We start from the raw sequence: 72089 nt of genomic DNA, 5'->3' as shown, positions 1-72089 counted from the left end.
CAATGGGCCCTAGGGAGAGTTGTAATGTAGACATTTAACCAACATTATACTTGCAATGTGGACGTCAAACCAACATTGCTCCCAAGGCACGACCATCGTAAACATCATTACATAATCCGAGTTAGGATCACTCATTGCAATGGACCTTAGGTACATCCCATTGGGCCTTAAATACATCAAATGGGCCATATCATATGGGCATTATATTCATCAAGTAGGCCACATCAACGGGCCGCACCAATGGGCCTTATGTGCATTGCGATGGGCCATAACCCGTGGGCCTTAGAATGCATCAAATGGGCCTAATCTCATGGGCCTTATGTGTATCAAATGGGCCACACCAATGGGGCCCCAAATGTACATCAAATGGGCCTCAACCCATAGGCCCCAATACATCTTAATGGACCTTAAACCATGGGCCCCTAATACACCAAATGGGCCTCACAACATGCCAAGGTGGGGTCCACTTAGACTATGGATCTGGCTCATTCTTTATGCCCATGCCATAAAATAGGCTTTTTAAAATGGATGGACAGGTTGGATGCAGCACCTGCCTCATGGTGGGGGGTCCACATGAAGGCCAACCATCACATATTTTATATAATATAATATATATTTTATATATAGTATATACAATGTTATATATATAATATAATATTATATATATATATATACACACACACACACCCACACACACACGCACACGCACACATGCACACCCACCATCCCTGGACGGTGGGGATAGAACACAAACATCACAGTGGGCTCCACCGTCCGCCTGGACGGTGGGAGTGAAACACATACATAAATCACTGTGGGCTCCATGTGGGGCCCACCATAATGTTTACTTACCATCCAATCCATTGATAAGGTCCCGCGGACCCAAATGAATAGGAAGGACAAATCTTAGTTGGATCCAAAACTTCTGTGGCCCAGAGAAGGGTTCCAAGGGCAGACGTTTAATCCCACTGTTTCTTGCAGTGTGGGCCACTTAAGCTGTGGATGGAGCTGAGATTGGAGGGGGCCCACTAATGAGAGTGGCCCACGTCATGAACAGGTTAGATGACAAATAAACATCAAGGTGGGGCTCACGGTTAGAGCCGTGGGTTGCTGTCCACCGCCGGACCGAACCGAACTGTGTGCACCCCTAGTGTGGGGCTACCAATCCTCCTGTTATATATATATATATATATATATATATATATATATATATATATATATATATATATTGATAAGCTGTTGTTTTTCACAGGTGGGGTCCACATCCTGAGAATCCGCTCCGTCCAATGGTCCTCTATGGCTCAAGACAAGCAAAACAAGCCCAATATTAAGCCGATTTCGGTGTATAGAAACAACAGGGGATAATTCAATGGTAAACCCGCTGTTTGCCATGCTATGGCCCGTCCGAAAGTCTGATTGGTCCCATCTTTCGGCTCAACGCCTAAAATGAGCTTGGAAAAGGAATGGACGGCGTAGATTGATTACATACATTAAGGTGGGGCCTATGAGAGTGGGCCACCCCAAATGCTTGTTAACAAGCTAATATTTTTGTTTTCCCTTTTTGTCCAGCGTCCAGGGACGCTGGACGGTTTGGCAGTCCACATGCATTGGGGTGGGCCCTGCTTAGGTGGGCCACCAAATGATGGATGGTGTGGGTACTACACATATATAAGGTGGGCCCCACTTATAAATGGTTTGGATAAAATACCTACCTCATGGTGGGGTCCAACCTAATGGGCCACATGACCATATTAACGTAAGGAGAGAAAAAAAGAAAAAGAAAGGGAAAGAGAGAGATAGAGAGTGGGACACACATGATGGACAGACCCCAGCACTATGGGTCCTCCCTTGCAACCAAACATACATCAAGTGGGTCCCATTACACATGGGCCCGTTCAATCAAAATTCAACGGTGGAGATCCCTTCTCCACTAAAATAGACGGTCTAGATGACCCTTGGTATACAAGGAAAATAAACATCATGATGGGATCCATGGAGAATGACCACATCATGGAATGATCATGATGATCCAAGTGGGCCATCGGCCACATCTTAGGGTCCAAAGTGAGATCCAAACCATTAATCGGTTGGCCTCACTTAGCCCATCTAAAAAAAGATTAAAACTACCATATCAAAGCACCCACCGCTTGATCTTCTTGCTCCCTTGGCTTCCTTAGCTCCTTATGCTTCTCTTTGATGGAGGAAGATGAGAAATGGATGTATAGGATGGGAGATCTAGGGATGGAAAGGTGGGCCTCACATATGCATTTTTCTCTCCATAGGAGGGCTTGGACTTGAGGAGTTCTTGGTTGCTTAGGAATGACTTTGAGAAATGAGAGAGCGAGTTGTAAGTAAGGAGAGGGATGGGTGATGGATGTGTTGATGTGGTGAGTGATGGGTGTAAGAGCCCCTTTTTGACTTTTATGGCAAATGGTGTAAGAAAAGTATGGGCTATGTAAGAACTTTTTGACCTTAGGGCTTGCTTGGGAAAGGGTGAAAGGTGATGTGTGCTTAACATGATGAGATTGATGGGTTGATTGATTGATGTGACATCTTGTAGAGATTCTCTCGGAATTTGCACGCGCGGCGTTTTCCTCGTACCGAACGCTAGCCCACATCTCCTGGCCAGAGCATCACATTGACGCGCTAGTCGCGGCATCGGAACCGAGGCGATGACGCGGTCGCTAAGGTACAAGTCCTGGGTTGAGTCGACTCGGGTTGACTGCATGAGAATCAAGGTCGCGCGTAAATACCGATTAAGGGTCGAAGGTTGCCGGAATTCGACTGGAAAGACCGCGGAAGCCTATGGAACAGTACGGTCTAGGATACGGAGCTTACATACTTGCTAAGCAATCCATGCCCTAGATAACATCGAACTCAGTCATTGGCAAGACAAATAGGTCGGTAGGCAAAAAGGTCTCTCCTATCAAGACAGGGCAAGATGAGCTAAATAAACCTAACGTTGTAGTCTTCCCCATGGATCTCGATGCCGACAGACCCTCACGGGCGGGCTCTAACGACAAACCAAATGATCGGTAGAAAATCCCAGATACAAAGGAATAAGATGCACATGAGTCAAATAAAACATGTGTTATGCATGTGGAGACAAGAACTGTACCATCGACAACTCCTCCTAGTGCTTGTGGATCCTACTAAGCTGCATAGAATTTTCCATGAGCCTGCTGGGGAGGTGCATTGTTCATAAACCCCAAGTGCAGGGTTCCAAAGTAGTAATAACTCGGTGAGACCGAGGTCAAATCCACAGGGAATGGGGAACATGATCTAGAACTAATCTAAGTCTAACGGTTGTCTGGATTTATTTTTTTAATCCAATAAATGATTTAAGAGTAAAAAATAAATAAATAAATACTAAAGATCTAAGAATTCAATCATAGCAATTACAATATTTAATTTAGTGATTCAATGTATATCTTAATTGGAATCGAAGTCCTATCTAATCAAAGAATAATTCAGTTAAATTATTCATAAACATCAATAACAATATGATTTCAATTAATAGATTCTTTCATGAAGTAATCGGATCTCAATTGCAGGGAATTAAAAGTGTTCAATGCACCTGGAGGCGACACTAGATCAATCAATTATACAGATTGATGCCTTCTTTAGATCAAGGCTAAGCAATTGTCAAATCAAATCATGCATTGTACCCAAAGTGTATAATAAATCTAGACATGAACAACTTAAAGACTTTAAAGTAAATCTCAATCAAATCAATCTAATGTCATCATTCAAAACAATGTCATTAAATTCAGTAAACTAAATACTAAAATTAACTACAAGTTTTATCCCTTAGCCTTAGCTAAGAGATTAACCAACCATAGACATTATTGAAATAAAACTCTCAAAGAAAAACATAAAAACTAACTAAAACCGAATGATTGAAGAGGAGGGAGGACTCCTTAAAACTCCACAACTCCTTTCTCTACTTCTTCTAACCTAATTTATCCTAAAAAGACTCAAAATATCCCTTTGTATAGGCTTTGATCACACCAACTTCGAACTGACCTTGATTTTACACAGATATCAAAGCTTCAATGGCATCGAAATCTCATTGAAGAGTCCGAATGAAATTGAGAAACTATCAAGTAACGAACTTTTGAATCTGCGTATTTTTTCGATATCATTGAACCTCCTTCGATGGCATCAAACTTGGCTTCGATGGTATCGAACAAACCTTCAATGAGATCGAAGGGTGTTCCAATATATCCAGTAACAAAATTGAAATTTTCTAATTTTTACGATGGGATCAAACAAGCTTCAATGTCATTAAAGACTAACTTCGATGGCATCAAAGCTATCATCGATGGCATTAAAGCTGTCGATTTTAACACTTTTAATTTTTTGCACTTGGTTTCCTCATTTTTCTTCCTTCTTCCATTAGTTTTCTTAGATCTTTGACTCTTGAATTCTTTAATCTTGACATCTAGAGATCCAATCTTCCACTTGGTTATTCTTTAAGCATTAAATCCATGTTTTAAGCATCTTTTTCTACTTAGCTCTCAAAATCACCTTGCAAGAGAAAACATGTGTAATTAGATCAATTAAGCGCATTCATATTTATAAAACCAATACATAATAAGGGAGAAATATACTATATTTCACACTCAACACACCCCCTAACCAACATTTTGCTAGTCCGGAGCAAAACATAGGAAAACTACTCTTCCAAATAATCAAATTCCAAGCCTTTTCTTAAAAAAATAACATTTTGTGCAATCCTATACATATGAGTAAAATTCAAAGATGCAAGAATGAACATTGATAATTAAGAACCAAATTATACTAGCAAACAAATAAACTAAGTCTTCTTTCATTAATTAATTAATAAAATGTATCAAGCTTCTAGTGTGCTTCGCAGTTTGCAACTTATATTCCGTAGAAGTTAACTTTCCTTTCATAATGTTAACCATGCTCATTACTTCAAAGTGAACATATCAACACAAGTTACTGATTCCAAACCTATCTCTTATATCACTTATTTTCTAGCTTTTCAATTTTATATCGATGGCTTTCATACTATTTTCAATCTTTTCCTTCTTTTTCATTGAAACACATATAATAGGTAACTATTTTTGTTCTCATTATTTTTATTCTGGTACTTTTCTTCGTCGTTTTGTACTTAAGGCATATTAGGATCTCCAGACTTGGTTCCTAACACTTTTAAGTAATTATCAAGTTAAAACTAGAAATTCAAGTAAACTTCACAGAATATGAGTTAGATGTGAATTGTAGGCTAGACTCAATTGATGTTTAAGCTTTCTATTAATCAATCCATTAAAAGAAAGCTTATTCAGAAATCTATTAATTAACTAGACTCTAGAATTTCAAAAGTTATTCTATATCTTATCATAATACTTAAATATATTCATATTCACATAATATCAATCTTCAAAAGAGTTTTTGAACTGGAAAAAAAAAAAAAATTCAAAGATTTTTGCTCGAACTTTTTCTCAAGTAAGAAAACACTGATTAGTTTACCTAATACACACATCCCCCAAACCTAAAATCTACATTATCCTTAATGTAAAAGGTATGCAATCAAATCAGCATGAGTCCACGAAAAATAAAAGAGGAGTAATTAAGAGAGATATTAGCTGAGGAAGATAAGTGATATGAAGTCTTAATTATCTAAAGGGATTAATATTAAACTTAAATAAAATAAAAGCTAACTATTCTAATCATAATCTTAAAAAAGCAATGAATTCATAATCCTAAGTTTGGAAAGTAAGGGAAAACTACTTATTCTGGACAGATAGGTTCTTCCTCTGGCCAGTATCGTGATAAATTTCTCAACAGGTTTCTCAACAAGATCATCAAAATGTTTTTTTGCAGTAAGCTTGGATGTTTTGGAGCATGATTATCCAAAGAAATATATGCATCTCATCAAATATTTTCTTCTTTTTGTCATGAGGCATCCCAAGAATGTATGATTCACCTGTGCCAGAAAAATTTTCAATATTAGTGTACCGTAGTGAATAAGAAATTATTAGCAGTTGAATATCCAAAAAAAATTAATCAACATAGTCTCCATAAAATCTGAAGTATTAAACTTCAGTTTAGAATTCAGCTCCTCCACCTCTAATGGTAAGAATTCAGCATTATTAGAAGGAGGATTTTCAATACAATTATCTTCTCAGTCAATGTCAGGCACCGGGACATAATCCTGCAAAGTATTCACTATGTATCTGATCATAGTATCATTTGAATCTTCAAATGTATCAGGCATACTTCTAGAGGTTTAGGAGTTTCAGTCGAAAGAGGCTCATCATCTTTAAACATATTAATCATGTTTACCTCATGGATCACATCCTCATCCTCTTGTAGTTTGTGCAAATTAAACATATTCAATTTTAAGGTCATATTTTCAAAAGATATTTTTATGATCCCATTCCGGCAATTGATTATGGCATTAGCAATAGGTTGGAATGGTCGGCTTAATATGACAGGGATTTGAGTACTAGCATTTATAACTAGGTATGCATCCAAGACAATGAAGTCTACTGGGTAGTAGAATCTATCGACTTGAATCAAAAAATCTTCTACTAAACCTCTTGGTATCGTAATCAAGTGGTCGGCCAATTGTAACGTTGTCTTGGTGGGTTTCAACTCAACGAGGGTCAATTGCTCATATACCAAGTATGGTATCAAATTGACACTTGCCCTAAGGTCTAAAAGTATCTCATCAACTCGAAAATTTTCTATGACATATGAGATCATAGGACTTCCAAGATCCTTGTATTTTGGGGGAGAGTTTTGATTTATGATGACACTCACATGTTCAGTTAAAAAGGTTTTTCTATGGACGTTTAGCTTGCGTTTTACCATACATAAATCTTTTAAGAATTTAGCGTAAAATGGGAACTGTCTAGTTGCATCCAACAAGGGGATGTTGATCTTGACTTGCTAGAAAACCTTTAAAATATCCTGATTTTTACTTGGACGTTTTAATGTAGTGAGACATTGGATAAACGGTGCCACGGGCTTGTATACTTGCACTGGCTTTATGTTATGTGAAGCACTGCTAGATTCATCATCATCCTTCGAGTCTAGGTTTCTCAACCTTCTTAGGAATCTCCTTGTTGATCTATTTTTCACTTCTCAAGATGGTAATGGATTTAACATGCATGTTCCACATGTAAAGTTGAAGAGTTGGGATCACTTATTTCGAATATCCCTTAGAGTTAGGTTGAGGTTGGACCATAAAGGTCATTTTCTCCCTAACATTTAGTTGTGTCTCAATTCTTACAATTGAAGTTATTAATTCATTTATGGTCTGCAGTTGCCCTTACATGAATGCATTCAATGTATCATCAAGAGTTCTCCTAGATGGGGGTCCAATAGATGGCCTTTGGGGATTATTGGTTGCATTCGTAGTTGGTATGTTCCTCCAACTAAAGTTCGAATGGGTCCGCCAATCGGGAGTATACGTGTTGGAATTCGATGCATTGAAGGGGCGTTGATATGAGTTTGTAGCATTTTTTTTTAAGTATGCAACACCTCTTGGAATGCAGGGATTATAGGACAATCCTTTGTTAGGCATACATCGCTGTCACAAATACCGTATATGATTTCAATGGTCGTTTTGGGTTGGATCACTTCATTCCTAGATTCCAAGGCCTCAATCTTCCTTATGATATTTTCCAACCTCGCAGTAACATCTTCCTCTACTTTAAGTGCGTGTACTCCCTTCTCTCTTGGCACTACCCTGGGATTACTACCTTGGTTAGATGTATCTTATCATTGGGCATTTTCAACTAGCATGTTAAAATAATCTTAGGCATCTACTAGTTTCTTGCTCATAAATTTGCCATTATACACCATCTCTATGAATTGACACATATTTGTATTCAGTCCGTCATATAAAAAGTTAATCATCCACCAAATTTCGTAACCATGGTATGGGCAAGCGAGAAGTAATTCCTTAAATCGTTCCCAACACTCGAAAAAGTTTCATCTCTTTTTCAGAAGAAGTTCATTATGTCTCATCTGAGAGTGTTAGTTTTATAAGCCGTGAAGAACTTTTTAAGGAAATCCCAGTTTATCTCGGCCCACGTGCCTATGGATCTCGGCCTTAAGGAGTGAAAACATGATTTGGTTTTCTCCTTTAACGAGAATGGAAACAATTTTAGTCTAATCATGTATGGAAGAACATTGTTAAAATGTATGGTTGTGACAATCTCTTCAAATTCTTTTATGTTTAAATATGAACTTTCTAAATCAAGTTCATGAAATTTATGGAGTAATTGGATCATCCCAGGTTTAAAGTCTAAGTTTTATATGTTGTTAGGAAAATCATGCAGAAAGGTGTGCTTGTTTTCACCGGCTGTGGATAATCACGTAAGGTTTATACTGGTGGAACTTGGTGTACCACATCCTCATCACACACCGTCCTAACCAGTGGTGTGTTCCAGGTCGGATTCTCATCAAAGTATTGATCAGTTTCAACTATGGCTCCAGATGGTGTTTCAGGAGTATCTAGATGTACGTTTTCTAACTTGTTGATGGATCGCGAGCCCGTCAACTAAACTTTCTTCACTTGAAAGTCTTGATGCATGGTCTCTTACCCACTGAGGCATGAACCACACAAAATTCCTAATTCTAACCCTAAGTCATAGGTCTTACAGCAATTATGAAAGTAAATAGAGGAAGAGAGGAAGAATATTACCAAAAAAGAGGAACTAAAATTGAAATAATGTTCAACCACATGAGATACAGGTTAAACCGCATGAGATAATGAGATACATTGTACAAATTAGGATTTTACAAATTACACTAGCTCTTAAAACACACGAGATACATTGTTAAAACTACAACTTATTTATTTAACTGTAAACAAGAATATCCATAGGAGGAGAAAGATTTGTGAAAAATCCATAAAATTTTTAACATAAATACATCTTAATATAAAACATAAAAGGAAATATTCTAATCCAGTAAGATTATTCTAAATCTCCTTAAAAATATTCATTTTCAGTTATTGTTTAAACATTCAATGCTTGAGAAAGGTAGAGCACACTGAAGTCAGTGGAGTGACTATCCGGACGACTATTCAGTTGATCAGGTTGGTGCAACCATACATTGAATCGTACTGGATTCCAATTATTTATCCCACAAGCAGAACAAAGCATAACAAAGCAGACTGATCGTCAGCCGTGGAGATCTTTATGATGTGTCCAACGTACGAGCTGGCCCGAGAGAGCGCGTTGGATGGGGACGCGGATTAGCTACTTAGCGAGACTCCCTACCGAAGTGACGTCACCAAGTTCTGTGGGCCCTATTATGATGTATGTATCGTATCCACACCGTCCATCCATTTGGAGAGATCATCTTAAGGTATGATCTAAAGAATGAGATAGATCCAAAGTTCGAGTGGACCCCACCATAGAAAACAATGGGGAGAGTGACGCGGACCGTTGAAACCTTCCTAGGGTCCACCATGATGTTTATTTGAGATCCAACTTGATCGAAACTTCTGCGGCCCCTGAAAGTTTTAATGGTAGGCGTTCAATATCCACTGTTTTCTGTGTTGGGGTCTACTGGAGCTTTGGATCTGCCTAATTCTTTGGGTCATGCCCTAAAATATCTATCCAAATGGATGAACGGTGTAGATACAACAAATACATCATGTTGGGCCCACGTAACTTGGTGAAGTAACTTCAGTAGTCATCTCGCTACTCAACCTGTACATGGATAATCGCCGTCCATTTTACAAAGAGAGTATTGAAGACACGACACGTGGGCGCGGATTGGATACTGACAAGTTCAGTAGCCATTTGGCTACGGAAGTGACGTCACCAAGTTCTGTGGACCCCACCATGATGCATGTGTGGTATCCATACCGTCCAACCATTTTTAGAGATCGTTTTATGGCATTACAAGGAAAACGAGATAGATTGAAAGTTCAAGTGAAGCCCATCATAGAAAATAGTGGGGACAGTGACATCCACCGTTCAAAACTTCTTAGGGGCCACAGTAGTTTCCGATGAAGATGATATCTTTTTTTTTCACTTCTTCTATCTCTATGTTAACTTAAGAACAATATGGATCTCAAAAATACATCACTGTGGGCCCTATAAATGTTTCAACGGTGGGTGTGATGGCTCCCACAGTTTTCTGTGGTGGGTCCACTTGAAATTTAGATCTATTTCATTCTCTTTTTAATGCCATAAAATGATCTCTACAAATGGTTGGACGGTATGGATACAATACATGCATCATGGTGGGGTCCACATAGCTTGGTGACGTCACTTCAGTAGCGATTTGGCTACTGACCTTGTCAGTATCCAATCCGCACCCCGTTCGGATCCACGTTCTTGGCTCCCGTTCCCGCGTGCAAGCGTAGCATATGCAGGTAAGGGAAAGTTATTTGATACTCTAGTAAAGAGTAACGCTTAATGCACAGGCACTCAGAAGATGTTCACGTTGTCATACACTAACTCAAATTCAGCCATCCAAATTAGTGGAACTCACTGTAGATGGGTCATCAACCAAACATCATATTAATTGAACAAACTACCTTTAATTAGTGGAAACATTTTCACTTAATACTCACTGTTGGATATTTACCATTTCAACTGTCCAAGTAAATGCCCACCAAATGGCTGGATTGATAATTAGATCAGTATGCTTTTTTGGGGTTTTTAATCCATCTAAACTGCTTCCTACTATTTGGATTGTTCAATTTGAGTTCACTTTTATGCCACATGTGCGATTTCTTAGTGCCTGCGCATCAGTCATCATACTCTGTCAGAGTATCAAAGTTTTTTTTTTTGTTTTTTTTGCCCAAAGGCGAAGCGCTTAACGGTGGATAGCTGTCGACCAAAGAGTCCAATTCAAAGCAGCCACTGAAGACACTACAGTCCAAAGGTTGACTTGCTGACGCATTCTACGTGTCTTCTGTAGAAAGCAACAGAGATGGAGAGTTTGATGACTCATGTCCATGCGCTCGGAAATTTTAAGCGGGTGGCACCCAATCAACTAAATCTAAACCCTTGAAATCGTGGGACCCACACTATAACGGTAATACATGAATGGCTATACTGAAATGATATGTAAAATGGTTGATTTTATGCACATTTAAGGTCGGTTAAAATAATAAAATAGCCATTGTCTAATTTCGCAAACAAATGACCATAAATCAGAGATTTATACATTCCAATCGATATGATTTCGTGTTAATGACAACCTTACATTGGGACTCACGATTTGGACGGTTCTAGTTAAGTTATTTTTATGTAAACTCATCAATTTCTAAGCTCGTGTGTAGGGAGTATCACGTTATGCCAGAGCATAAAATAAGAGGGAATTATCTCGATGTGGACAATGCTAAGGCCGTGAGACTGTACGTCATCGTTCGTATCTGTATTCTCTCCAAGCGGAGCCATGGTATTGGTTAGATGATCCAAACCGTACAGATGGAAGAGTTGTACCGAAATATCAACGGTCAAAAATAGCTGGCCTATTTATGGATTTAACACCACCCAAAGTGCACGGAAAGGATGACTCTAACCATCCAAATATTCCCTTGACCGGTAACTATTTTACCTCCGACCATTCATTAGACAGCCATCATGTGGATGGCAAGGATTGCTTGATCTGTATGATTTTAGAGATGTACCCTATCTGTTCGATAGCAATTAAGTGGATGGCTAGGATTGCTTGATGCGTATGAATGTACAGACCGGGCATGGGGTTGGTCTTGGCCCGGATTTGAACGGTTTCTGGCCGGGCCGTTGGGCAGGGCCTATTCAAAATTCTGATTTTGCAGGCCGATATTGGCCCATTGACCCCTACTCATGTGCTGATGCCCACTACCATTTTCAACATCTCACGTGAGCGTGGTGAAAAATCTTTGTTCTCGAGAATTTCTCGGCATGGGCATTTGTCATGAGATTTTAAGATTTTGATGCTTTTCTCGTGATTTTACCGGGAAGAAAATCTGGCCGACAATAAAATAAAATATAAAATTTATATGGTTATTATAAATTAATAAATAATTCCAAAATTTAAAATGTGGGTAAATGAATTAATTTAAACCGTTAATTACTTATTTGTTAAAATCTCAATAATTTCCTGATAAACTTCTAAAAATTTAAAACGGACAATATTTCGAAATTTCCTAATATTATATCGATAATATCGTCTTATTTTTTTGCAAAAATATCGCAATATTTTCAAAATATCGGCCAAGGAAGGGAGAGGCCATACGTCTCTCTCCCCACCCTCCACTTGAAGATGTGTGTTTGGACAACCACCCTCCACTTGAAGATGTGTGCTTGGACAAGGACCATAGCACCGAGAAGAAATGTGGGTGGTGGGCCCCACTAGAGGATGTCTTTCTTTCTTTGTAACTTCAACTTTGGTACGCTCTCATGTGAGTGGTGACCTCCTTTGCATGTATTTATATCTCCCATCCCATAACATATATCATGTGTATTTACTCTCTCTCTCTCTCTCTCTCTCTCTCTCTCTTTGTAAAGCATGAAGCAGAGCTTCTTCCTAGTCTCCCTTCTCTTTCTTTTCATTATTTCCTCTTTTTACACCACAAGAGCCGCTCGCCTTTTAACACCCAAACAAGGTAAGAGATAAATACCTTTCACCTTCTTCTCCTTCATTTATTTATTCATTTATAAATTTATATATCTATGTACTTGTTTTTATAGGGAAGGATGAGATGATGGTTGATGGGCTTTTTCAAGTGGGCCATTCAAGGGCAATAGAAGAGGATTCATTGAATGTGAGATGGGTTTCCTTTCCTCTCTCTCTCTCTCTCTCTCTCTCTCTCTCTCTCTCTGATTAGGGTGTGTTTGGTAATTTTATTTTTTGCAGTTGGGGTTAGAGGATTGTGAGAACGGAGATGAGGATTGCTTGAAGAGGAGGATGATTTCAGAGGCCCACTTGGACTATATCTACACCCGGCATCACAAGCCATAGAAATATGATGAGAATGGGATTTTATTTTATTTTTACTTGATATTTAAACCCACCCATCTTAATTAATGTTTGATAGACTCACCCTTCCTACTTTTGGTAATTGAGAAGTAGCACTTACTCTGTTCTATTGTCAACATTAGAAGTGAAGGGGTGTATACATCAATCAGTCAATACAATGGTGTCTCCCTACTTGATATTTAAACCCACCCATCTTAATTAATGTTTTATAGACTCACCCCTTCTACTTTTGGTAATTGAGAAGTAGCACTTACTCTGTTCTATTGTCAATAGTAGAAGTGAAGGGGTGTATCCATCAATCAGTCAATACAATGGTGTCTCCCTATAGATGGTTCATGTAATACTGGAAGTTTCATAGTTATCGTTTGTTCCTCAAGCTCCTCTTTCTCACTGTGGATGGATTGTGAAGTCCTAATGCTCCTCTCCATAAATTAAGCAATGGTGGATAATCACTCGTAATTGATGATCCTGACCTTTGATTTTTGGAGTTGAATGTGAGCCAATGAAAAATTTCCTCCGGACATTCTAAATTAATTTGCGTGGATGGTCAGAATCATCCATTTCTTGCGGTGAACCCAAATGGCACTGCATCTAACAGATTAATGAGCCAGAAATCAATCCTGGACTTCGTTCATGGATCCCATAAATGGGCCTGGACATCACAGGCTCACAATATTACTGAAAAACTGACAATCTTGGAAAAGGTTAATTTGCTTGGGCCTACAAACCAGGTCTATGTCCAATCAATCTGCCATGGGGTGGACCCAAGCCAGCTGGGCCCTGGATCCCAGTGAGCAGTGTGGTCCATTATTAGTTTAATCTCAGATGTTATGATAAATAAAATAATAGAAGTCCATGCCCAGCCCCACGGCGCTATTGTTCTACCCTGTCATTTTATCATACTTATTGTTAAGGGCCGTTTGGATGCAAGCAAAGTTGTAACCATCACAGGCTATATAGGTTTGGATCGGCTATTTAGGTAGCGATGTGTTGGATTTGCCATTCTGTTCTTTGTTAGGCAAACGCATACATCGTTAGTCATCATGTAGCATTCATGGTACATTTGTATACTGATAAATATAGCACATGTAGGGTAAGGTTACTTTATATTTATGCGTGTGCATAAAACATTATGTTTTGCATGCACCATAGCAAGGATAACCTGAAACTGGCTACCGAAGTGACGTCACCAAGTTCTGTAGACCCTCCCTATGATGTATGTGTTGTATCCACAACGTCCATTCATTTGGAGATATTATTTTAAGGCATGACCCAGAGAACTAAGGCAGATCCAAAGCTTTAGTGGACCCTACCACAAGATTCAGCGGGAAGATTGATGCCCACCGTTGAAACCTTCCTAAGGCCCACCATGATGTTTTTTCCACATTCAACCCGTTCAAAAGTTAACAAAGACAATAAAGAAGGGAAAACACAAATATCGGCTTGATCGAAAACTTTTGTGGCCTTTAGAAGTTTTTAATGGTGGTGTTACTCTCCCAACTGTTTTCTGTGGTGGGGTCCACTAGAGCTTTGGATGTGGAGTCCGGATCCTCTGTTATCAGGTCAACAGAGAATTCCTGATACTCTATTTCTCATTGGTCCACGTCACCACTCACTAAAAAAATAAAAATAAAAATAAACAGCTTCGGACGCCAAACCATTAGGGTAACAGGAATTTCCTGTTGACCTGATAACAGAGGATCCCGACTCTTGGATGTGACTCATTCTTTGGATATGACCTTAAAATGATCTCTCTAGATGGATGGACAGCGTTGATACAAAACATAAATCATGGTGGGGCTCATAGAACTTGGTGACATCACTTCAGTAGCAGTCTCGCTACTCAACCTGTCAGCCAATCCGCGCCCGGATAGCCTTTCCTCACATTTATTTCATTTACTTCTGTCTAAGCCATGCTATCTTATTAATGTCACATTTTTATGCATGGTTATTATTTTTCTTGGGTGTTGACCAATTATGAATAAACTATCATCCCTAGGCAGCCTTTTTCTTTTTTTTTTTCTTTTTTTTTTCTTTTTTTTCCCTTTTTTTTTTTTTGTGTGTGGGTTAGCTTGTTAGTACACACCTATGTTCCATGTTAGTACACACACACACTCCATGTTAGCCACCCCCGCTAGGGATCGATACCAAGACCTCAAGTGTTGAAACGAGGTATCTCCACTCAGGCATGCATCCCTAGACAGCTTATGTAGACAACTTTGTTAATTTATACCCAATCCCCTAGGCACAATTAGGTATTCCCCTTGTACCGAAGTTAATATAGGCATAATGTGGTGCGATTTGATTAGATGGCAGCTGCTATTAGAGATGCGCCTACGCAAAGCATGTTTGAAATTTGTTTAGTTGAATATGTACTCAACTGGCTCTATTTCTAACTGTGGCCGACTAGCCAATCAAATTCCACCGTATAAGGCCTATATAAAATTATAACAAATGATCACACATGGTATATAATATTTTCTTTATTACAATTTGTCGTGTGTAGAATGGAATGAGGGGCATGACAATCACATAGTGTAAAAATCAGCTGATCCACTCATGCTACAACAAGCCTATGATAACTAGCCATTGACACAAGCTTTTATGGCAAGCAGTAATAATTGTCTCCTATTTACAATTATCAAGAAGTACAAACAAAGCCATTAATTTGTCACACAATCATCTTAATTACACATTACATCCATAGTTCTAGAACTCAGCAAATCAAGTTGGTAAGAAATAGAGTACTCACCATAAGACTTGCTTGCGAGTAGTTGAAGAACATCAAACACACGACCCTAAGCACCAAAGCAGATTATGTTTGTCCATCTTTATACTATTCTAACTACCTATTATTAATAAAATTTTATTTAAAGTTTCATTATTAAATATTGAATTGAGTCAAATCAAGTCTCTGAGTCCACTTAGGACTCATGGCTCAATGGTAGACTTGTAAAAGTTTCAATACAGAAGTTATGATTCGAGACCCATTGTGATGTGTGTGTGAGTGTGTGTTCAAAAAAAAAAAGTCCTTGAGTCGACCAGATCCAACTAAATACTAAGCCGAGTTGAGTTTTCAAGCTTTTAAAGTTATAATTAATATCACATCTCATACCACAGTACAAGCACACTACAATGACAGCCATATATGTAGTGTTGGGAGACAACGAAAGCACACAGAGATGAATTAAGCAAAGTATTCCAATCGTAACCAAGTTCAATTACAAACACTCTAAATTTAACATGGAAAACCCTTGCAGAAAAAAACCACGGCACAAAGCAATATTAACGTATTATGAAAGCAAAAAATTACAAGAGATAGAAATTACCCGATTCAAATAAGCATTAAATCTCCCTTACAAATCATTGAAACCTCTTTGGAGTGAATTAGAAAGCCTTATATATATATATATATATATATATATATATATATATATATATATATATATATATATATATATATATATATATATATATATATATCCTCTATGAGAATTACAATTGAAATGGAAAACAAATCCCACACTTGTGTAACTCTGCGTAACTCTACGTGATCGTTTGATGGCACTTCGATGATATCGACAAACTGTCAATGGCATTGAATATCTTCGATGTCATCGAACTAAACATTAAAACGTTTCAACGATAAAATATGGATTTTTTGGATTTTTCTGATGGCATCGAGCAGCCTTTGATGGCATTGAAGTCTGCTTGATGACATCGAGCTGTCATCAACAGACATGTTTATTTACGGATTTAAGACATCAATTAACAATCTCCACCATGTCTTCAATCGTCATTCTTCATAGCTCCTTTTTCTTCATCTCTAATTTCGCCTTGCAACATAAATCCACTATTACTTCTCATGCATACCTCATCTTCCTTTTATGCTTTCGCCAAGCCCAGAGAAGCTGCACAGAACTTGAACTTCTTTATGGGAACTACCTTAGTGAGCATGTCTGTTGGATTCACGCTCGTGTGAATCTTCTCCAGAGTCACGCCTCCTTCCTCAAGCACCTTTCGGATAAAATGGCGACGAATATCAATGTATTTAGTATGTGAGTGATAAAACAGAATTTTTAGCCAAATTGATCACACTTTCGCTATCACAATTAACCGGCATGACCTCCTACTAAAGCCCTAACTGATTTATCATCCCCCTCAACAAAACACCTTTCTTGAATGCCTCCATCATTGTCATATACTTAGCTACCGTCATGGAAAGATCCACCACAGACTTAAGCTTCAAAATCAATTGATCGCTCCACATGTTAATATAAAGGAGTACCCGGAAGTTGACCTTCTAGTTTCCAAACTTCCTGCGTAATCAGAATCCATATAACCCACTAACTTGACCCTTGATTTCTCATAATCTTGCGTACCGTGAATATATCAAAGTAGTCATTTCACTGCTTCCCAGTATTGTGTGTAGGGATTAGACATGTATCTACTAACCACACCCACTGCATGTAAAATATCCAGCCTCATATAGACTATGGTATACATCAAGTTAACAACCACACTCAAATAAGGCACACAAGACATATCCTATTTGTCTTCATCTATTTTAGAATATTGTTTAGAAGAAAGCTTAAGATGAGCCATGTGAGAAATGCTAACCGGTTTTGCCCTATCTATCACATACTCCATCAACACCTTCTCAAGGGTTTTTTTTTTAATAATCAAAGCCTGTTTATTTTCATGTCTCTGTGTATATCAATACCGAGAACCCTCTTTGTAGCCCCTAGATCTTTCATCTCGAATGTCCCTGATAACTGAGTCTTCAATATATCGATCTCAAACATGTTATGACTGGAGATCAACATGTCATTAACACATAACACCAGGATAATGAACTTCACATTGCTTAGTATCTTGTATAAACACAATGATTATATTCATTCCTAGCAAACTTTTGACTCACCATGAAAGAATCAAATTTTTTGTGCCACTACTTAGGTGACTGTTTCAAGCCGTACAACAATCTCTTCAACCTGCAAACATTGTTTTCTGCCTCTTTGATTTCGAAGCCTTCTAGTTGCTTCATGTGGATATGCTCTTCTAATTCCTCATACAGGAATGTAGTCTTTACATCCATTTGCTCCAGCTCGAGATTGTATTAGGCAACCAACGGAAATATAAATTTAATATATACTTGTTTCACAGCCAGCGTGAATATCTTAATGAAATCGACATCTTCCCTTTGAGCATATCCCTTCGCTACCAACATTGTCTTGTACCTATCTTATTTCTTCTTAAAGATTCACTTGCACTCGATCACTTTTCGACCAACGAGAAGCTCCACTAGCTCCCACATTTCGTTCGTATACAAGGAGTCTATCTCATCATCCATCACTGCTTTTCACTTTTTGGCATCCGACTCATTAAGAGTCTCTTGAATAATAGACAGATCCCTCTCATCTGCAATGAGGGTGTATGCAATATTCGAGTTATCTGTGTACCTCATCGATAACCTGCAATCTAGTAGCAGATTCCTTCTTATAGGTGGCTACTCCACCTGTTTCTGTACCTTTGTCTTATCTTTATCTCAGTATGTGTCTCATCTCTCTCTAACTGAACATCAACCACCAACTTTTTGGTTCCGCGTGTTCATCCTTACGGAACAAGGTCCTTTATTAAATTTGACATTACAATTAAGGATGATTTTTTCATGTGACCTGGCCTGTACTCCTTTACGCCACTACCATAGCAAAAAAAGATGTCTTTCTTAGCCATTTGGTCTAGCTTATCTCTCTCAACTGACGGTACATGAGAGTACATCACAACCAAATACAAGCAATCCCGAGTAGTCTACCTACTGACCACTACACACTTCCTCTAGGATTTTACATTCAATGGCTGAAGAAGGAAACTGATTCAACAAATAATAAGACGTATTAATGGCCTCAATCCATAATTTATTGCTCAACCCAACATTATTGATCATGCATCGGACCCTCTCCAAGAGAGTCCAATTTATCCGCTTAGCTACACTGTTCTACTCTGGTGTGCGGTGCATTATGTTGTGCCTTATGATCCCTTTATCGTTACAGTATTGATTGAATTCTTCGGAATTAAATTTTCTTCCGTTATTTGTCCTTAATACCTTCACCTTTCGCCTTAACTATTTTTCCACTATTGCATTCCACTGCTTTATGTTGGTGAAAATATTAAATTTATTTAAACTCACACTTTCCTAGAATAGTCATCAATGAACGTGACGAACCATGACGACCCTCTACCAGAAACAACGGACAACGGCTCTCATACGTCAGAATACACATAATTAAGAACACTCTTATATGTTTTTCAGATTTAAAAGATAACCTTGAATGTTCATCATATATACAATGTTCGCATATACTTAAATCAAAACTTTTAAAAGATGGTATTAAACAATGGTCAAATAGTACATTTATACCCTACTCGCTCATGTGGCCCAAGTGTGCATGCCACATACGTGTAGACATGAAATCTGCTATAGACACTACAACTCCACCTGATGAAGTGCTCCCTATCAACTTGTACAAATTTATGTTCCGTTGTGCCTTCATGACTACAAGTGCCCCCTTTGAAACTTTAAGGAAACGATGAAACCTAGTGAATTTGCATCTAAGTGCCTCGAATACTCCAAGAGATATCAAGCTCTTTTTCATATCAAGAACGTTTCTCACCTGGGTGAAAGTACTTTCCATGTTATCAAACATCTTGATGCACACCAATCTAATATGCACCATATTACAGGCATTATCATTACCTATAAATATCTGGCCACCATCACACTCTCTGTAACTAGTGAATTAACTCTGATAAGAAGTCGTGTGATATGATGCCCTATTATCCAAAATTCACTCGTTCATATGATTATCATGTAAGTATCCGACTATAAACACTAACAACACATCATAACCACTTGTACCTATATTAGACTCTACAGTGTTGGCGTCCCTGGAAAAATCCCCTGAGTTTTCTTTCTTAACCTTAAGATTTGTGCAATCCTTCTTCATATGCTCAAACATCCCATAGTTCTACCACTTCAACTTACCTTTGCACTTATCCTTGGATTTGGACCTCGATCAAGAAGATCCATTATCTTGCTCAAAATTTCGTCCCCTCATAACCATGCATCAGTAGAAGTGCTTATGTCATCGGTGTTTTTTCTCATTGTCTTTCCTTGAAGGGCTGAGATAACGGTATCGATGTTAATGGTCTAGCTATCGATGCACAATGAGTCCTCGAATGACCTATACAAAACCGGGAGAGAATTTAACAGGATGCATACCTGATCCTCATTTTTCATCGTTTCTTCCACATTTAGCAATTTACAAATTAACTTGTTAAAATTACTAATGTGGGACTCAACATCAGCCCCCTCTGCCCTCTTCAAATTGAACAACTGAAGTTTTAAGTATAGGCGATTCTCAAGAGATTTCTTCATATAAATGTCTTCTAATTTCACCCATTGCTACAGTTTTCTTTCTCATAACATTGCAGAAGACCTCATCCGTTAAACACAATTGGATATAAGTTCTCGCTTTCTTATCTATCTTGTTCCATTTTTCATCTGTTATAGATTCCGGTTACTTCTCAAAGAGTGCATCATCAAATCCTTACTGAATTAGGAGACTGGTCATCTTGACTTTCCAAAGTTTTAAAAAAAAAAAATCTCGAAATATTTTTCAACATTAAACTTAGGATTAGAAGTCATTGATACTATGTTTTCAGATTCAATCTATGCCCCAATGTTTTACTCTGATATTACTTGTTGGGGGACTGTGGAAGCACACAGAGATGAATTAAGCAAAGTATTTCAATCACACAATTAAGTCCAATCACAAATGCTTCGAATTTAATATGGAAAAACCTTTATGGAAAAAAAGCACGACACAAAGCGATAGTAACGTACTATAAAAGCATAAAATTACAAGAGATAGAGATTATCCTATTCGAATAAGCTTTGAATGTCCCTTACAAGCCCTTAAAATCCTTTTGGAACCAATTAGAAAGCCTTGAGATACACCATGTTCTTGATTACACCCACATATATAGACTCTACAAGAATCACAATCAAAATAGGAAGCAAATCTCGCACTAATGCAACTCTATGTAACTTTGCGCAATCGTTCGATGGCACTTTCCATGGCACTTCGATGGCATCGACAGACTGTCGATGTCATGAAACATATTCAATGTCATCGAATTAAATACCAAAATGTTCCAGCGATAAAACATAAAAATTAGATTTTTCTGATGGCATCCAGCAGACTTGTCATCAACAAATATATTGATTTAAAATTTTAAGACATCAACAGGTAGGACTTGTAGATGTCAGCCATGATGGTGAAAAGTTACTACACAGTAACTAGTATACTATGATTTGATGAGCAACGCCGACAGGTTGACTGAATCAGTAATGTACCCCTGGGAGCAGCTCAGTAAAAGCAAATTACAACTCTACAATTATACACATGCAAGCAAAATTATAATAATAATAATTATTATAATAATCTACCTATTATCTTTATAGAAATGCCTTTTTTATTAGCGACTTAATCAATTGCAATTTTACACATGAGCTATAAAAAGAAAATTTAAAAAGCAACAACTAATGGAAAATCTATTTAAACACTGACAACCAATGAGAAATAAGCACTCACTCTAAAAGTCAATAGAAAATATATCTTTTACACGCAACGAATGAGTCGTTTAAAAAGGATTTATATCACATCGCTATTGACAATGTATCCAGTTCACTCCAAGCGCCGGATTCATATTGTGCACTGGCAACCGAATAGTGCAGATCCGAATACTCTTAGGTCGCTTCATTGACAATGTAGATGATACTGACAACTGAATGATGCGGATCCAAACGCTTGGGACGCTTAACAGATGGTGGAGGCAAAGGATTCAACGGTGGTAATAATGGATTGACACAAAATACTTGAAAACCAATGAAATCTATTATGTTTCATTGACAACATGCCACCAATGACACAAGCCTCTCACGGACAACATGTTGCTGTCTATCATCCCATACCCACCACACTGGCTCAGCCCTCTTGCCGAGGGTCTCACTTCAATAGTAATAGCAAAGCCCTGTTGCCGAGAGTCTCCCTTCAATAGTAATAGCAAAAACTCTAATTTTTGGGCGGACAAAGGAGTGCCTTTCTTCAGCTGATTTCCTAGGCATAGAAGCACTCCCACATAATACTAAACCTTCAATAAGAGTTGGAAGGATCCGCACAAATCGGATTGGGCTGGAAAACCCAAAGAAAAACACCAAAATCCATGGGTTTTGACCTCAAAGCCCCATAAAAAAAAAAAACCCTACCTATCTTCTCCTTATTCTAGAAAACGTCCCAAAGCCCTTAAAACCCTACCAAGCAGCAATCCATTGTTAAAAAATGGCGAATTAAACCCATTCGAAATCAAGGATGAGGCGTATAAGGAGACATTTATTGAGTTTCGAGAAGTCTAAAGAAGTAAAATCACAATAAAGGGTATTAGGCCATATTATTAAAAAAATAAAAATAAAATAAAAATAAAAAAAATACAAGAACACTAGAGTCCTAATTGATTTGGAAGTCTAAGAGACAATTCCAGTAGGAATAAATGTCTATCAAGGTAGTCCGTTTGGATTCAATTGTGTTGTTCGCACAAAAATCATGTCATCGGAGCCCTTTCAATTCGGGCAATGGAGACGACTATCATATTTTCACTATTTTTTGGCACGTGTTCCTAGACATTCTGCCAGCTCTAGCTACAGGCATCCACAGCACATGCCTGTTGCTGGAGCTACCCTGCTGATCAGGACCCTTCATAGTTTCCCGATCATTTTCAGCTTACTTGCAGCTACCCTGCAGTTAAGGGTCTAAGATTCGAAGACGTTCTTCATTCACGTCTCCTTAAGTTCTTATATTCAATCAGTGTATCAGAATGTTTACGTGAAATCTGACAGTTAAACAGCAGGCCATGGATTACATCATCCGTAAGAAGGTCGAATCTCCGGCAAAACAACACCAGGATAACCTCCCCGGCACAAATCCAGTCTCCAGATTCATCTTCAGCAGCACCTAATTAAGACAATTCAAACGTTTGAAAGTACACCAAGGATGTTTGCACATCAAGTGCATCAATGAAAGGAAGAAAACAGTTGAATAATAATAATTTCTATACATGTCATGGGCATCTCAAAGCTTGTGACTTGTTACACAGGGTGTATCTCACAGCATCCGTTGGAGTCATCCAGTCAGTAGGCCGTTATAACCGTCTCTTAAATCCGAAAAACGTGCAAATGCCATCTTTCCTTCGGTTTCGCAGCCCCATGAACAGAGATGAAATCGGCTGGAAAAGCATCAATAATGTCCCCGTTTGGATACCACCAAATAAGTAACTGGTTTTTTTTTTTTTTTTTTTTTTTTTTTTTTTTTTTTTTTTTTTTATGCAAGTTAATAAACTACTTTTCTTAATTTAGTTAGTTTGGTTAATCAACTTAAATAAGTAACTTATTAAATAAATTTATTTTCTTAAGTTATTTTTTATTGTTTTTTACTTCTGAAGAGTAACTTAAACTACTGTCATTGTGAGGAGTGCCCTCTAATCCTGATGATGTGCCATGATGGGAAATCCATACGTAATTTTTAAAAAAAATAAAAAAATCCACCTTGTTAACTATTTTATTCATCTTATTTTAGGAGGTGGGCCCAAATATGATATAGATCCAACACTCAAGTGGGCCACATAACTTACGATAGTGATATTGAATGCCCGCCATTGAATTGTACCCATTGTTGTATGACCCAGCATGATGTTTCTGAGAATCCTACCTATCCACCAGTTTTTCCAGCTGATTTTAATCAGTGGGCCAAAATATAATGAAGATTCAAAACTAAGTAGATTGCGCAGCTTTTGAAACAGTGCTGTTGAACCCCGCCATCCCAACAGAGGAGCTCCAAAAACTAGTCCAATCATGATGTTTTTGAGAAATTCACCCTGTCCATCATTTTTATCATCTCATTTTAGGCTGTGTCCCCAAATATGAGACAGAGCCAACACTCAAGTGTGCCACACTACTTGAAACACTGGTATCGAACCTCCACTGTTGAAATAGTCATGAGGCTACATTGACTTTTTGAAATATCTACCTGTCCACTAGTTTCTTTATATGATATTATGGGTGTGGGAATGACCTTATGACCAGTTTGAATAGCATATAATCAGCATAGCGGGCCCTAAGAAGATTTCAATGGTGGCTGTTCAATCTCCATTGTTTCCTTCAATGTGTCTCACTTAAACATTGAACCTGCCTCATTTTGGGCCCACCTCCTAACATGATCTGATAAAATGGGGGGTGTATTTATAAGAAACATCACGGTGGACCTAGACCCACTAATTCGCCTCCAACCACAGGAACAAGAGGAGCATAGCAGTTTAGGTTATAGTTGGGGGAACAAACTGTTTAGCCAGGCCATGATCGTGGACCCACCTTAATGTATGTGATATATATCCATGCCTTCCATCCATTTTCCCAGCTCATTTTAGAGCATGGGCCAAAATAATGAGGTATATCCAAATCTCAGGTGGACCACACCATAAAAAACATGGTGAATGAACACCCACCATTAAAAACTTCTTCTTGAGGGCCACAAAAGTTTTAGATCAAACTGGTATTTTGTGTTTCCCTTCATCCTGGTCTATGTGACCTTATTAACAAGTTGGATGGCAAATAAACATTACAGTGGGCCATTGGATGTTTTTAATGGTGAGTATTCAATCACCACTGTTTCCTGTGGTGTGGTCCACCTGAGATTGGGATCTACCTCATTATTGGGTGATACTCTAAAATGAGCTGGCACAATGGATGAACAAAGTGGATATCTAACACACTCATTAAAGTGGGCCCCACGTTGAGACCTTCTCATGAGATGTTTTAAAAATATACTTACCAAGCATGCTTAACTGCTGATTAAATAGAAATCAAGATAAGTTACTTGAGGCATAAGTAACTTAACATCCAAACGCACCTTAAATAACCAAAGTCATTACTCTGCCACCACAGCATCCCCTTGCCCGTGACATCCATGTTATCCCACAATCCAAGTACTCTGTCCCCGATCTGCAATGCTTGAAGTTGTTTTTGGTTTTTTCTCTGCTGTAACTGTATTTTATAGTCTAGGAAATCCCAAAATACAGGCCCACTACTGATTTAGTGATTAATCAGGGTGTGATTTATTTGTATCCGAGCAACAAGAAGCCCACTTAAAAAACAGTTGTAAATTATTGTAATTCTGTCTCGAGCAAGGAAACATAGTGCTTCCGGTTTTACTTATTGAAACCTGAGCTGTGCACTTACAATCGGTCATTATTAGGATCTTTGAATCTTGAAGACTTTTCGAGTATCAGTCATCCATGGTGAAGCTTGACATATAAATAGTTTAGATCATTGCAACATGAAACCAGATCCAGCAGCTGGTCTATCATTTTTTTTTTTCTTTTAAAGGTAGATCAACAACTACATTAGTAACATTTAACCAAAAAAAAAAAACACGGGTTAAAAAAAGAAAGCAACAAATCAAGATACATTGTTTCAAACCACTGATTGTACTAAACTTAATTCCATAGGTACCCTACACATAGGAACTAAGAAACCAACAAGAATTAGTTGGCTTTCAACATCTAAGAATCTTCTGTTAGTAGGGCTGTCATGGACCTAGCTGGCCTGTCGGGCTTTCATGCCTGGCCAACCTTGGGCCCATCTCAGGCTGGAGTATCAGGCCCGAGGGCCACGCTCAGGCTTAAAAATTCAGGCTTGGGCTGTGTGAAACACCCATCAGTGTAGCCCATTAGGATTTGTAAGGGCAATTTTGTAATATAAATAGTTTGTAAAAAAACCTCATCAACCCCCATGTTAATGTTGTTCCAACATCCTCTCCCAGCTTGGGCTCAGGCCTTCACAAATATTTCAGGCCAGACTTGAGCTGGACTATTTTGATGGGACCCATCCCGTTGACACCCCTATCCGTCGGTGGCATTAGGGAAAGTCCACCAGTGAGATTTTTTTTCTGTGATCCATACACAATAGTGCCTACCTGATGAATGGTACAGATCCAGTACGTATGCAATACTTTTTACCTGTGGAGAGAGAATTGATTGAAGATATATGGCCTTGGAGGCGTGAAATATATAATGACATTGGCATTCATTACATTGAATATGGGTGTATTCTAATATTGGTAAGTTGCATGACAAGGCATAGATAAACCGCACACATGAGATGTATTCATTGGGCTTTTTAGCTCATGCCTACTTTATTCTCTGCTTTTTTCATTCTTTTCAAAACCCTGCAATAAATTGTGTATTTGGAACTTATGTATTCACTGTAATTGTAAATGATACACGACAGAATAGAGAAGTTTTTGAATTGCTTTATCTCATTGGATATCATAGTTGAGGGAAAAACTACCAAAACCAACAACAAAAAAAAAAAAAATCACCCAAATTTTCCTGAAGTCACATCTCAAGAGCAAAGTCAGAGGCCAGGCTCCATTTCCGGAGCGTGACAGACTACAGCAATCTGGAAATGTGGCTGTTCAATCTCTTTGGGTATGAGGAATTGATCACAAAAGGAGATCAAATCCACCATGCAACTTTAAATAACCAATATGATACTACTGCAAGAAACAAGTTCATGGACCATTTTGCTTGCATCATGTGTGAAAAGATTATCTCTACCAATCTCTAGGAGCAGCTGATGTTCACCGACCATACACTTCTATAAAGAGGCCACATGATTTTTTTTCCTCTTTTTTATGGGGTTTCAAAATTCAGGCACAACAAAACCATCACCTGGACTCGAAGCCCAGGTATCGGCTTTAGAGGGTGTTCACTAACCAATGACACTCAAGCAGAAAAGGTCCTACAGAGATTTTTCACATCGTTCATTGATCCAAGAACACCAAAACCTTAACATGCCATCATCGAAAAATGATCAGGAAGATGCTAAACAAGAAAATGGGAAGAGTTGGGAAGAATTAGGAAGAGTCCAGAAATTCTTTTTTTATTATCTTCACAGCAATGTTTGCTCCAAAATGCATGCATATAGAAACAGCTAAAACATGAACACACTCATGAATTCTTGCTAGTATTAACAATACAGTAAGGTCATGGTTTACCCTGGAGTGTATATGCACCCGAAGACAGAGCAGGCCCTGCAATAGACATGAACGGCAAGGGGCATTCTTCAGTCGCTAGCACCAGATACCAGAATTAACGACAACCCACTTCACCAAGGCAACTAAAACAAAACATAAGCAACAAGATGCAGACCACATTAGATGAAAAGCCAAAAAAAAAAAAAAAAGCCAAAATAGAGCAACAGAGATGTGGATATATTTCTTTAAAAAATGATTATAGTAGACAAAAATCAGTGAGAGATTGGCTCCACATTTTCAGGCACAAGCCAAATAGCATGGACAGTATGCATACATAACCTGTTGGAATAAACCTGATTGGTGGCGTCTGATTTTTACGCATGGACCTGCATTACAAACAATGCTGCGCAATTTCCCTTTGGAATATCATCCATCTACACATCCTGTAAAAACCACCCGAATAAATAAATAAATGCCCAAACATCTAGTAACTTGTTTCTATAGCATAAGAAATAGAATTTTCAGATTCTAAACACTGGAGTTCTGTTATATGTCCAAGATTCAGAATCTGGTATGCAGGTTAATGGCAAATGTTCCAGTTTCATACTGTGAGAGATCTAGCATCTTGGTCTAGTGTAATTAGTGGTGATTATGGAAATAGAGCTTTGTGTAGGACGTCAACGGGAAGGGCTCAGGCCAGGTATGGGTAAGCCTGGTCATGGGCCTGAAATCAGGCAAGTGCTTGGGCCAAGCACTGATAGAGACTGCCAACCCGATCCTAACCCATTTGTTAATCGAACCCTAGATTTAGGCCCCAGCCAGGACCAACACATGCATTTTACAGCAGAAGCCTGGCACATGTCAGATCAAGGCCAGTAGGCCTTTAGGCCTGCTTGGGCCATTGACAACCCTAGTTCTGGGTCTTAGGATTGTTGTTAGGGCAAACCTCAGCTCTTCTTTACCAGAAACAGGACCATGAAGAGGCAGGAAAAGGTGATGTAAACATCTTCACAATCCCAACTGTCCAGATATCACAAATTCCAAAGTGGACAGGATGCACTATAAAAGGACTTGTTCAATTGTGTAAAAAAGATTGCAGGTTTTGCTGCAAAATTAGGAGTTATTTGGCTTTCCCAATTTTGCTCGCATTTTGGGCATCTATTTGTGGTTGTCACAGCCACAGACAGCTAAAACATTGCACTTAGAAGAAAGAACCAGAACCATTGTGAAAGAAAGTCAATTTAGAGAATACTGCTGTACCAGTTAAACAGGCCCGGCCATGTCCAAATCACCAGTTGAACTTCTTGACATACAGTTAGCATGCACAATAGGGCCCCCTGCAGCACTCTCATCAGTGTGTCCTGCATCGCCTTTCCCGTCCAGTATGGTCAAATACAATGCTCCCTTGTACATCCATTCATCTCTTTCACAACTGTAGAAATCCTCAAATGGCTCTCCACACAATGCACAAATAACCTGGCTTTCATCTGCAGGGACCATTGGTTCACAGTTCTCCTCTGTCGTGGCCACCACTTCTTCCATGGAAACGGTAGGCATAGGTCCATATGACGGCCCCAAGTTCCCAGAAACCCAGTCACTTGAACTCGCATACCATTTCCGAGAAACACTCTTGCAACTGCTCAACTCATGCTTCATTGAAGCATGCCAGTCCAAATGGCTAGCAAACTGTTCTTCAAATTTTAGTCGAAGGCCGCATATGCTGCATTGATGTGGAAGATCATCAAAGAGGGCATCAATAACTAATGGATGTGATTCCCGGATTATTTCTGGTTTAAACTCAGTGCCTATCACATCCTTTGTCTTTACTGTTGTTGATTCAGACAAGGAAGTCCCTTTTGCAGCAGATTCTCGAAAAGATGCTTCCATTGCAGAAGGGGAAGGTAGGAATGAGGAAGGTGAACTTGAAGAAACAGGCACGGAGGCACTGGTGGTGGTGACTGTGCTCTGATTCTGGAGTTGGATGGGTGTCTGATGTGTGGTGATGGCTGGCAATTCTTTTGGTGGTTCTGATATCAATCCTTTTGCAACTAATGAGCTCAAAAGACTAGTGAGGGGATTCGAAGCAGTACTAGCTAGGTTTGACATCTGCAATGAGGTAGCTACATGCGATGAGGGAGGTGGCGGGCCAGGCGGCAGGGGAGGCAGGACTAGCCTGGGAGGATGTGCCGCCGAAGCTGATATGTCACCATGGGAAGTTGGGCCTGGTATAGAAGCAGGTGTGACTGTGGGCAAGGAAGGTGTTGTCAGCTGTACTGGAGGAGGTCCACTTGGTAGAGGAGGCTGAGTATTCAAATTAGATGGCGTTGATGAGGTTGGATAACTCAGGCTTGGAAAACTATTGCTTCCGGAGTTGTTAGAGACCAGTCCACTTTTCATAAGGGCCATCAATAAACTACCCGCACTAGATTGTCCCAAGATATCTGTAGGATTATTCGACTGGCCAGACCTTAGGTTCCCTGTTGTTTGGGTAGCACCGATGATGGGTGATTGAGCTGATGGCTTCTGGGTTTGACCAGATGGTTGGGATTGCGTCGGTTGCAGTGATATTTCTGGCTGTGGCTGCTGCAAGAGGGGTAGATGATGCCTTAGCTGATCAAACAGTGCTAACGAATGCAATGGATTCTGCAAATGCTGAGGAGTGGACTGTGAAGAGGGCAACTGTAAATTGCGCAACATGCTCGAGTGAATGTGATTTTGAGGCACATCAGCAGAAGACCCTTGAGCAATTTTAATGTGTGGTACTTGGTTTGGCTGTCCTGCAAGCTGAGAAGATCTTTCACCTGGTTGAGGTAACGACTGAGCTGGTGGGTGATTGTGGTCACCTAAACCTTGGGAATGTTGATGCCGATGGAGTGCTGATGATGAAGGTGAGAGGGAACGTCGGTGTCCAGATGATGGTGCAGATGGTGATGCAGGTCTAAGAGGCTGTGACTGTTGGTGCCCACGCATTCCACTTGATCTTGAAATCACATTGGCCAGAGATCCAAAGCTTGAAGGAGCAACAGATGGCCCGATATGCGATTTAAGTCCTGTTCTAGCCAAAGAAGAAGTCGGAATCATCGATAAGGTGTGACTTGGAGAAGTAGAATGACCATCAGATTGACCTGCAATTGTTGAAGCTATGCTGGTGGGATTCAAACCATCCACAGGATGTGGGTCTTGTGATGGCCATATAGATGGTGTCTGGTGCCCAAATGCAGTCTGTCCTCCATGTTCTTTGGAAAGTGAATCTTTGGAAGTTTCTTTATTAATCCTGGACCCCATATCTGGTTGGACACAAGGTTGTGTAAATTGATCTTCAGCCTCCTGCAAAAAGGATATGAAAATATATAGGAATAATAAAACTGATGGTGCAGCAGTACATTCTGAATGATCATTAGCAGAAATCAAAGAGGAAGCATGCAAATCCCACCCATGCATACACGTATATATATATATATATATATATATATATATATATATATATGCACAAGCATCTGCAAGAGAAAATCTAAAACGATTCAAGACATTTGGAGAAGAATAGTACTCTTCGCAATGGAACTCTCTCTCCACCTCCGGAAGGCTTCTCCACTTCAGAAGCATTGAGCGTAGCCCACCGAGTATCAAGGAGTTCAGTCTCCAAAGGCATCCATTTGCCTCTTTGCGAGCTTACCGGCTTCTGCACAACACCATGAGTCCAACCATCTTTTTTTGAGTTTTCAGTCCCCCCATGATCTGTCAATCTGGAGTTCATATCCTCCCACATGTACTCTTCTTCCTCAGAGTTCTTCCAGTTCCCCATTGCCCCTCTGCTGCTTCTCGTTGCCACGTTATGTGGTGGATGAATCTGATTAAGAACTTGCACAGATCTGGATGCTTGGTAAGTTCCATATGCACTTGGAATATCAGAACTGTTCGTTTCACCAGCTGTCATGTCTGCATCACTGCTACCAGTTCCATACCAAGGGTTATCCCGTTTTCTTCCTGCAACCCTATCATTAGTTTTTCCAGCTGCCAGGTCTGAGCAACGTGGAAGATCAGAAACAAATTCATAATCTCCATATCCTGCACCTGGGTTCTTCTCATGGGCAGGATCATTCAATTGTTCTCTTTGAGGATGCTGAATATTCTGCAAAATGTGCCATGATTAGATAGAAGGGGTGCTAAGAACATGGTGTGCCGTAAAGGCCGTTACGTAAAGGTAACGGTGGCAACTGTTACACGTTATGGGGTCGTAAAGGTTGTAATGGCCGTTACGGATAAAATGACCCATCAAGGCCGTTACAGCCCCCGTAACGACCCGTTACGTCCCCCATAAAGGCTGTAATGGCCCCTTAACGGCCCGTTACGGGGCCGATACAGGCCGTTAAGGGGCCAATACAGGTTTTTCAGGTTTTTTTTCAGAGAGAGAGAGACCGTAAGAGCGTAACACCCGTATCGTAAAGGTAACAATGGTGGCCGTTACGGCCACCATTACCGTTACGGAATACCTTGGCTAAGAAATACAACAGCCTCTCTGTAGTTGATATTTGAAAAGGCCAAATTCTGAAAGAGGAATCAAATAAAGTAATTAGGCAAGGAAATTGCATACATGCAACTTAGCAGGCAGATCCACCCATGGTCTTGAACTACTGACAACAGATGTTCTGTCAGGCCTCTCAACATCCTCAGATGAGGTAACTGTACCCTCAGTGTTGTCACTGCTTGCTCCCTTTGACTTCATATAAACCAAAAGAACAGTAAATAAAACACACTAAAATGTGGAATGCCAGAGCAGCTTCCCTGGTAGATTGAATAAATATAGTAAATTTACTGAAATGAATTTAACATATGGGCCATGCTGAAGTCAAACCTTATTGTCATGCAAATTCCTAATGAGGATATTTAAATATGTATCAAGTGTTATCCAATATATGTTTAGTGAGGAAGTATAGGCATGACGGTAATATGATAAATGGCAACGAGCAAAGCCACAAACTCTTCAGATAGGAAGAGTATATAATTAAGGCAAATTTAACATATTTTGATAGGAAGTCCTACATACGCAGATTCATCATAAATTTATTTAGTTATTTATTCTTTCAATTCTTTTCTTTTGTTCTTATTATTATTATTATTTTTGGGTATAAACCCACCTACCTTTTTAGTGCAAATGGCCCCATGTATGCAGTTCCCATATTTGTAAATACCCTCATACTTTTTGCAACATTAGACAAACAGCCACATTCCATTATTTTTTTAGTTTAACTCAGGTAGTTGAAAGAGGAAATGGCTATTTTACCCCTCACTCTAATGCCCTCTCTAAATTCGATCTACCCCCCCTCCCCCCAGGGTTTTCGGGCAAGGAAGATAGGACATTTTCGCCTTCTGTCTTTTTTCTTTTTCTTTTTTTGAATAGTAAGTAATGACATCACTATTTCCGTTAGAGAGAAGAAAAAGAAGGGTACGCCGAGGCTTAGTTTGCATATATGAGGAAAGGGATTGCTTTTTTCCTTTTGGTGTTCCCACTACTTGGGGCACCAAAGATGAAAACCTAATTTTATTCCATACATAGATGAAGTTGACAATTCTTCTGAAACCAAATGATTGAGAATCAGTGACTTAAATACTTGATGATTGCAGAAATCTCTACTTTTTCAATCTGCAACCTGAAGAAATAAATTAGATCCAAAACTGATACACAAGAGAAGTGTCGATGGTAACAAAGAAGAAATTCTAGCTCGTAATCTCATACTTATCCAATCTGTTAGCCTTCTTTATGTTGACTATGACCCATTTTTGCCTTTTCATAACTGTTCATTTGTGGTTGCTAATCAAAGGGCTAGGATCATCCAATGTTGTCAAATCGCATAAAATTGCATAAGCCATCAGCATCGCATAAGCGATCACTCAAGCCAATGGCTTTTTTTTTTTTTTTTCTTTTTCTTTTTGAAAATTTACAAAAAAAATAGAAAAAAAAAGGGTAAAAAATAGAAAAAATTAAGAAAAACTGTATAATTGCTACAAGTGATTGCATTGGGTTTATTTACCTATTTCATTGTAGTTCGACTATTAAGCCATCTATATGCCGAGTTATATTATATTATATAATATAATATATTATATTATGTGTGGTTTTTTTTTTTTTTTTGTGCAAATTTGTTATTCCTAAATTTGCAGATGTGTATTTTAGCATTTCCTAAAGTTTCACTGAAAAATTCTGCCGTTTTCCCATGTTTCCCTAATATTTCCCCACATTTCCGATTATCAGCGATATCGATATTGTTTTCATATCCCTAGCCAGCAAAACTTGTAGCAATACCGATACTTCGAACACTGGTTTCATGCAATGGCATCAATTTAATTGTTCAGTAAAATTATTAATGTCTGATTACTGGTGGAGATTATTTGCCCATGAGTTTCAACATTATTTACGGGAGTAGGATGAAAGGATTCAATCCACATTATTCTCCTACACTACACAACAATGTGGACTGGCCGAAAGGAAGAACCAACATTTTCTGGAGGTTATGAGGGTGTTACTGATTGATAAAAATGTGCCCAGAATTCCAGATCTTTTTGGCCTGAAGCTCTACTCGCAGTATGTCTTCTTATCAATTGTATGTTTAATTATATTTTGCTTGATAAATCTCCTTTTAACATTCTCCATCAAAGTTTGATCTATTTCTACTAATGCTACATGTGTTTGTGTGCGTATTTTATTAGGTCCTAAAAAAAAGTTCGATGATAGGCCAATAAAGAGTATATTTCTTGATTACTCCAAAATACCAAGACTGGGTAGAAATGTTGTGATCTTAGAACTGTTAAGTCTATTAGGTATGTCTCCAAGGATGCTTTCGATGAAGAAGTTCCATTTTTTTCTAATGAGGGAAGAGAATATAAACCTAAACATAGTCAGAAGGAACCAATAATGCAAGAAACTCAACTTTCCAATCTTTTCTCCTTCTGTTTGTGGTCTCCAAGACACGAAAGACTACATAAATACCATTGAAAGAGCAAGTTCCCAAGGAACTCATCACTAATGAAGAGAAGAAAAAGAGATATCTGTCATTGTATCTCGGGTCCTCTGACCATGTGCTTTTACTACATTCTGATCATGTCACTAGTTTTTTTCCGCCTCTTTAATGCTCAACTAGGTCTTCCAATTGTTATTAGAAAGGCTACTCATTCTTGTCCAATTAACAGTTTTGTCTCATATCAGGTCCTATCTTCATATAAATCTTTTGTTTCAATTCTTGATCTACACATATTTCTTCATGAAAACCTGAGTAGAGAAAAGCCATGGCCTGAGGAAATGACAGCCCTACAAAACAACAATACATTGGAACTCGCACATCATCCTGAAGGGAAGAGACTAGCAAGATGATTCGCACTATTAAATATATAGTAGATGGGGTGATTGACAGATATAAGGTTCGCTTTGTTGTTTGCAGGTTTATCCAAAACTATGGTATTGATTACCGAAAGGCATTCACACCTGTGGCTATGATCCATTCAGGTGATTTTCTCCATTGCAGCTAAGAAGTAATGGGCTCTTCATTAATTTGATGTCAAAAATGCACTTCTATATAGTGAGTTGCAAGAAGACATTTAGCGCCTGGTAGACACCTAAAAATGAGTTAATCTCATTCTAGTTAATCGTAATTATGTATTAAAGATCATACTTCTTTTTTGTAAGGATTAAAAATAATCTTGATACCAACAATCATGATCTCTAAGACATAATTATGATTAACTAAAATGCTATGAACTCGTTTTTAGTTATCTACTAAACAAGCCCTTATGCTTGTTCCTCCAAGTTTCCATCTTCAGGGGAAGGCAAAGTTTGCTGGATGAAAAAGGCAACTACATGGCCTGAACAGGCTCATGGGCTTGGTTTGATGCTTCAACAAAGCTGCAATTAGTACTGATTTTTCTTGGTGCCATTCTAATCATTCCACATTAGTTATGCAAAGAAGTTAAATTTTTTCCATTTTCATGAATGTTGGTGATATAATTGTTATGGTTAATGCTGAAGAGTCAATAATTGAAGGTAATAAGTTTTGGACAAATGTTTGCCCCCAGGAACTTGGATGCACTATGATATTTCTTGGATTTTGAAGTGGCAAAGTCAAAAAGAGGGATGTATATCTCTCAGCACAAATATACCCCCGTCCCCAGATTTAATGTCACACAAGACAAGTTTCTTAGGTGCCAAACCAGTTGATTGCACTACATAAGTAAATTATAAGTTAACTCCAAGTGAGGGAGAGGCTGTTATGACCTGTGACTGCTTATCAAAGATCGGTCAGTAACCTAATTTACCTGACAATTACCTTTCTCGATCTACCTAATGTTGCAGGAGTTGTCAGTTAACTGATGCATGCGCTTCATCCCTTTGTTATGGAGCGTTGTTCATCATATTCTTCGATATTCAAAAGTTCCTCCTCGTCTTGGTATGCATCTTGGTATTCTCAATGATTTCTCATGACCATCTTTCTTACTGGCACATACTCTGATGATGATTAGGTTGGCTCAGTTAATGATCAATAATTGACATCTGGTTACTGCACTTCCGTTGGCAGGAACTTGGTTACTTGAAAAGGTAAGAAGCAGTTTGTTGTGGCCAATTCAAGTGCTGACGTAGAGTACTAGGCCACATGATACATGCTAGCTTATTTGGCTTCGGTCATTGCTGAGTGCTAACAAAGAGTGGTTTCGAATATTCTTCCACATTACCTTGTTTGGTAATAATCAAGCAGCTATCCATATTGGTCCTAGTCCAGAATTTCATCAAAGAATGAAACATGTTGAAGCAGAATATCATTTTGTATAGGAGAAAACTACCAATAATCAAGTAGCCGCTATGTGACAGTAATTGTGTGCATGGTGATGTTTTAGTTGGTTTTTAGTGCTTAAGGGCATTTCTGTCCTTTTATTTGTTTTTATTAAAAAAGTTGTGATTGAGGCCATTAGACCCTAATGACTTCTTCTCCCTTTTACTAGTTTTTCCCTCCCTCTTTTCTCTTTTCTATTCCCCATTCTTCCTCACTCCTTTGTCTTTCTACTAAATGATCTTGTTTTTAACACTAAGAGACAAACAAGTCATTGGATTTACTGGAAATAGACGCCCCAATAAGAATACTGCGTTTAATAAATACATTGTGTCTGTGCGTGCATGATATATATATATATATATATATATATATATATATATATATATAGAGAGAGAGAGAGAGAGAGAGAGAGAGAGAGAGAGAGAGAGAGAGAGGAATGCTCACCTACGCACTATGTCTCACAAGAACTAGTGGGAACTTTAACTCATCACACGTGATGTCGGCCCAAAATCTGACTTATCCTCTCTAGAAGGGTTCACATGATCTATCTAGAACTAAACAAATGTACCTATTCATCTTTCTACACAAGATGTGCATATCTGCCCTTCAAAGAAGAGCGTAGCTTTGTGATATCTATTGATGTGCTGAAGGTTAAGATAAAATCAGTTATCTACGCTTAAGTGGAACTGGCACCCTTTCAGTTTTTTCAACCTTGCTGTGGATGGGGCATTCATGGTATTTCTAGGACAGGGGGTGGTGGAGAAGCTACAAGAGATGATAAAGGCCAATTCGCTTTAGCATATAATTCATTTTATAGGATTTATTCTAATGTTGTTGTCGAACTCAAAGCTTTGGATGGCCTTTGGTTATGCAAGCAATATGTCTTTTTCAAAATCCTAGTAGAACGTCACTCAAAAACGATGGTAGAAATGTCAAGGCAGGTTAACTTGAAAATGCAATGCGTAGTATATGAAGATGATAATTCAAGAGATGATTCATCAAATGGGAGCTGTGATTTCTCATGTGTAAAGGAAAGAAAATTTTGTGGCTCACGCATTTGCAAACAATGCTTGTGATTTTGAACAGTATAATGCGCGAGCAGATCAGATTTACCTTTGAAAGTTAGAATGACTTTCTTTGATAGGTCTGGAATTCCTAATATCTGATGTAAATGATTTAGTTTTCTGAGGGTTTTGGTTTGGTCCAGCCCTATCTATTCTTCTTCCTCTTCTTCTTCTTCTTCTTCTTTTGAATTATTCAGATCGATGAAGTCTAGGTGGTACCACCCACTTTCACGAAAAATAAAATAAAATTGCTTAACAAGAAAATATACAGTATTGGCATTTGAGACTCGAAAAACTTGATGAGAAAGATTTTCAGTGGAGTTTTCAGGTTTTAGAACTATGATATATAAAGATTGCAGGATGGCACTTTTCAGAAAATTTCCACTAATGATCACAATACAACCAGCAGGAAGAAAGATGACAATTGCGTTAAACAATTCCAGCAGCACAAAGTAATCTTCAGTACAAAAGACAAACCAGGCAGTTCTGTACATTTTAAATTAAATCTAGTACTTCACTTACCCTGCTTGACTGCTGGAGTCGCTGTCTTGCCTCTAAATACTTGGGGTTTACATGGATACTGTGTGGTGGGCGTTGAGACTCAAAATCAGGCCTAGATGTTGTGGTTCCAGAAGATGAACCATTGATGGTGGCTGTGAAGCCAAGTTCTTTCTCAATGATCTGAAGTGTAGTAGGGTGGAAAACCCCTTTCCAAGTCCCAAAAAGATGTCGCATAGCGGGATGTATCGAAGAATCAACCTCTCTATAGGCTTTGCAGAATACCTAAAACATAAAGGAAGTTGACAAATGATTGTAAGAAACTAACGAGCATTACAAACATAAGCAGCAGTTACAAATTCTAGAGGGTAGGGAGATGAAAACTCTTAAGAGGAAGGGATCAGACAAAGCCTAGTCATGAACATGAAATATAAGTAAGTAGCCTTTTGGTAACATAGCTGATTTTTATTTTTTTCTTTTCCGCTTCTACTACCGGCATTCTGTACATTGCTCAAAGTTTGCGCAGTTTTGTTCAGGCTTTCACTTTGTGCACAAGGGGGCCATGGTTCATTTATCAACACTGTTGACATCGTAACCCCATACTAGATGGCGCATGCACCAAAAATCTCCCAAATGGAAAAGAATCCTAATCCTTCAATAGGCAGCCAACATTTATGAATCGGAATTAACACAGAAAAGGCCTAACATTCTACAGCAGGATTTTTGAATCTGGGGGGTTTTGGGACATGAGCCACCATATATGAGGCCCATCGTATGACTGGTTTCGATCACAAAATCACGGGCCACAATTGTACAAAATGAAAACCTGAATATTCTGTACAAACTCTCAGTCTGAGCATTCTATGGCACAGTACCTCATGCAGAATTACATTGTAAAGTCTGGCTTTAACATAATTCTCTCCTAAAGTTTATGGAAAGGACACAACACACAGGGAACACAAGCGAATAACATAGAAGACATGAATTTCCAAAATGTAAAAGTTATCAAAATCCCCTTGCCATGTTGTGTCAAGCTGATAGATAGACAAAAGAATCTGACCTCTGGAAGCTTAGCGGCAAAATATTTGATGTAATCTCTTCCAATATTCTTAACGATACTATCTAGAAGATAGAGAGAGGGCAGCTTTTGATCCCTAGGAACCTGCACATGAACTGTAAGATCAGATTAAAGACACCACAATTAAATTCTGCTCCTAACAACAACGACGAGAGACGACATACCCACAAACAACAGATTCTTGTGAAGAAACATGTGATATAATATAATTATTATTAAACTTCAGCTCACAGAGTTTTAATAGTGAAGGAGACAGGTAACATGAATAGATCAGAATGAAGGATACACACACTAATGCTCAAATGAGAGAACAAAAAACAGTCCCAGAACCAGGATTCAGCCTCTAACAAATACATATCCATGCAAAATGAAGAAAAATAACCCAAAAATAAAAATATAAAAAATGACAGGTGAGAACACAAAAGAAAATAACCTCTGTCATCACAGGGACCATGTAACCGTACCAACAAGCTTCTGTTTTTTTTTTTTGAAAAGTCACGGAACTTATATTAAAAGGCAAAAAGAGAATACAGAGAGAGCATGGCAGCAGAGAAAGCGGACCAAGCTAAGCTCCAATAAAAAGAAACTTACATCCCTTAAGATTATCCACATTAGCAGCCCATTCTATGATTAACTGTTTAACTCTTAAGGACTATAGACTCCGCCGAGTTGGAGGTATCATTGAAACATCTCCCATTCCTTCCTTCCTACATAGACCACCACACCACTAGAAGGGGCTAGTCTCCATAACGCCGTCCTATATTTACCCATTCTAACCCCATGCCATGCCTTAAGAAGCCGACTTGCTGTATCAGGGTGAGACCACCTAATACCGAAGGGTTTCAAAATGTCTGGCCAGATTTGGTTGATAAAGGAGCAATGAATAAAGAGATGATCCACTGATTCTTCATCTGCCATGCAACATAGGCATACATTTGTAATGATCATCCCCCTTTTCCCAAGATGATCAACCGTGAGGACTTTCTTCTTTCCAACCAACCATCCAAAGGCTACAATCTTTGGAGGGGCTGGGTATCTCTAAACCTGATTTGTCAATGGCTCTTCTTTGGGGGAGGGATTGCTGGCCATTTAGTTATATAATGACTTCACCGAGAAATTGCTGGATTTATCAAGTCTCCATCTTAACCTATCTTCGCTAGACTGATCTGGCTTGCTCTTGTAAATGCGATCCAGGAGTGCTATGTACTCGTCGATCTCCCAATCTTGAAGATTTCTTCTGCACATCGGATTCCACTCGACTTTGCTCCCGAGAACAGTGTCGCACCTATCATCTGTAATAGCCTGATTTGGGGCGAGAAGGAAGATATTTGGGAAATCCACTTTCAAAGCTGAATGTCCCACCCAGATGTCTTCCCAAACCGAATGTTGTCTCCCTTATCCAGATCAAACCCAATACCTTTTGGAACTTCCTTTTTTATTGATAGCACTCCTCTCCAACGAGCCGATGCCCTGTAGATTGAAGAGACCTTGGTCCACCAACCTCCATCCGAGCTCCCATATTTACTCTTGACTATCGTATTCCAGAGACTCCCATTTTCCATCCCTAGCCTCCAAATCCACTTCCCTAAAAGAGCCCAATTCATGGTCTTAAGATCTTTTACACCTGCTCCGCCTTCTTGATAATGCTTGCAAACCTCCTTCCATTCAACCAAGTGGAATTTCTTCTTTTCTTCCTTCCCATGCCATAAGAAATCACGTCTTAGCTTTTCTAACTTTGCCACAATCGAAGCTGGGCATTTGAATAAAAACATTTAGTATAACAGAAGATTTGAAAGTGCCGCCTTAATGATAGTTAAGCGACCGCCCAAAGATAAGAATTTGCATTTCCATCTAGCAAGATACGACTCGAATCTGTCTATGACTTTGTCCCATAATGATTTTGGGGGTTTCCCAATACACAAAGGAAGGCCCACGAATGTTGTTGGAAAGCAACATAGAGAACAATCAAAGTATTCAGCAAATTTGCTTGTTTCTTCTATCTCCATATTCACCCCAAACATCTTTGACTTTGCCATATTAACCTTTAGGCCCGAGACAGCCTCAAAACACAAAACACCAAATCGTTGTTCGCAAGTTGCTCACCTTATTCTGATCGGCTACACTGAACAACAACGTATCATCTGCAAACTGGATATGAGAAATCGGGTTGTCCATTCCTTCCACTCTAATTCCATTTATAATTCCTTCCTCTTGACCTTTCTTCAACATTCTGGAAAGAACCTCTACTACTATTAGGAAAATGAATGGAGACAAGGAATCACCCTGACGCAAACCCCTAGAGCTTTTGAAAAAGCCTTTAGGGGAACCATTAAGAAGAATAGAGAAATGGGCCGATCCCACACATTCTCCCATCCATCCTCTCCATTTGTCTCTGAAGCCCATCCAAAGAAGCATATATTAGAGAAAGTCTCAATCAACATGATCATAAGCCTTTTTTAAGTCGAGCTTGCATAAAAAACCCTTTGAACTAGATTTGTGACTGGAGTCCAAGCATTCATACGCGATGAGGGCACTGTCGATAATTTGTCTTCCTAGAATGAACGCACTTTAATTTCCAGAGATGATCTTCTGAAGCACTTCTTTTAACCGAGACGCCAATACTCTGGCCAAAATCTTATAGGGACCTCCAATTAAGCTTATCGGTCTATAATCTTTAAAAGTTTCTGCACCCGGATGCTTTGGGATTAACGCTATGAACGAAGCCCTAAGATCTTTTGAAAGCCTTCCTCTATCGTAGAATTCATTAAAGAAGTCCATTATATTCACCTGTAAGAGTTCCCAGAATATTTGGAAGAACGCTATCAGAAACCCATCTGGCCAGGGCGCCTTATCTCCTCCCAGATCATCCACCGCTTCCTTTGCCTCTTCCAACGTAAAAGGGGACTGAATGGCTATAACATCTATTTCAGGTAGCCTCTCGATAGGCAGTTGGTCCAGCTTTGGTCTTTCCCGTCCTTCAGCTCGTAAGAGATTGGTAAAAAAGCTGATAGCTTCTTTCGAGATTGAATCTTTATCTTTAATTCGGATATCATTCACCACAATGCTACTAATATTGTTGTACCTCACACGCGCACTGGCTATATTGTGGAAAAACTGTGTTTTTATCGCCTTCCCTGACCCACTTGACACACGATCTTTGTCTCCAAGAGATTTTGTCTTCTAGAATCTTCGTTGAATGCTTTTGGATAAGCTCGATTCTTCTAATCTTCTTTTCAATTGACGTCGAACCACCTTCCGCTTCCGTATCTATCTTTTGTAGCTCCTCTAAAATTGTGTTTGTTTCCATCTCCCTGTTATGCATCTCTGCTGCTTTCCATTGCCTTATCTTACCCTTTAGAAGTCTCAACTTACAACTCAGCCTGTAACCAGCAAAACCTTCCACTTTGAACCCCTCCCACCACTCTTTAATTGACTGATGGAATCCTTCAATTTTCAACCAGGAGATTTCAAACCTGAAAGGCTTCGGGCCCCAATTGAGATCATCTACTACTAAAATCAGAGGGTTGTGGTCTGACGTTGTCCTAAGGAGGGCTGACTGAGAGACCAGGGGGAATGATTGAATCCAATCGATGAATACTAGAAATCTGTCCAGCCTTGAAAATGTCAGATTGGCTCGCCTGTTAGTCCAGGTAAATCTAGACCCAAGCAACGAAAGGTCCACTAATTCCTGTAAACCACATTGGTGTTGTGACCTTTCCTCCTTGGGATTTTTCTTCCGCACATCTGGTTATATTGAAATCACCACTGATACATCGGGGCCCATTAAACAGCTTCCTTGCTGAATTCAGCTCCTCCCATAAATCGATTCTGCTTGCTTCTTGATTGGGACCATAAACTGATGTGATAAGGAAGTGAAAATCAGAAGATATACCTTTCAAAACTACCGAAACTGAGAACTCACCATTCCAGCTATTCTCCAGAGACCATTTTGACGACTTCCAAGCCACTAAGATTCCTCCCGCACTACCCTTAGAATCTAGACCTGCCCATTTTGCATCCTTTTCCTTCCAGAGGGTTCCCAGCAGTTTGTTGTTGAAGTTTTGAACTTTGGTTTCATATAAACAGATCACATCTGATTTGCTTCTATCGCAACTCTTTTATAAGCCTTCTCTTCTGCTTGGACCCCACACCTCTAACGTTCCAGGATAAGATCTTCATTTTGGAACTGAACTGCCCCGTAATCCTTTCTTCCCTGCACCCTTATTAAACCCTGTAGGCGAATTGGGGCTTGATAATAGCCTTTGAAGCTCCCTGTTACTGGTCGCTATTGAGGGATGTTTTCTACATTGGAAAAATAAATGAAAGGGAACTTTTGGAAGAAGGAAAATTATAGGAACTAATATTCCTTGCTTTGAGTCACAGATGATCACTTTCTTTAAGAGAACAATTGCTCCATCTACACTTGAACTGTAAATAGTAAATGGTTTTGGGCAATTCTGCCTCCAGATACACCAAAGATGAATGTGTTGCATATTAACTTCACGTCATTGAAGGCAACCCAAAACACTTTGAGATGGATGTGCTAAAATGATGCAAAAATTTGACCAGGATTTCTTACTCTCAAAGTTTCCTTTCTGCTCCGAGTATTTCCTATTATCAACTCTTCTAACACTCATATAGAATGCCACTCTCAGAGACTAGAGTATTGTTATGCATGGTCCCAATTTCAAGAGTCAAGAAGGATGTTTCACTCTCCAGAATGAGTTTTTGTTGATATTTTCTTATTTACAAGGAATTGTCTTTTGGCGACACCATTTTGTCTTAAGAGAGACACACTAAAGGTATCTTTTCATTGGTGGCCAACACCATTTTTCATGGACTCACACCATATCACCCCCTTTGAATTTTACAACTTTTTTTTCTTTCCCTTCATGTTTCCAATTGTCCAACTTAATTTAGAGATGACTACCACGTCTCCACATAGCACCCAACTGCTAGTAACCAAGTGCCTTGTAAGCAACTACATGAAACCAACCACTAGTAGCTAAGTGGCATACACAAGGTATTCAAAATCGGTTACGTAACGGCCGTTACATAACAGTAATGGTCATAACCGTTACGCATTATGGGGTCAAAACGGCCGTTACATTAAAAAACAGGCCATAAAGGCCCTGTAACGGTCTCGTAGCGGCCCCATAACAGCCTATAACAGTGCCCCATAACGGTCTTGTAACAGTTTTTTTCCAAAAATAAAAAACGATCGTAACGGCCCTAACTTCCCACATCATAATGGTAACGGCGGTGGCGGTTACGGCCACCGTTACCGTTTTGGAACACCTTGGGCACACATCGACACATGCCCAAACGTTGCACACATGTTATCCACATGTGTGGTCCTATACTCAAGGTGCATGCCATGTGGCACATGTTGTCCACCCGTGCACCACGGCACGTAGTCAAAGCTATCAAAACAGTTAAGTTTTGAGACTTAAAACTTATGGAAGGCAAGTAATCTGACCATTAAGGCAACTGTTCAATAAAAATCAATTTTTTATATATATAAAGTGATATAGTTTATAGAATGTTCTGAAAGTTTTTTTTTTTTTTTTTTTTTTAGAAAATCTTTCAGATTTACAACAAGATGCTGTAGTTCCTGCTAAATGCATCAATACACACTCTTCGCATGCAACTCATATAATAAATCGTTATATTTTTCTGGTTTCTTAGAAAAGTGCAAAAATGTGAAACTTTATAAATAAATTAGAATATATATATATATATATATATATATATATATATATATATATATATATATATAAGTTGGTCATTTCCATCAATATGCATCAAGAGAAATAATACACATCATAATATTGTGAACTTAGAACATGTATACTAATAAAGGGTTGTTTGTTTTTTCATTTACACATATAATTACCGGTAAATAGATATGATTATTTATCCATGTAATTACAGCATCAGTCTTGAGGTTGACGTTGATAGTGAGCTTGTTTGTAAAGATTTACACTCCGGAACATTTAATTCGTACAATTTCCACATATAAAAATTGTGGGGCCCACCATGATGTTTGTATCTTATCCACGTCATCCATTTGCTCTGCAGGTATGAGCCCAAAAATGAGGCAGATCTGAAGCTCAAGTGGACCACACCATAGGAAATGGAGGGAATTGAATGCCTAGCGTTGAAAACTTCTTGAAGGCCACAGAAGTTTTGGATCAAGCTGATATTTGTGTATACCCTTCATGCATGTTAGTGTGATCTTATGAACAGATTGGATGATAGATACACATTCCTGTGGGCCCTATGAAAGTTTCAATTTTGAATGGTGGACATCATTAACCCCTTTGTTTACTGTGGTGTGGTCCACTTGATCTTCTGATCTGCCTCATTTTTGGGCCCATGCCCTATAATGAGATGTTAAAATAGATGGACGGCATAGATCACATACATACATCACTGTGGGACCCACGAATTTTGACAGTACCGAAGCCCTGTTCCATTTCATGATTCATGGTGCTGTTTTCGAAGCGTAATTACTGAAGTATTTCCCTCTTAAACAAACACCCCTCAAAAGTAATTATTAACTATTTACTCCTATTGACATATGTAATTGAAAAAACAAACACCTCCTAAGTGTGAATGTGTCATAATAAAATTCAAATCACTTAAGCCATTGCCTATTTACATCTTTGAATATAATTTCCAAAGCAAACAAAATGTTCAAAAGTATCCCCTTAGCATCATCTTTAACAAAATGTACTTTTGAGCTATATTATCGAGTGATGCATTCCCTCCCTCCCTCCTGAGCAATATTCTCAGTGTGATACATCTCACGTTATCGTCATATGCATCGCACCCTTGGGATATGGAAAAGCCAATGTGGGAAAATTATAGAACTACAAAGCATGTTGATTGTGTGTATTTTAAAAACAATTTGAATGAGAACGCGAATATTGACTGCATTGTTTGAAGTGATTGTCATTTAGAATATGCATTATTTTCTTTCTTGACTGCATTTTATGTACATTTCCTAGCACGAATTTTATTTAGAACTGATTGTAAAAAAATTTAGGCATGTAAAAAACTTGAGAGACAGCAGCAGCGCACTAAACACAGTCATTGTGTGGACTCCAACATGGACCAATGCCTTGCTACTGAAGCAAGTGCAATAGGGATGAAAGTCCGACCATAATTTTAGGGCAGCTGTGATGAATTTGATAGAAGACTATAGACGAAAGGTTACATGTCCCCTTGATGACGATCTTTGCAAGAATCAATTATCAATGTTGCAGAAACAATTTCACATGGTGAATGATTTATTAATTCTAGTGGCTTCGGTAGGGACTCCAATTACAGATCAGTGCCTAGCTACTAGAGCAAGTCCAGTTGGGACGAAAATCCCACCATACTTTTAGGGTTGCTTACTTGCTTTGATGAATTCCGTGGCGAAGGGTATAGAAGAAAAGTTGTACTTGTATCTCTCTTAGATGTGAACATTGCAAGAATCACTTATGAAATTTGAGGGTTGCTTTGATGAATTCCATAGTGACGGGTATAGAAGGTTGTATGTCCCTTGGATGTGAACCATTGCAAGAATCACTTATGAACATGCCAGAAACAATTTCACTTGCTGAACAATTTGTTAAATTCCAGTAGCTTCGATAGGGATAAACAAAGTATGGCTACAAAACCCGAAGCCTAAGATGATACGTGAGCGTCAAGGTGAATTAAAACAACAGCTTTATTTCACATGAATTGATAACCTTTATAAACTACCATTGAAGAGTATCTCATATCTAAACTCCTTTTGCTTTCCATGGAAGCACCCCAACGCCAATACAATTACAAAAAAGGCAGTGTGCCACTCTTCTCTTCTTCTTCTTTTTTTTCTTTTTTTATTTTTATTTTTTTGGTGAAAGATGACAAATTTTATTAAAGCCAAAAGCGAAGCAAAAAAACAGTAAACAAAAGAGGCGCTGACATAGTGACTCAATTATGCCCCGAGGAACTCCATATTACAACCCCCAAGTTTGTAGACAAAAGAAGCACATTTGATAATCATCAATCTAATTCTTTGGGAGATGGCTTCCACCGATTTCTTGGCATTGTTGAAGCACCTCGCATTTCTTTCTTCCCACACCACCCACCATATAGCAAGTAAAGACATTCTCCAAAGCGCCTCCTTCCTTGGATGACCAAAGCAAACGTCGTAACAAGCAAACAAACACTAATCTACCGAAATTGGATGGCTCCACAAGATTTGAAAACAACCCAAAATACCAACCCAAATCAGCCCCATGAAGGGACAATGCAGAAAGAGATGATCAACCGACTCTTCATTCTGCATACACATGATACATATATTTGAAATTATCATCCCTCTTTTCCTCAGACAATCCACAGTGAAAACTTTCTTCCTACCAACTAGCCACACGAAAGCTGCTATCTTAAGGGGAGGGAAATAAGACCACACAAATCGAGTGCTCCATACCTCTCTTTGTTGATCAACACCACATAAAAGAGAGTAGAAAGGTTTAACCAAAAAACTCCCGGACCCATCAACTCTCCACACCATCTTGTCTGCTTCAAACTCAACCATAGCAAAGAGGTAAATGTGTTCCAAGAGGTTGACATACTCTTCCACTTCCTCACCTCGAAGCAGATGCCTACACAGTGGCTCCCACACTACCAACCTTCCTATTTGAGAGAAACAGTTAGCCACATGAACGGAAGGATCCAGCGCCAAACTAAAGATAGAAGGGTATGAATCTTTAAGTGCAGAAGAGCCCATCCAAGCATCTTCCCATAATCTGATATTTTCTTCATTAACCATGGAGAACCCCACTCCTTGCAAGAATGTTGCCTTCACAGAACAAACTCCTTTTTATAAGGTCGTTACTCTATAGAGAGACGAATCTCTAGTCTCTATAAGGTCGTTACACTATAGAGAGACGAATCTCTAGTCCCCCAATCCACAGTTGAGAAATCATACTTGCTTTTGAGGACCTCTTTCCAAAGGAAGCCCCATCCTCCTTGCCAAGGAACCAAAGCCATTTGCCAAGTAACGTGATATTCATTATTTAGAGATCCTTTATCCCCACACCTCCCTCTTCAAAGGTTTTGCAAACCTCGTTCCAACTAAGGAGATGGAGTCTCTTCTCTTGGCTTAGTGGTAGACATTGTGTCTCATATCTGAGGTCAAGGGTTCGAGAACCCATGCATGCGTGGGGTGGTAGAATGTGTGTGTTTCTCGCCTTCCAAAAAAAAAAAAAAACTAAGGAGATGAAACCTTTTCTCATCTTCCACTCCTTAGCAAAGGAAATCCCATCTGTCCCCAATAACCTCCATACTATTTGCATCATACGACAATGAATTTTGCGTTCAGTATTTCCCTTAAGCTCAAGCATTAAAGGGGAGTGATCCTTCACATGTGAGAACTTCGACTCCCGCAGCTCTCAAGGTACCAAGAAGATTGTGTCTCCCATGTTGACAGTAATCCAGAAATTGGATCGACTGGTCAGTTCAATAGACAGATACATCAACAGGGAATCCAAACTGGTAGGTAATGTGGAGTTGAAGAATCCGACAACCATTGAAAATACCATGATATGGAAGGCTACCAACTATCTTGTGAAATGGTCGAATTTAGCAAGGCTCTTCCTTAAAATTTGGCCTAGGTTAAAACATAAATGGCTGGAGAAGACAATTCCCACCTAAAAGTCTTTTAGACCCTATTTTTGGACTCGTTATGATGATGTGTGTTTAGACCTGAAATGGTAGCCTCTAATAATTGCTTGCTTAAAACTTTTTTTTTTTTGGATCATGTCTGTTTAAACTTAAAATAAGTTAGCTAAACTCAGTATTAATTTGCTTGTGATTAATATTACTAGTTTGTCATTATCCACAAGTGACTTCAACTGCAGTGGCCCGAGATTCCCCAGCATATATAGGTCATGAAAAAGTTAACAGCTATAGGGGTAATTGTCACAGAGCATTCGGCACATTTGATGCAATGAAAGATACTTTCATGAAGTTTCAGGAAAAAGCATGAAAGTCAAGGGAAGAATGCTACGAATAGATGAATAATTTTACTGGGAATTGTCAAAGGGTATTTGGCACATCAGGATGTAGCGAATGAAGCTCTAGTGAAGTTCAGGAAGGGAAAAAAAAAAAAATGAAATTAAACATTGACTATGGTGTCAAACAATCTCCTATACAAAGAGCATGCATGTCATGACCCAAGGCACTCGAATTTAATTTACTTTCAAGTCTACAGTTGTCAATGTTAAAACCCCAGTAAGTATAGCTATCAATGCATTGATATTCCAATCCGTGACTGATGCAGAGTACAAAATCGAAGCAACTCCTCCATAGCACATGGGGCATACAAACGCACCAATCCAGAGAGTAGAAACTGTGGGCCTGCACTGAGAAGGGAGTAAAGCCTGAAAATTTCCATGACTGAACCATCTTGGCTGTCTGATTTCACCTTTGAATTCGAATTACTGACCCCACTTTCCTCTTAACCGTCCATTGATGGCAACCAACTGAACGGTTACAATGGAGTACCAACAAGGTAAAGAAAAACAAAAATCAAAACGTTACATTCACTGTTCACAGACAGATTGAACCATATATGTTTATAACTGGGAATCATATAACTATCAAGACAAGAACGTTCTTTTTCTTCTTCCTCAAAGCCAAAGGAAATTTTTAAATCAGATATTCCAATTTCTTCTTTTTTTTTTAAATATAAAAGAATCACTATCACATTGAATTGCACAAAGGGAGGCACAAATCAAAGAATTTTGGGAAATTTTTGAAAGAAGAATTTCACCTCAAGGATGTTGGCGCAGACAGCGGCAGAGATCCCTTTCGCAGCAGGGAGATTCTCCCCAGCGATGATCGTGAGGTTGGTTATTATCGGCTTCGAGTTGAAAGTCAGCTCTGCAAGGGCTGTCTTGTACTGTCCTACGATCTCCTGCTGCTGCAGATGCTGCAGCGGCTGCTGTTGCTGCTGAGGATGATAGGCTTCAAGGGCTGGATCTTCGCGTCCGTTATCCCTATCCCTTGGGCGGAAACTGCCACGCGTGATGGGCACTTTCTGAGGAAACGGACGGCTGCGATCGACGATGGCACCGCTCGGTAGGGCATCTTCCGCCAGTCTTTGCTTTTTCAGGCCTGGTTCTCTCGATCGGCGAGAGCTTTCCATCTCCATCTTCACAGCGATAGAACAGGAGAGAGAGAGAGAGAGAGAGAGAGAGAGAGAGAGAGAGAATATGAAACCCTAAGATTGATATTTACGCATTACAGAGAAATTGGAAACCCAAAGCGGAGAGAGAGAGAGAGAGAGAGAGAGAGAGAGAGAGAGGGCTGGTCTTGTAATTTCGAGAGGAGACGAGGGTGGTTTTGAACGGGGAGTTACACGATGCATCTGAATCGAGAGGCAAACGGCGGAGGAGCCCTGCTCGGGTGGCAGCGAGGACCAGGAAATAAGACCGGCTGGTCATTGGTGGGCCACACGTATTCATCAAATATCCCCCGTCGGTTCTTCATCCAGCCGTCCATCCCACCTATGGCTCTATTGCGCCACAGCATACACGGCCGACTAACATTATGAACACCCCGATCGAAACATGCGAGTGAAGTTCTCTCTTTCTGAATCGAGCCTGAGCATTTCTCCCTCTTTTGACCCGCAAACAGAGAGGGGATCGGTTGACTCCTGTGACAGTTCACCACCATTTAAAATTTGGTGGGAACTCGACCGGATCACTTGTGGGAGCCATTTATGGTTATCCAGACCGTCCATATTGTAAGGCACACTGTGGGTAAAGCTCATCTACACCATTACCTTAACCCTCTGACACAAGGATGGACGTGTTGAGGTCCGTCGCAGTCCTCCGAGGGATAAGTACTCCGAATTCACACAGCTTCTCTGGTCTCCTCGTAAAGATTGCTTAAATACATTGAAAAAAAATAAAATTTGGTATAAAAATAAAAATAAATTCTAATAAATTTTAAAATAAATTAATTGATGATAAAAACAAATTTACAATATTTGAAATAGCCATATCGAAGAAGTCTCTTAATCAAACTCCAACTCAAACTCCCTAAAGTCATGGGTTTTGGCCAAAAATAGGAAGTGTTCAATTTGGGGTTATTCTCCTAAGCACTTTTCATGTTGGTCACAGCTCCTAAAGCTAAAAGGATTAAATGTTGTGATCAAACTAAAACTTACTATAAATTATGGACTCACTTGATAGCAAGACCACTTTGTAATACGTGTTTTATTAGTTCATCGAATCTATAGAAACATATGTACTGAAGTATGTATCTTATCTATCATTTTCCAATGTATGGGCCCCACTTCTAATTGGATCTATTTCTTTTCCTTTACACTTTTTCTATTTGCTGAAATTTTTGCAAGTACCTAACTATGTTGCATGTAGGTTTCTTTGACACCTTGTGGTGGGCCTTATACTCTGTAGTTAAGGGTCCCACTATGGGGAATGTTTAATTCACATATCAGTGGGTTGAGATATCCCAATTTTTTACTGGAAATGACCCCCAAGTGTTTGGAAAGTGGGCCCAAAGTTGTGGCAAACCCTATTGTTAAGAACTGTCGATTATTTTTGTGTTTTGTACCAACTTTGGGCCTTTTTAGTGGATCCCACGCACAAGATATGAGTGAAAAACCACTTGAAACTTTTAACCTATACCAAGTAATAGAGAAATAATATTGTACTTGGGCCAAATCAAGCCCCACATGATCGAGGAGTGGGTCCCAAAATGAGGCTAGACATGGTTATACAAAAAATTAAAATACCTATGTTTGACCCTACACCAAATACTATGTGTACATAACTAGTTGGTCCCATTTTATATTTTTCAAAGTCCATATATAAAACTACCAAGGGTAACTAATGGCACGCTGAAAGGTGGTCCCTTGTGATTATGGGACGTACTCAAAATTGGGCCAAAATTAATTTTGCACTGTGTTTCCTCCACATTTTCTCTAAGTACAAATGCTTGGGCCATCACCATAAATTATACGCACTTAACCAATGAGGCCGGCCTTATAATTTTTAAAGCTCATACATAGAACTACCAGATGGATCCTGCCTTTCACCATATGTGGGCCCCACATGATCATAAATTTAAATCTAATATGGCAAAAAACCAACTTGCACCAAAAATCTGGTTGACATAAAATTTATGTGGGGCCATATCAGTGAGGTCCACCACTTTCTCAGGGCATTTAATGAAGCATTTAAACCATAGAAAGAACTCCCCAGGTGTTGGTGGGTCCAAAACCTTAGGTGGGCCATCTAGTGTGGGTTGTTTTGTATGCGCCTTACCATTCATCTAAATGAGGCCCACCTGGCATGTTTTGGTAAATTGGTGTTATCTAACTTGTGAAATGTATAGTGGACAGATCTTACTACCTGGTTGTTGTCTTAAGACATAGGTGGCCTTGGGCCCATCTAAATGAGGCAACTATAAGGCCCAAGTGAGCCCAACACTAAGAGAAATCATTAGGGAGTGAGAAGCCTACCACAATAACCTTTCTTGAGCCTGTTGGGCAAGCCCATTCCCTAGTGGTCAATGTGCCTTGCACATTACCTCTAGTCAAGTGTACAGCACTTAGCAAGGCTTATTTTAAAATGCATAAATTGGATAATTGGACCTTTTTCTTTGTTTGCTTATGCATGGAGTTTGTGGGCCCAACATGATGTGGAATATGTACAAAGTTAGCATGTGGGTCTTATGTTTGGGATTGTAATTTTATCTCCTAGTTGATGTTGGAGTTGTGGAGCCCAGTTGTGTTATGGGACGCACCTTAGAGGTATCTATCCATGTATACTTCCTTGGTGTGGGACCATTATCCACTATCAAACCAAACCTAAACCTAAACCTAAGTGCGTCATACCATAAGAATGTTAAATCAATGAAGAACCCATTAATACTTGTTGTAAAACGTGAGGCACAATCTTATGTTGAATATGCAACCTTCAGCTAGTGGGGCCCACTCAAATGTGGAATTCGATCCACATCATTGAAAAGCCTAGTGATTGGATGTTTGTCCTGCGTAGAATTTACTTAGTGGTTCACTACGTTGGACTTACACTTGACCAATAGGACCGCATACCGTACGCATAGTCTAAGGTCAATGTGGGAGTCACACCTAGGTGGGGCACACTTATTAATTGATGAGATAATGATACGTATGTGGTAACATGATGATGATGGGTATGATTTTAAATGAAGGTGATTGTAGTATTGTTAACTTGATGGTGGCTAAGTGGTATTAATGATCAGCATGATGTTGTTTATGTTTAACGTAATGTGATTGTGGATGGACTGGTCATGGTATCATGCATACTAATAATGATATGATAACGAATGCATGTGGTGATAGTCATGGTAGTGACATACATATGATCACTATGCTCTTTTTGATATTGGTTACTTAGTAGATAATGTTGATATCCAAGTAATAATAATGCACATATTGATGGTCGTGATGATAACATGGATTATATAACCATGTCTTACTTGATGTCTGGATGATGATAAATAAATGATGTTGGTGAATATAAGGATAACCTCAAGTGTGATGATAGATAGACACCTAATGCTTAAGGCATGTATGATAATAGTGTTGGATGATGGCCATTATATTAATGATGCATGGGAATCCTTGTATATTATGTACTTCATGCACATGTACATTAAAAACACATGTGCTTGCATGATACAGGTTATGACAATGAATTTGATATTGAATGATGTCTATGATAATGATGATATATGCAAACACTTGTGTGCCACCATAACCCATGCACTTTATGCATGTGCATGATATGTGAGCCTTGGCGGCCCATTTATTAAGTAATCACAAGAGGTGTGGGGCCTTAATGTGCTATCATGGACACTTAAATGTATGAACCTTTGCGCCACATTGACAATTCTTGAGTTCGGCCTAGTGCCTTTGGCTTGTAAAAGCTTACTTGTCCATGGAACTTAGGATGTAAGCTGGTTACAAATAACCATTGGATGAGAGGCTAAATGAGCTCACTTCCATGGTTAAGGGGAGGGTGTCTGATTATTATTTGTTTGCTAATCTACTTGGCCAATTAGAACTATTGTTAAGTAAAGCCCATGAGGGCATGAGATGCATGTCATGTGATGTGATGTATGGTGAAGGCATCTGATGTGTTATGATATGTGGTGAAGAATAATGGTGTATGATGTGTAGCTCACACACGATCATTATGGCATGTGTTATGCAGCTAATATGTGATGGATATGACATGAAATATGTAGCCTATGCACAATGTTGGGTCTCGTAAGACCAGATTATAAATTGATGATTGAATCTTAGTTATACCCAAGTTAAGGCCCATTGCTTATGGGTATTATGGCCATGATCCGGCCCGTATCAAGACAAGAATTAAGGGTCCAAATAGAAATTCCCATGGACAATGGGCTATGACTTGGGGGTTTACTATTTAGCATCCATGTGCCATAACTAGTTAATTTGATCTATTTTGTCTTTAATAATTTGATATATATATATATATATATATATATATATATATATATATATATATATATATATATATATATATATAGTTAGTTAGTTAGTTAGTTAGTTAGTTAGTTAGTTAGTTAGTTTATGAGCATCTATTTTATGCATGCATGGCACATTGTGAAATTGGGGCCCTCGTGTTGGTCCTTATACCTGGATAAAAGTCTAGATGATGTTGGGGTATGTATATGCCTTTACAATTCTACATAAGATTATATGGGTTTTCATGGTAACGTATTTCATTAGTAGATGTTTTGTATGGTGGCCACGTGATGGCTCGTTTGGTGAGATGGTTTGTGTAGAGGCCTTGTGATGGCCAAGTTGTTGGTATTATTGAGAAGGTTTGAGAAGGGTTCTCTATGGCCACCTCGAGCTTAGATCCCGAGATTAAAGACACCTATCCTCCAATGAACCCACTAAGATTGACCAATGGGCTCCTTTTCTGTTGAGTGTCGAGTGTGGGTGAGTATAGTGGGGTATGTGCAAGAGTCTCTTCCACTGCCAGGACTGAGAAGAGAATATAAAACGAGTCTATCTACTGTCGTGTGCAGGGTCGAGGTGGGTGGTATTTCAACTGCTGAGGTGGGGTATGAAACGGCTTAGCTATACGTCCTAGAGGCGGGGTGAATAGGACTATGCCAAATTATAATTATAACAGTGGAATAAAATAAACAGATAGCCAAATAAAATAAATCAATTCATAATGCTGAAATAAAATCAACCTCAATAAACAAGTATTGAGAGGTTGATACGAATTCAGTTCTAAGGACAACCTTACACCATAAAAATCAAGGGTTTATGGCAGGACAACCTTATTTCTAGAATGTCCCTTGTATCAAAAACTCAATCTAAAGAGAAATAAATAAATAGTAAGGAATTGAAATAAATTACAAAAATTTAAATCTAAATTATTACAACATTCCACACACTTGCTTGAAATGTAAATTTTACAATATTCACATCCACACATACATCCCACAAACTTGAATAATAAAAGATATAAAACTTAAGCAAGCATTCAAACCACAAGAAAAAGAATTATAGTAGTTCGCCTGTGTGTATACTAACTGTTTCACAACAGCCACACAGAATGCTACTCTACTCCTAATATCCTCACACAGGGGATATTAACGTTCACTAACAAAATAGGTTTCACAGGTTCACCTAAAACCTTCACAATTGTGTCTTTTTAACTTGGGCTTATACAATCCAAAAACTCATACTTTCTGAGTTTTCTGGTTCTCCTCAGATAACCACACAATGAGATTTTTCTGGCGAATCTCAAAAAAAAAACCAAAAGAATAGAAATTTTACATAAACGTAAAATACTTGGATTTCTCCTTTCGTAGCAGCTTGGAAGAACCAATCGGAGTTGAAGTTCGAATCAACGTTCAATGTCTAATACTCACTTAAAATGATTCTAAGTTCTAATTGATTTTAAATTAAATCAAATGGGCTAGCTCTATTTGATTTTGATTCCAAGAAGAAGGAATTATAGAATTTTCCCTTTTCAAATCAGATTGGAATGTAGATCAAAATCAAATAAAAATAAGCTAACAAAAGGAAATATTAATTATGCACAAAGTAGCTTAAAATGAACACTAACTTATCTTAGAGTGGAGCCTTGAATTTCTTGGAATTGAGTTATGAAATTTTGAGATTCATGCTCAATTTATAGAAGTAGAAATCACATCTACGATTAGTCTCAGGGAAACTTCTACTGGTCGTAGCTTCAACGGCATTTTGAATTTTTAAACACGATCTTTGAAAACTGTTCTACGACTGATCATGGGGTGTCTACGACTGGTCGTGGACCACCTACGACCGGTCGTAGATGACCCAGGATTGGTCATAGACCGCATGAGTTGGTCACTATAGTTTGAGTCGAGGACCCACGATTAGTCATAGAATTTCTTGGACTGGTCGAACCAGTGCTACGACTAGTCGAACAAGGTCCAGGACTAGTCATAAAACAGACCAAATTCATATATAAACATAAAGTTTGAATTATGTATCCGAAATAACCTACCTTAAGGTCAATCTAAGGTCAATCATACTTGGGACATGAAGTATGGACATTCAAACTCCATTCTATCAAATGGTTGTTGACCTTTGAACTTTACAAAGCTTGAGATCTCTACTTGATGTAGCTTATTCTTGAGATCATCGAAAGCTTGACATCAAACTTCAACTTAAGTTGCTTTTGAGTCTTGAAATGTACTTGAGTCTTGTACTCTTATTAATGTAGCTCTGAACATTGATGTTTACAGTACATAACTTGACTTGGCTTGAAGTTGATCATTGTACTTAACTTGAAGCACTTGTAAAGCAGTGTCTGGAATATATATAACAACATACAAACACAAGACACAAATAGAGTTTTGGCACAACAAAATTTGACAACCAAAGGAGCATGAGACCATAGCACTTACAATCTCCCCCTTTGTCAAATTTGTGACAAAATACTCTCAAAGAGAATAAGAGAAGCACAACATGTTCAATAAAGAATCATGCACCAATTATCATAAACTAGCACACACATTCATTTAAAGGCAAGTCTCCTCTATACTCCTCTATACTTAGTACTCCTCTTGAGTAGCACACATAGATATTTAAAAGAAAAAAGCTACTTAATCCATAACCAATTAGCTTCAAAAAGTCTTCTCCCCCTTTTTGTCACAAAATGACAAAGGAAGAACACAAGGATAATAATGATAATTAGGAGAGCAAAGTAAGCAAGAGATGAAATAAAGTCCATACATCCAAATATCAAAGACCAGTCAGGTCCAAAGACAAATAAAAATAGTCATACAAACTGAGATAAAGCAAAATAGTATATGAGTTATTACAGACCGACAAATAAAAACATTCAGTCAGATCTTGAAGAAGGAGCAGGAATAGATGGATCAATTTTGTGCAAACCCTTAGTAACGCGCCGCATATACTTACGCATATAAGCAAATTGAGAAGTTTGGGTTACACGTATTTCAGCCACCTGTTCCTTAAGAGAACGTAATCTCTCATCAAAGCCAGACGGCACAAAGTCAGGATCATTTGCAGAATCGGATTCTATTTCATCAAATATATCATCCATATTAACATCGTCTGGAGGAAGATTATCACCCTCTTCTTCATTTACACCTGCTGCTCTACCTTCTCCAACATCTACTTGGCCCTCAACCAATCGCAACTTCATCTTGTTTGAGTTGGAGTTGTTGAAAATGAGGTGTTGGATAGGAGCCTCTCCAACAGGCATAACGACTAGCATGTGAGTAGCTAACACAGTCATTAAGTAAGCAAAGGGAAGATCACTATGACCTAGATGGATACGGAACTGAATGATGGACTGACATATTAAAGAGGACAGACAAACATTTGCACCAGTGATGATAGAATACAAGATATAAACCATGAATACAGTCAGTTTTGTTTTGTTACCAAAACGAGGATATAGATTAGAAGTAAAGATGCGATGCAAAACTTTGTATCTGGGTAACAAATATTTGGTTGCGAGGGCATTCCCGTTCTGAGTCCATTGAGTGTCCATGTTACAAAATACTCTAGTACAAACACGTTTTTCAGATTCAGAAACTTTCTCAGTTAGAGTGCTAGGTGGAATACCATCATCATTAATAGGTATATCCATAAGGCCTGAAATTAAGTGACGATCAACGAGAAAATGCCCTTCTATAGTAGCAATAGAGAAAGTTAATTGTTCAGTAGAAAATTCAGATATGCATGCAAACATGCTCTACGTAATGGATTGGTATGTCATCCCGCCCCAACGTAGGATGTTATCCTAACCTACAGATTGGAGAAGAGGAAGGAGACCGAAACGAGCGATGTGATCTAAATCAACAGTTTTTTCCACAATGACATTACGCAGACGCAAATCACACACATAAGATGGATCATCTTCGGGAGACCGAAGATGGCGTCTTGTAATAGGAGTTGATCTAGATGACGAGGGACCTCTAGTATTTTTTTTTTCCCTCTAGAGTCCATATTCTTGAATAAAAACAAGAAATCTCAAAGAAGTAGAGATGAGTTTTTCTAGATCAGCAAATGGAGAAGAAAAGCCCAAAAACCTCAAGGCAAACTTGAAATCAACTACTCCAATGAAGAAATTGAAGAAAATAAACCATGAATCTATAAGAAAGACAAACAAAATGCTCTGACTTGGTTGAATCGAACACTTGGGTTCGACTAGTCGTAGCTCGACTTGTTGGAGAGAAAAGTGAAAATGAGGAAGAAAAGAGATTTCCCTAAATTAAAGAGGTCAGCGCGCTCTACGACCGGTCTTGGGAGACACGATCGGTCGTACCACGACTGGTCGTGTATGACCACGACGGGTCGAGTACAGGCCAAAAATTGCATTTCAGCGAATTTAAAAATTTAACCACAAAAATACATAAACATATATACAATATGTTACAATTATGCAAGAATATTCAATATAAATTGCACATAACGAGGTCAAACTTTAATTTATTGAACCTGTTTTTGTCGAGCAGTTTAGTGAAAATGTCAGCAAGTTGAGTCTCAGTTGGAATGTATTCTACAGATATTATTTTTTCTTCCACTAATTCACGAATGTAATGATACCTAATGTCAATGTGCTTGGTACGTGAATGCTGGATTAGATTTTTAGAAATATTTATTGTATTGGAATTATCGTAATATAAAACCATTGAGTCCTGTGCAATTCCATAATCGCTTAACATACGTTTCATCCAAACAAGCTGAGTACATGCATTTCCTACTACGATGTATTTAGCCTCAGCAGTGGAAAGCGATATAGAACTTTGCTTCTTGCTAAACCAAGAAACCAAGCAATTTTCAATATAAAAATAATCACCACTGGTTGATTTTCTGTCATCTATATTACCAACCCAATTAGCATCTGAGTACCCAGCCAACTGAACACTAGTATCATATAGATACCAAAGACCCAAATTAGCAGAACTTGCGACGTATCGCATAATTCGCTTAACAACAGTTAAATGAGATTCTTTAGGATTAGACTGATATCTAGCGCAAACACCAACACTAAAAGCAATATCAGGTCTACTAACAGTTAAATAAAATAAACTGCCAATCATGCTACGATACAATTTAGGATCTACATCTTTACCTGTAGAGTCTTTTGAGAGTCTTAAGGTTGCACTCATAGGAGTATCAAAATTCTTACTATTCTCAAATTCGAACCTTTTAATCAAGTTCAAGGCATACTTAGTTTGAGAAATAAAAATTCTATCAGCTTGTTGTTTTACTTGCAACCTTAGGAAATAATTTAATTCCCCAACCATGCTCATTTCGAACTTAGATTTCATTAAATCTGCAAACTTAATAGTCATGTTAGTACAAGTTGATCCATAAATAACATCATTAACATAGATCTGAACCATTAAAATATCATTGTTGTGTTTCTTAACAAAAAGTGTCGTATCGACACTACTCATTTGAAAATTATGAATGAGTAAAAACTTAATCAATTTCTCATAACATGCCCTGGGAGCTTGTTTTAGACCATAGAGAGCCTTTTTAAGATGGTATACATGATCAGTTAACTTAGGGTCTTCAAACCCTGTAGGTTGTTCAACATATACCTCTTCATGTAAATCGCCATTCAAAAATGCACTCTTTACATCCATTTGATAAATCTTAAATTTTCTATAGCATGCAATGGATATAAAAAGTCTGATTGATTCAAGGCGAGCAACTGGGGCAAAGGTTTCATCGTAATCGATGCCTTCAATTTAAGTGTACCTTTGTACAACTAGTCTTACCTTGTTTCGAATTATATTTCTAAGTTCATCAGACTTATTTTTGAAAATCCACTTTGTTCCGATAATGTGTTTATCTTTAGGTCTAGTAACAAGATACCAGACAACATTACGAACAAATTGATTAAGTTCTTCCTGTATGGCAACTATCCATTTTTCGTCAGAAAGAGCTTCTTTTATGTTAGTCGGTTTAATTTGGGATGTAAAGCATATATAATTACATATGTCTTCTAATTGTCTACGAGTGTGCACATCAGTGAGAGGGTTTCCAAGAATTTGAGTAGTTGGATGATCTTTAATAGTCCTTAATTCAGAATTAACTTGATTTGATGAATTATCTGGTTTGTTAATTAAAAGAACTTCATCATTATCTGGACTAGGGGAGGTGTATTCAATTGATCATCAATGACCACATTAATGGACTCTTGAATCACACCGGTCCTGTTGTTCAGTACATGATATGCACATGACTGTTTAAAGAGTATCTTAAAAAGATCCCTTCATCACTCTTAGTGTCAAACTTTCTCAAATTTTCACGGTCACGTAAAATATAGCACTTGCTGCCAAAAACTCGAAAGTATTTGACAGTAGGCTTCTTATCAAACCAAAGTTCGTAAGCCATTTTATTATTAGATTTACAAGTATAAACCTGGTTAATAATATAGTAGGTGGTATTCACTACTTCAGCCCAAAGATTTTTAGGGAGCTTCATACTATTTAACATTATGTTTCCCATTTCTTGAAGCATTCTATTTTTTCTTTCCACAATTCCATTTTGTTGTGGTGTTTTGGGCGCAGAGAATTCATGCGATATTCCTTGAACCCTACAGAATTTCTCAAAACTACTATTCTCGAATTCAGATCCATGATCACTACGGATCTTACTGACATGAGAACCTTTTTCAATTTGGATTCGTTTGATGATCTTTTTCACTTCATTAAGGGTTTCTGATTTGTCCCTTAAAAACGTTTCCTAAGTGAAACTGGTATAATCATCTACAATAACTAATATGTATTTTTTGCCACTTCGACTCTCCATTCTGGTTGGTCTTACAAGATCCATGTGGAGCAGCTCGAGTGGTCTTGATGTGGCATTGGAGTTCACCTTTTTGTGAGAGCTCCTAGTTTGTTTACCATACTGGCATTCAATCTGTATAAATTCCTGTAGACCTCTAATTAGTTCTCCTTTGCTCAATCTGTATAAATTCCTATAGTGTACATGTCTAAGGCGTTTATGCCATAATCTATCTCCTCGGTATGGACCATGTAGCCGATTGATTAGATGGGCTACCATCGCTTACAATATAGCAGCTTTCAGAAGTTCTGTGATCAGTTAATATAACAGAACTTGTTTATTATTTCGTAACCTTGATTGGAAAATTTCACACTATGGTTGTTATCGCATATTTGAGATATGCTTAACAAGTTGTGTTTTAGCCCCTCAACATATAAAACGTCTTTAAATAAAGGGAGGTTATAGAGTTGGACCATACCTTTGCCAATAATATTGCAATTGCTACCATCACCAAATGTGACTGACCCATCAGTCATATCTTTTAGATCGGTGAATAAAGCCTTGTCGCCTGTCATATGCTTGAAGCATCTACTATCTAGGTACCACTTTGAATGGCTTGTTGCTTTGAAAGCAGTGTAGGCAACCAAGCAGACAACTTTAGGAACCCATTTCAGAACTATTTTGGGTTTAGGATTATAGTTGGTCTTCTTCTATCTGTTGTTGTAAGAATGACCTACTGAGTTAGATTTTAAGAGTTCCTTGAGTAAATCAACTATCTTTTCAGCTAGTGGGTTTCGGTTCTGATTTTTAAAGTTGATATAGCTGCTTTTAGGTTTTTGAAAAGTTTTTATATTTTTAGAAAAACCTTGATAAGTACTTTTCCCTTTTAAGTTTGAGGTCTTTCTTTTCACAAACTTAGGAGGAGTATTCTTTTGTTTAGGAGGTATATTCTTATCATAGCTCAACCCGGATCGATCACCATATTTTCTTGATCTAGATAATAGTTTTTCTAACTTTGGATCACCTTAGGCATATCTCCATGTATCCTTTAAACTCAGAAGAGAAGATACTTCATTTTTAAGTTTCTCATTTTCAGATTTCAGATTTTCAATCAAGGAGGTTTTGAATTCTAAATCGCATTTTAATTTTTCAAAACAATCTGTAATTTGGGATTTTTCTAAAACAAGTGATTCAAAATATTCTTTGAGTTTAATAATTTTTTCTTTTTGAAGTTTAAGTTTGACAGTAATTTTACAACTTTCCTTGTATAGGGCATTATAAGCATCTTGAAGATCCTCTTCATTTTCACCTTCACTGTTCAGATTTTCCTCACTAGTTGAATCATCATGATCTGAAAAAGTGAACTTAGCTAGAGTCATAAGGGCTTTAACTTCATTGCTCGACTCAGTTTTAGAATCTTCTAATTCAAAAGAAGCTTCAGGATCAGACGATTCATCCCAAGTAGCCAACATACCCTTCTTTTTTGTTTTGTCCTTTTTAAGACATTTGTTTGCTAAGTGCCTGTACTCTTGGCAGTTGTAACATTGACTATCTTTCAAAGACTTCTAATTTTTAGATTTAGATTTAGATATTTTCTTATCATTTGATTTTTGAAAATCTATCCTTTTCTTGCTTTTGAAAATCTTGTAAAACTTTTTCGTTAAAAGAGCCATATCGTCTTCAGAATTTTTTAAATCCGAGTTTTCTTGAGAAATACCTTTACAAGATTTAAGAGTGATGGATTTACTTTTAGGAGCTTTAAAGTTTAACTCATAGGTTTGTAAAGAACCAACTAGTTCTTCTACCCTCATATTGTCTGCATCACGAAGTTCCTGGATCGCGGTTACTTTAGAGTTGAACCGTTCAGGAAGAGAGCGTAGTATCTTTGCACACACTTTACTTTCTGGGATTTTATCGCCAAGACCCCACATTGAGTTGACAATGTCATTTAATCTTATGTAAAAGTCCATAAACATTTCATTTTCCTCCATAGGAATTTCTTCAAATTTGGTTGTGAGGAGTTGGACTTTAGATTTTTTGACAATTGTAGTACTCTCGTGTGTCATTTCTAATATATCCCAGGCTTGCTTTGTAGTATCACAGGATATGATTCTTTTGAACTCATCCGGTGATAGTGCGCAAGTGATTGCATTTAGTGCTTTTGCATTGACACTACTCTTATTTTTCTGAAGGGTGGTCTAAGAGAAATAAGGAGTTACTCTCATTGATTTTGAACCATCGATTCCAGTCACTTTAGTGGTAGGAGATTTCCATTCAGTCACAGTGGCTTGCCACACACTCTCATCCATTAATTTGAGGAAGATCCTCATCTTGGCTTTCCAATAGGCATAATTGGAGCCATCAAAGGATGGAGGCCTAGTGATTGATAGGCTATCAAAGTTTGACATCTTTTATATAGCTTAGATCGTTAGCTCAGGAAATAAATCCAAATAAAAAACAATAAGAGTGAGCTATTAGGCTCTGATACCACTTGAAACGGCCTAGCTATAGGTCCTTGGGGGGGGGGGGGGGGGAGGGAGGGGGAGACTATGCCAAATTATAATTAATTATAATAGTGGAATAAAATAAACAGATAGCCAAATAAAATAAATCAATTCACAATGCTGAAATAAAATCAACCTCAATAAACAAGTATTGAGAGGTTGATACGAATTCAATTCTAAGGACAACTTTACACCATAAAAACCAAGGGTTTATGCCAGGACAACCTTATTTCTAGAACGTTCTTTGTATTAAAAACTCAATCTGAAGAGAAATTAATAAATAACAAGGAATTGAAATAAATTACAGGAATTTAAATCTAAATTATTACAACATTCCACACACTTGCTTGAAATGTAAATTTTACAACATTCACTTCCACACATACATCCCACGAACTTGAATGATAAAAGATATAAAACTTAAGCAAGCATTCAAACCATAAGACAAAGAATTATAGTAGTTCGCCTGTGTGTACACCAACTATTTCACAACTGCCACACAAAATGCTACTCCACTCCTAATATCCTCACACAGGGGATATTAGCGTTCACTAACAAAATAGGTTTCACAGGTTCACCTAAAACCTTCACAATTGTGTCTTTTTAACTTGGGCTTACATAATCCAAAAACCTACACTTTCTGAGTTTACTGGCTCTCCTCAGATAACCACACAATGAGATTTTTCTGGCGAATCTCAAACAAAAATCAAAAGAATAGAAATTTTACATAAATGTAAAATACCTGGATTTCTCCTTTCGTAGCAGCCCGGAAGAACCAATCGGAGTAGAAGTTCGAATCAACGTTCAATGTCCAATACTCACTTAAAATGATTCTAAGTTCTAATTGATTTTAAATTAAATCAAATGGGCTAGCTCTATTTGATTTTGATTCCAAGAAGAAGGAATTATAGAATTTTCCTTTTTCAAATTAGATTGGAATGTAGATCAAAATCAAATAAAAATAAGCTAACAAAAGGAAATATTAATTAATCACAAAGTAGCTTAAAATGAACACTAACTTATCTCAAATTGGAGCCTTGAATTTCTTGGAATTGAGTTATGAAATTCTGAGATTTGTTCTCAATTTATAGAAGTAGAAATCACGTCTATGACTGGTCTTAGGGAAACTTCGACTGGTCATAGCTTCAACGGCATTTTGAATTTTTAAGCACGATCTTTGAAAACTGTTCTACGACTGATCGTGGGGTATCTATGACTGGTCATGGACCACCTACGACCGATCGTAGATGACCCAGGACTGGTCGTAGACTGCATGAGTTGGTCGCTGTAGTTTGAGTCAAGGACTCACGACTGGTCGTGGAATTTCTTGGACTGGTCGAACCAGTGCTAAGACTAGTCAAACAAGGTCTAGGACTAGTCTTAGAACAGACCAAATTCATATATAAACATAAAGTTTGAATTATGTATCCGAAATGACCTACCTTAAGGTCAATCTAAGGTCAATCATACCTGGGACATGAAGTATGGACATTGAAACTCCATTCTATCAAATGATTGTTGACCTTTGAACTTTACAAAGCTTGAGATCTCTACTTGATGTAGCTTAATTTTGAGATCATCGAAAGCTTGACATCAAACTTCAACTTGAGTTGCTCTTGAGTCTTAAAATGTATTTGAGTCTTGTACTCTTTATTGATGTAGCTCTGAACATTGATGTTTACAGTACATGACTTGACTTGGCTTGAAGTCGATCATTGTACTTAACTTGAAGCACTTGTGAAGTAGTGTCTAGAACAGATATATAACAACATACAAACATAAGACACAAATAGAGTTTTGACACAACAAAATTTGACAACCAAAGGAGCATGAGACCATAACACTTACAAGGTAGGGTGAAATAAATTAGGGTCCCCCATTGTTAAGTCAATGGCTAGATGAGTAGGGGTTGATGCACCCAAACTTTACTTTTTAGAAATGCATTCCACACTTGTATGAGATATTAGATTAAACATGTATGGTATATTTATGATTCTTGATGGAGATGTATCATGTGGTGTGGAGGTGTACGAGTAGAGACGAGGAATGTTCGGTATTTGACTCATACATTCATTCATCCATTATTCACTCGGGCTGGTGGTGCGCAACTAAATCATCATGTGCACCTTCAAAATGGCCATGATTTCAGTTAGGTATGGGACTGATTTGAGATCAGGAGTTTACCACATTGAGTCTAGTTATCCAAATCAGTATGAGACTGGTTTGGATAGAAGCCATTTGTAATGGACCCAACGGCTTGCGTTATAACATACTATCATCCCAACTACACACACCAACTTTGTCATTCATTTCCTATTATATGCCTTAAAGTAAAATAGAGAATTTAATTATCTTTTACGTGATGATTGGAAAATCTCATGGTTCATGATCACTCATTCTAGTAGTGTACCTAACATTGATGACATGTTCATGATAACTTGTTTAGCTATAATAACATACTTGATTGATAACATACTCGCCCTAACAAGCCGTGTTTTACTCCCGGCACGCCATAGACTCACGAGTTGTGGTTTGCTCACACAGATGATTTACACTTTTTTAAGATGCGTTTATTAGCAGAATGTGTGCAGGAGTTATAGAAGCTTTGTTATCTCTTCTCCCTTACTTTTGAGCTGATGCACCTTCTTATATATGATATGTCGAATAGGTTCGTCTCTTGGATGTATGCGTTAATACCATATATATGATGTGTGCCTAATCGGATTGATCATTCCAAAATAAAAATAAAATTCTCCGCCATGAGCCGAGTTTGGTGTTCGAGCTAACCATTCACCAAATCTGGTAAGTGGCAAGGAAGTTGCTCCGACCCAAGTTCAGGACTTGGGAAGTAGTAGTACCCGAGTTCCGAATTTGGGACGTGATAGCACAATATCCAAAAAAAAAATTTGATAGAGAAAGTGAGTGCCATCATCAAATAAGATGTGCCTAAAAAATACAAAGATTCATGTAGCCCAACAATCTCTTGCATGATTGGGGACCATCAGATTGAACATGCACTGTTTGATTTGGGGGCAAGTCTGAATTTGATCACATACTCGATTTACAAACAACTCAGCCTAAGTCAGTTAAAACCCACCAAGACCACACTTCAACTCATTGATCGTTCGATTTGTATACTGAGAGGAATGATAGATGGCATGTTTATCTAAGTCGATAAATTAAACTATCTAGTGAATTTTATTGTTTTGGATACACAACCAATGTTGATGGTAACACTCAGATTCTTGTCATCCTTGGCCGACCATTCCTAGCTACATCAAATGCTATAATCAATTGTAGGAATAGGATTATGAAATTATCATTTGGGAATATGACACTTGAGCTAAACATGTTCAATATGTGGAAACAACAGAAGGATAGTAATGATATCTATGAAGTTAACTTGATAGATTCATTCGTGGAAGATAAGTCACTTTTCACTTTATACTCTAACACTCTAAAGATGTGCTTGGCCCACTCCACTAAATTGGATGATGACATAATTATGGAGATGGATGCCATGCTTGATGCTACATTAGTACTTGAAACTAACTAGTGGAGGCCTGAATTTTAAAGATTACCACATACTGACTCAAAGCCTCTACTGTCTAGTGTTAAGGCACCGAAGCTAGACCTGAAACCTATGCCTATTGATATTAAATATGCCTATTTGGGTCAAGATGAAACATATCAAGTGGTGATTTCTTCCCACTTGGATGAGGAATAAGAGAGTATACTGATTTCTACTCTCATAGAACATAGAGGAGCCCTTGGATGGATGATTGTAGACTCAAGGGAATCAATTATCTGGTTTGTACTCACCACATTCACCTCAAAGATAATGTGAAAACATCTAGACAATCACAACACCGTCTAAATTCTAACATGAAGGAAGTGGTTACAGTTAAGGTGTTAAAGCTATTGGATGTGGGTATCATATACCCTATATTCGATACTCAATGGATGAGCCCAACTTAGGCGATACCTAAGAAGTTCGGGATCACCATCATAGCCAATGCAAATAATGAATTCGTGCCAACCAAAGTTACTACCAGTTGGAGAATGTGCATTAAATACCGAAAATTGAATACCATTACGAGGAAGAACCACTTTTGTTTATCTTTTGTTGATAAAATCTTAGAAAGGTTAGCTATTCATTCATATTACTTCTTCCTTGATAGGTATTCGGGCTATAATCAGATAAAGATAGTCATTGACTAAGAAAAGATCACATTCATATGTCCTTTTAGCACTTTTACTTATCGAACAATGCCATTCAGATTATGCAATGACCTCGCCACATTCCAACGATGCATGTTGAGTATTTTTTCTTACATGGTGGGACATTTTTTAGAGGTCTTTATGGACGACTTCTTTGTTTTCGGTTCTTCCTTCAACAAGTGCCTTAAGCACTTAAAATTGGTGCTGAAGAGATGTGAACAATATAACCTTGTGCTGAATTGGGAGAAATGTCATTTTATGGTTTAAAAGTGGATATTCATTGGACACATTATATCGTCCAATGGAATTGTGGTGGATAAAGCTAAAATTGACTTAATCTCTAACTTACCAGCACCCAAGAGCATACGCGATGTGTGATCCTTCTTAGGACACACTAGATTCTATCAAATGTTCAAAAAGGACTTTAATCTCATCTCTCATCCTTTGTGCAACCTTCTTCAAAAGGAAACTCTCTTTGAGTGGAGCGAATAATGCCAGAAATCATTTGCAAAGCTCAAAGGCATGTTGACTAGCCCTCTCATCATGCAACCACTTGATTGGAGTTTACTTTTTGAAATCATGTGCAATGTGAGCAACTATGTAATTGAGGCGGTGTTATGCCAAAGAAAATAGAAGAAGCCTTATGTCATCTACTATGCGAGTAGAACTTTAAATTTGGCCCAAGTAAACAACTCTATTACGGAAAAGGAACTCCTAGCCATAATGTTCACTTTGGACAAATTTAAGTCCTACTTGATATTATCCAATATCATCATTTTTGCTGATTATGTGGCGTTAAAGTACCTTCTTTGTAAGAAGGATGCTAAGCCTTGTTTGCTGAGATGGATCATTCTACTCCAACATTTCTACCTTGAAATCTGAGATAAGAAGGAAAGAGAAAACATAGTGGTTGACCATCTCTCTCAGTTTATCCTATCTGATTCTATGGAAATGACATCTATAAATGACACATCCCCTAATGAACAACTTTTCAAAGTCTTCCTATTATCTTGGTATGTTGATATTGTTAATTATCTTACTACAGGTACAATTCCTACTCATTAAACTATGCAAGATAAGAACAAAATTCTTCATTGAGGTATGCAAGTTCTTCCGAGATGATCTATATCTTTTCAAATATTGATCAGATCAAATTATTAGGAGATCTGTGCCTGATCGTGAACAACACAATGTGATCTCCTTTTGCAACTCATATGCATGTGGTGGCCACTTTTCGACTAAGAAGACCACCATAAAAATTATGCAGTGCGGCTTTTATTGGCCCATTATGTTCAAAGATACAAATGAACTCTGCAAAGTGTATCAGCAATGTCAGAATTGGGAGGTTTATCCCTTTGAAATACGATATCACTAAAGCCTATTCTTATCATTTAAGTATTTGATTTCTAGGGTATCGATTTCATGAGATCATTCCCCCCATCTTTCAGAAATCTCTATATCTTACTCGCCATAGATTGTCTTCAAGTGGGTTAAGGCAACTCCATGCCAGAATAATGACAATCTCATGGTCTGTAAGATTTTAAAAGAAAATATTTTATCCAGATTCATAACACCTTGAGTCATCATAAGTGATGGAGGATCTCATTTTTAAAATGGATAATTTGAATCATTAATGAAGAAATACGGTATCTCACACAAAGTAAGCACTCCCTATCATCCTTAGACGAGCGGTTAAGATGAAATATTAAACAGGAAAATTAAATAGATTCTTGAGAAAATAGTTAACCCGGATCATAAGGATTGACCGATGCATTGTGAGCCTACCATACCACATACAAAACTCTTATTGGTATGTCACCCTATAGACTTGTCTATGGGAAGGCTTGCCACTTGCTTATAGAGTTCAAACGTAAGGCATATTAGATTATAAAGAATTTCAACTTCAATTTTGACAAAGCCAGCTCGCTGCGTAAGTTACAACTTAATGAACTTGAAGAAATCTGGAAGGAGGCTTACAAGAACTCTCGGATATAGAAGGACAGGATGAAGGTGTTCCATGACAGGAACATTCTTCAAAAAGCTTTTGAACCAAATCAGAAATTCCTTTTGTATAACTTGAGAATTCATCTTTTTCTTGAAAAATTAAGATCTCGTTTGACCGACCTCTTTAAAGTTAAAATGGTTTATGCTCATGGGGTTGTCAAGATAGAAATCTAGTGAATGATAACATTTTCAAAGTGAACGATCACTGCCTTGAACTATTTGCTGATAAGTTTGATTTAAATGATATGTCAATCCCTTTGAATGATAATGTCTATTAAGACTGAACTTCTAGTTTGACAGAGGTCCATCTATCCATTTACTATTTTCTTAGGATTAGATTAGAATAGTTTAGGTTTTATTTATTTATTTATTTATTTTTTTTATTTAGTGGTAACCCCTTTAAATAGTGAAGAATTCATGTCATTACATTGATCTTCTACAGGTACTCTCTCTCTTACTCAGTCCTCTTTGATTTTTGTTGTCTCATATTATAACACATTGCATATCTTTTTACATTGAGGACAATATAGATTTTAGGTTGGGGAGAGATTAGATGTTACTAATCGGTACTTTCTTAGTTTTGAGCTAAAATTTTTAATAAATTTTACATTGAGGACAATATAAATTTTAGGTTGGGGAGAGATTAGATGTTACTAATCGGTACTTTCTTAGTTTTGAGCTAAAATTTTTAATAAATTTTCAATTTTCTAATTTCAAAACTCTTTTTGAAGATTGATATTATATGTATCTGAATATATTTTAGTGTCTGATGATAAGATACAAAGTAATTTTTAAAAGTCTAAAGTCTAGTTGATTAGTGAATTTTTGAAGAAAAAAACTTTTTTAATGAATTGATTGATAGAAAATTTAAACATCAATTGACCTTAGCTTACAACTGTAAATGCTATCTTATCTAGCTCCTAGATTTGCCAAATTTTGTAGTACCAAAACCTCTTGGAATCTGTATCTTGTGTAGCTCAACTTTATATCATCGTTGCCTACATTCAAGAAGTTCAAATTCAAGTTCAAGCAGTTCAAATTCAAGTTCAAGAAGTTCAAGTACAAGAATAAGAGATCAAAGTACAACATCAAGTACTAGATCAAGTTTTCAAGCTTCAGCTATATCAAGGCAGTATGCATTACTTAAGAATACATGCTCAAGTAATCTTCTCAAGCTTAAGCTCATATACTCAAGTTGAAACTCAAGTCATAAGCTCACTAGTTCAAGCTCATCTTCAAATATACGATGACAAGCTTCAAAGTACTTCAAGATAAACTATCAACCGAAGCGAATGATGTTTCAATGTTTAATTTTCACCTATAAGGTATGAATGACCCCAGATTGACCATAGGTCATATTGATTACATACTTAAATTGGGTCATTATATGATTTTATAGGCTTTTTCTCGACTAGTCTTAGCCTATGTTCGACTAGTCCAAGCACTGGCTCAATCAGTCCAAGAATTCCCTCGACCAGTCTAACGTTTGTTACTAATTTTTGGGATTTTCTGTTGGATCCTCGACCAGTTCTACAGATTGCTCGACCAGTCGAATGAACAGTGCTCGACCAGTCGAGCAGGCTCGACTCAAAGTCCAATAACCTTTTTGGTCCCACTCGACCAGTCGAGTAGGCCACTCGACCAGTCGAGCAAGGCACTCGACCAATCGAGAATTGGTCTCATCTTATCTTATTGCGCCCGAAATATTTGAAATTTTGTTGGTCCTTCGACCAGTCGAGCTGACCTCTGGGCCAGTCGAGTGAACAGTATTTGTGCCTATAAATTGAGCACGAATTTAGAGTTTGGTAAGTCATTCAAGCAAAATCAAGACACCACTCTAAGAGATAAGTTTGTGATATTCTTAAGCTATATTGTGTTCATTTAATATTCTCTTTAAATTAGCTTTTTGCATTTGATTTTGAATTCTCTATTCCAATCTTAATTGAAGAAGGGATTTAAGTTTTCCTCATTCTTGAGATCAAAATCAAATCAAGCTAGCCCAAGGTGATTTAATCTAAAAATCATTTAGAACTTAGAACTCTTTCATAAGTGAGTGTGGACATTGAACATCTACTTCGAATTAGTTCTACTGGGCTTCATCAAAGGAGAATATCTAGATAAGTATATTTACGTTTTTGTAAATCTCTTTTTAGTTTTTGAGGTTGTGCTAGAAAAATCTCTCTTTCCTTTTTGGTTTGTTTGAGGTGATCCAGAAAATCTTAGAGTGTGGGATTTTTTGAATTGTGTAAGCCCACTTGAAAGACACAATTGTGAAGGTTTTAGGTGAACCCTGAAAAACCTATTTTATAGTGAACACCAATATCCCGTGGGTGAGGATATTGGGAGTGGAGTAGTTGTGTGGCTATTTTTTTAACAGTTGGTCTACACACAAGCGAATCACTATAATTTT

At 38.1% G+C, this 72089-nt stretch overlaps 2 protein-coding genes across 8 annotated transcripts; one reads left to right on the top strand and one right to left on the bottom strand.

Annotated features, from left to right (window-relative positions):
• Positions 1-12440: 12440 nt before the first annotated feature.
• On the top strand, positions 12441-13143 carry LOC131251833 (putative phytosulfokines 6). The gene is made up of 3 exons (XM_058252854.1): positions 12441-12598; positions 12684-12757; positions 12850-13143. The coding sequence occupies exons 1-3, from the start codon at positions 12502-12504 to the stop codon at positions 12952-12954; spliced, it is 276 nt and encodes a 91-aa protein (XP_058108837.1). The 5' UTR covers positions 12441-12501; the 3' UTR covers positions 12955-13143.
• A 13866-nt stretch (positions 13144-27009) lies between these two features.
• Positions 27010-50258, bottom strand: LOC131251584 (polyadenylation and cleavage factor homolog 4). Of its 7 annotated transcripts, none has more exons than XR_009173977.1 (8): positions 49395-50258; positions 38561-38662; positions 37525-37785; positions 31714-31839; positions 30670-31251; positions 28383-30449; positions 27462-27565; positions 27010-27265 (listed from the first exon to the last, which is right to left on the bottom strand). XR_009173977.1 is itself a non-coding variant. In XM_058252399.1 (8 exons), exons 1-7 carry the CDS (start codon positions 49773-49775, stop codon positions 28386-28388), a joined length of 3441 nt encoding a protein of 1146 aa, XP_058108382.1. In that variant the 5' UTR covers positions 49776-50258; the 3' UTR covers positions 27010-27565; positions 28383-28385. The 7 variants fall into 7 exon arrangements, 3 of the variants coding, with proteins under 3 accessions (XP_058108382.1, XP_058108345.1, XP_058108371.1); XR_009173978.1 differs by having other exon boundaries at positions 27010-27179; XR_009173982.1 differs by having other exon boundaries at positions 27509-27565.
• Between the last annotated feature and the right edge of the window lie 21831 nt (positions 50259-72089).

This window comes from Magnolia sinica, chromosome 1 (genome assembly GCF_029962835.1).
Source record: "Magnolia sinica isolate HGM2019 chromosome 1, MsV1, whole genome shotgun sequence".
NCBI lineage: Eukaryota > Viridiplantae > Streptophyta > Magnoliopsida > Magnoliales > Magnoliaceae > Magnolia > Magnolia sinica.
Note: the sequence above shows the minus strand (reverse complement) of the source record. Positions and strands in the feature narration are given on the sequence as shown.

Excerpts from the sequence above, each read along its gene's own strand:
- LOC131251833 (XM_058252854.1), top strand. The coding sequence starts at position 12,502 with ATGAAGCAGAGCTTCTTCCTAGTCTCCCTTCTCTTTCTTTTCATTATT. Across the intron at positions 12,599-12,683 it reads CCTTTTAACACCCAAACAAG|GGAAGGATGAGATGATGGTT; the intron begins GTAAGAGATAAA and ends TTGTTTTTATAG. Across the intron at positions 12,758-12,849 it reads TAGAAGAGGATTCATTGAAT|TTGGGGTTAGAGGATTGTGA; the intron begins GTGAGATGGGTT and ends TATTTTTTGCAG.
- LOC131251584 (XM_058252362.1), bottom strand. The coding sequence starts at position 49,775 with ATGGAGATGGAAAGCTCTCGCCGATCGAGAGAACCAGGCCTGAAAAAG. Across the intron at positions 38,663-49,394 it reads TCTGCGCCAACATCCTTGAG|GTTCCTAGGGATCAAAAGCT; the intron begins GTGAAATTCTTC and ends GTTCATGTGCAG. Across the intron at positions 30,450-30,669 it reads AGAGAGTTCCATTGCGAAGA|GAGGCTGAAGATCAATTTAC; the intron begins GTACTATTCTTC and ends TCCTTTTTGCAG.